Here is a 70,507-nt window from a genome sequence, read left to right as displayed (position 1 = left end):
GGAAGGGGGTGCTGGAGGCCCCAGAGCCGTAATTGCATTTGTTAATGGGTAGGTACAATTATCCCTGCCACACTCCCGCACACTGCCAGGCGGACAGAAGATGATTAAGGGCATCTTTAAAACTCCAGCTCCCTACAGCCCTCTCCACTAATTGAACAGTGGAGGAAGCGATATTGAGCTCCCCCACTCCTTTCTTTAAATTAACTCCTGGCTCCAAAGTCCTCCTCTTAGCAGTGCCTCGGCCACATGGCTCAGAGCATTCTGTTCCAACCCCATCTGTCACCTGTCACTTAGGCGCAAGGCCCAGCCAGATCATCAGTGTGTCCATCCATCACCCACGGACTGGGAGTAGACTGGAAATGGGGGGGGGTACCTTTATAGCCCTCAGACGGTGATATCATTCAACCTGACTGTATCACCTGACTTAACTGAGAGGTAGCGTGAAGGTGTCCCCTTGTCTCCTGACTTTGGCCACCCGTGCTCTGTCTGGACTGCCACAATTGCCTACTGACTGGTCTACTGTGCCCTGATTTAGTGCATTCTCTGCCTGGCAGCCAGAGCAGAGTGATCAGGCTGAATCATGAAAGGGGTCAAGCACTAATGTTCGAAACCTTTTAACAGCTTCCCACTTTACCCAGAATGCAATCCAGTCCCCATCCCATGGCTTACAAGGCCCTGTGGGTTGTGGGGTTGGGGGCTGATACACTCTCCATTCTCAACCTGTATCCTCTGGTCCTTGGCTACTGAGCTCTAGCCAGTAGCTATATCTTGTCATTCCAGTTCCCCCAACAGACAAAAGCCTCAGGGCCTTTGCACATGCTCTTTCCACTTCTTAGAAGAATTTGCCTTCACATTTTTCATGATCAGCCCCTTTCTACCCTTTAGATCTTTGTTTAAATCTCTGCTGCTTAAGAGAGGACTTCTGTCCTGTGACTGCCATATCTTAAGTAATTTCCCACCATCTTAGTTCTTTTTTAAAAATCACTTTCTTTGAATTGTATAATTTTCATTTTGTTCTTTTGCTATTTTTTTGTCTCACTAGGCTATATAGCTCCTCCATGAGATCAGGCTCCTTCTTTTAGTTCACTCTTGTATCCCAAATGCCTATCAGAGTGTTTGGTTCACTCATTCAGCAAATGTCTATTGAGCACCTACTACATGCCAGGCACTCTTAGGCATGAGTCATACAGCTGTGAACAAACAGGAGAGAATCTCTGCCCTCTTGGATCTTCCATTCTAGAAGGGACAGGAAAGGCAGGTAATAAACAGTGAATGTAGTAAGTAAATCTTAGAGAATGTTTGAAAGTGACCAGGGCTCTTTCTACCAACCAAGGCTAATCTCTGTGATCCTGGGAATTAAGTATTGGGTAAAAATCTAAAAAGAAAAGAAATGTGTGTCTATGTCTGTGTTGGGATGCAGAAGGAAGGTCAGTTAACAGCATGAACATGGGTGCATTTTGTTCCATGAAAATTGACATGTGACCACCTTACCACCCCTTCTTTCTTCTGGGTATCCATTTCCCCACCACTGCTGGCTCTCGCATTACCAGGAAACACCCCCACTGTGCATCTACATTTCCCTTCACATTCCCCATAGAAAATCTCCCACCTCATGTACCCATTGCAGCACGGTGCTCAGGAGAGCTCGGGTTGGGCATGCCTAACATTTATTCCCTTTTCTTCTAGAAACAACATCCCAAATTTTCTTTGGAGACCACTCCCTCCCCCATTAGATGCAGGCTTGGTAGGAGTGTCAACCACAGCTCTGCTCACCCCAGTCAACAGGTGGCACTGGCCCCAGGTCCTCCTGAGCCTGAGCCCCACATGGAGAGACAGGAAGACTTCAAAACCGAAGTTTATTGACTCTGATGAGATCGTTGTCCATTCATTCCTGCTCCAAGGCCCTTGAAGCTGCCCTGTCCCTGTCCTTTCCAGTCATGCGTCTCACCTGTCCTTTCTTCCTGGAGCTGTTCTACCGTCCTTCCGTACGCCCTTTCTTGTTTACGACCCTGGGGCTTGGCTTGGGTTGCATGCAGCCAGAGATTGTGCCTGGTGCTGACCGTCGCTAGCTGCCCCAGTACAAACAGATATGGCTGCAGACCAGTGCTCTTGGTTGTGCCTGGAGGGACTAGGGCTGGAAGCCCATGTCTTTGGGCCTCAATTTCCTAGGCAGCGGAATGAGGATAATAACAGCCTGGTCCTCACCAGATGGGAGTGTGTGCCTGTCAAAGTGCCCAGCAGCCTCATCCCTCCAGTGCTCTCCCTGACCTCTCTCCCAAGTCCGGGAGGAGATGGAGTGAAGTGGCCACATCAGGTCAGGTCCCCACACAGGTTGCTATGGGAACCCTAGCCACATGTGCAGCATCCTGGGGGGCGCCTGCAGCTGCTAGGAGGTGAAAAGGCCCAGCTGTCCCCACTTCCCTCCCCCAGGTCCCAGCTCGGCTCAGGACTTGGAACAGAGCAGCTGCTCAGCTTGGGGGTGGGAGGAGAACCCGGACCCCAGGCAGCTCTCAGCTTCCAGTTTCCCGGGAGGCTGGCTGGGAGGAGGCAGTACAGTACAGGGCTCCGAAGTCTCAGACTGCACACAGATCCCAAGAAGCCACATCGTCCACCCGTCCTGTGGTGAATTGTCAAGTGAGTCCATTCTGGGAGCCCAGCACTCAGCTGAAGGGGTGGTGAGGGGGACGACAATCAGAAAACAGTAATGGGAAGGCCTCGGTGGAAATAAAAATAGAAATTGGCAACAGCAAGCTTGGCTATTATTTATGGAGCGCCCACCCCGCGTTAGCCACTCAGCCTACTTCTCTCCATACATCCTGAGAGCCAGCACCATCAACTGTGGGGAGCCCTCAGCACCCCCGTTCAGTGGTGTGGGGGCGGAGCTCAAGAAGTCACCACGCATGCACAGGCCGAGCTTGCTCACCTAGCCAGGCCAGATCACCTGGGGCAATCGGATGGCCCACAGGCCAAATTCATTCACTCACTCACACCCAGAAACTCGCTGAGCACCAGTACCTTTGGGTCTGTGTACCAGCCCGCTTGGAGTTCTGTGGGAGAAGCTGTCGCACACAGAGGACAGTGACACCGGAGAGGCCAACGAAGGGCCTGTGAAATAGTGGGGCAGGACAGCGGAGCCTTCAGTGTCAGGGTGAAGTGGAGAGACGTGACTGACCTGGGCCTGGGAGGGTGGCCAAGTAGCACCCGAACCCAGGGCAGTAGGGAAGAGGGCATTTCTCGCGGGGTGTGAGCAAAAGTGAGCCCTGTGAGGCATGCGGGGCAACTTCCTGAGGGAGTCCCACAGCTGCGGCACCCAGGGCACGGCGCTCCATGCCAGCTCACACCTGGAGTGGAAGCCAGATCGCCATGGGCCTTATGTGTGATGCAGGTGATCTGAGCTACGTCTGGTGGGAAAGGGGAGGCCTCGGATGGGTTTTAAAGCAGGGAAGTGATGCCATCAGATCTGCCTGATTACCCAGATGACCCCTGCTACTGTGTGTCCAATGAGCCAAAGAGTGCACCAGGATGAGGGGCGGGGTCCCAGCGGGGACACCATTGCCATTGTCCAGTGGCCCAGTGGGGGCTCAAGGGAACAGGGGCTGTGGTAGGTTGGGAAGAGGGACAGTCAGGTGAGACATTCAGAGATGGAACCAGTAGACTCTCAGTGGCAAGAAGCTGAGGACAAAAGGATGTTCTTTGCCAGAAATGTCTGGGTGTGTCTCTGGGGTGTTTGTGTGTTTGGGCGTGCCTGTTGACATGCCAGCCATGTGTGTGCACACCTGCTCATATGTGCACGAGAGGCTGCTCTCTGGATGCACGCCGGAGCCATGTGTGCAAACGACCAGTGCGTGTGAGCTTCTGTGTGCTCTCAGGCACATCTGCGTGGCCATCTCTGTGTGTCTGCACCTGAGGCCCACACATCTGTCTGCTGCTCCCCATCCAAGCATGAGGCCCAGGCCCCCTGGTTGTGCTCTGGGCTCAGTGCAGGATTCTGTATGCCCTGCGCCCCCCCCCCCCACGGGACTCAGGCTTTACAGGCTCCCACTGCTAACCCCAGCTGTGACTTCCATTCTTGTCTGATGCTGCAACATGAACCCCGAGGCAGTTCTTGAAAGGGAGCACTGGGGGGTGGAATAAAGAAGGCAAACATCAGGATTAAAACTGTGAGCTAACCCTGCTCCTGCTCCTGCTCCTGCTCCTGCTCCTGCTCCAGCCCTGGCTCAGGGACCTTCCTCTACAGAAAGGCTTTGATTTGACAACTGCATTTTTCCCTGGCCAGGATGAGAAGCTTCTGGGAACAGAGTGCCAGGCAGGCCTGGTGGAGGGAGAGAGCTGCCCCTCCCACCCATTAGGTGCCTTTGCTTGTTGGAAGAGGCTGCCAGTAGGGACTGAGCAGAGGAGCCCTCCCTCTTTCCTTCCTGTCCTCCTCTTTTTCTCTATCCCCTCCCCTCGACTCCCCTTCACTCGCCTCCCCTTCCCCTTCCTTCCCTTCCCTCCCTAAACACCATTTCCAGAGGATTCCAAGGCTTCACACTGACTCCCATCTGGGTCCTTACTCTGATATTTAGGATTGTGTGATGGCGGGTGGGCATGGGCTCCTCCTGTTTTAAAAGGTAGCCACTCTCACCTCTCAGGGTTGTTAGAATTATGTAAATGCAGGCACAGTTGAGGAATGCAACAAATGGTAGGGTCCATTTGTGCAGTGGATCGATAAGGCCTCTCCCCATCAGATCGGCTCCTGCCAATTGCAGACACGGGCACATAAACAAATAGTGCAATGAGAGTTTTATAAAAGGCTGAGTGCTAGGGTGCTTGGAGAGGGCTCAGAAGAGTAAGGGCCACTCTTCCTAGGAAAGGCACAGGATTAAGGAGGGCTTCCTGAAAGAGGTGACAGAGTCATAAAGGCTAGCCAGATTTCACCAAGGGAGGCCGAGGTGAGGGCGTCCAGGCTGAGGGCAGGATTTTGCTGAGGTATGGAGAGATGCTGCAAAGGCACTGTGGTGCCTCCAGGCCTCTCCGTCTGTGTGGAGTGAGGCACAGGCTGCAATGACATGTGGGTCTGTGAGGGTTGAGTGCCCCTGGGAGAATTTCACCAGACTAGGAGTGCTGGGCTGAGGGGCCTCAGGAAAACCTTTCCAGGCCATAAGATTGTTTCTACTCAAGTGGCAGGCTGCCTGTGGAGGCTACCCACATGCCCCTTGCCAGACCTGCCAGAGTGGGGTGACTGACCCGGGCCATTGCAGCCCAAGGCAGGACAAATCTGAGGGGCTGCTCAAGCTCTATCACTTCCTCAAAAGGTCAGTCACACTGTGACTCCTCCCTCTGCCCTCCTCTCCCTTCCCCTCCCTCCCACTGCTACAGATTGAGGGGCGGGGAGGAGGGGGGATGATCTCACTGCCATTGCCACTCACCTCCACCTGAGTCTGCTGCTTAGCCTTCGGCCCCAGTGTTGCCTTTGCATTCTTCTTTCCTCCACCCACCTCTTTGTCCGGTAGCCTTCTTTTCTGTGGAACACATGCAAACAGAAAGGAGCAAAACACAGGGAATGGCGTATAGCTCGAATCCTTACCTGAAGTGAACACAGCCTGTTACCTGTTGTCCAGCCCCGCCTGAGTCCCTTTGTGCCTCTCTCCTTCCCAAAGGCCGCCACTGCCCGGGATTCTAACACCATAGGTAGATTTCAGGTTTGTTTGGTTTCGAAGATGAAATTAACAGAATCACGTGAAGGCACATGCGCGCTTACGTAGCTGGCTTCTTTCACGCACGGTTATGTGTGTGAGATTCGTGGTGCTGCAGGGGGCAGTAGCTGGTTCATTCTCCCTGCTGCCCCCATTCCCCATGTCTACACTACCATACTGTATTTATTCATTCACTGCTCGGAGTAGTTTGGGTAGTTTCCAGCTTGCATGGTTACAAATAGCTCTACGTTGGACATTAATGTCTTTGACTTTTTGTGTTTCATGAACAAATTTCTGTTAAGTATACGCCCAGGCTCAGGATTTCGAGGGGGTAGATATACGCGTGGTCATCTTTAGTGACACTTCTAAGTTGTTTTCCAAAGGGACTATACAGCCTTACTCTTTCCCCAGCAGTCTACGAGGGCTCCCGCTACTCCACACCCTCACCAAAACTTGATATTTCCTGTCTTTTTCATTTCTGCTGTGGCATTTAGTTCTCACTTCAGTTTCCTTGATGGCTAACGAGGTCAAGCTTCTTTTCATGCTTCTTGGCCATTTGACACCCACCTATGTGAAGCAGCTGCTCTAAGTCTTTTGCTTATGTATTTGCTGATTTGGGGTTTTTTTTGTTTTTGCCTATATATAGATAAAGGAGATCTTTATATATTCTGTATCTAAGTCCTCTGTCAGATCCCCACATTCCTTTTTTGAGATTCAAATATTCCCAAGAGAGGAGTGGGAGGATGGGGTGCTGGGAAGGAGGAAGAGCAGGAGGGGTGAGGCCCAGTGTCAGCAATACTGGAGTGGTGCCCAATTTCTTTCTCCCCTCTCTGGGCCTGGGAAGCTCTTCCAAAAAGGAGGCCTCCTCAGGGAGGCTGCATTTCCCTTCCTCCTACTGGTCTTTCAGCTGGAGAAGCTAAAGTACAAAAGAGGTGTCATGGAACAACCAGCAGCAAAGAGCCTGGAATTTTCACTGTAGGGGAGAGGAGCCAGGAAAAGAGTTTGACCTCTCCCCTCCTTTCTGGCCTTCCTGAGTGATGAGCGTCCACTGTCAGGAGGGGGTGGCAAGGACTGCAGGAGCTCCCAGACGAGCCCCCTTCCAGAGAGATTGTCACTGAGTCCAGGGGACATTAGAGCCCAAGGGGATTAGAGAAAGAGATGAGAAGGAAAAACCAGGGGGCCAGAAGGTCTTGAGGAGAGAGGTGACCCCCTCACTGTACAGGATTCTAGCTTCTTCATCCCCAGATCCCTAGTGCTTAACACAGGAGGTGTTCTGTTGTTGGCCCAGCAGAATGTAAGGGACTTTGGGACTTTGAGAAGCAGCTCTGGGAGGGGAGGGCCTGTGGGTGCTCATTAGTGTAGGCTGAATGAACGAAGTTTAAAATGCACTGTAAACAGTAATAGCACCGTTTCCGGAGCACCTGCCATTTGCCAGGCACGTGAACTCACTAGCAGTTCCTGTGGTACAATGAGCGCCTCCCGGCGGCCGCTGAGGATAAGTAACTTGCCCAAGGTCACTAGGCTGGAATTCCTGGTAACCCAGCCCTGCCAGACTCGGAAGTCTGTGTGCTTCCCCCTAAGCCACTCAGCTTCTTACCAGAGAAGCCGAGAGGGCGAGAAGGCGGTGTACCAAGGTGTCCCCACCAGGCAGCAGTCTTCTCCCCTTCAGCTGTAGGACAGAGAAGCCAGGGGTTGGTGGGCGGGGCTCTGAGAAAAGGGGCGGGGATAGAGGCCCACTAGCAGCCTGTAGGCTCAGCCTGCCCAGGACCTCTCTTAGGCCCGTTTGTCTGCCTTCCTCCCTCCCTCTTCCCTCTTCCCTCCCCTCCTCCTTCCTCCCTCCCTTCCTCTCTCCTTCCTCCCTCGGGGCCTCTCTCCCTCCTTCCCTTCCATCCTCATCCCTCTCTTTCCTCTCTCCTTCCCTCCCACAAACACTTACTAGCCCTACTGTGTGCTAGGCCCTGTGCGAGGGCCAAAGTGAAGAAAGCAGCCTGCCTTGCTTGGGTAGCTCACGCTCAAGCAGTGAACACTGGAGCCAGCCCTCAATCAGATAACCGTCATCACAAACGGGGGTGTGGGGAGGGGGGGGCAGTATTCACTTGCTCACTTTCTCCTCCTGCTGCAGATGTTCTCCCAGCAGGGGAGGGAGCCCCGTGTCTGTGGGTTCTGTTCCAGAGTCCTCTGTGTTGCTGGGTGAGCCAGCCCCAGGCTGCTGTTGCCAAGCACCCAGGAGTCTTCCCTCCCCTTCCTGGCTTTTGTTTGGTGAAAACAGTTTTCAGGGGAGTTATGCTGCCTTGTCTGAGATGGGGAGGGTTTGGAGGGGGTGAGGTGGAAACAGCAGGAATAGAGAATTGGGAGTTTCTCCCAACCTTCTGAAAAGGGTCAGGCTTGGGGGGTGGGGTGGGTGTGTCTGGGAGACCTTAGAGGGGAGTGATCAGCCTACTCATCACACAAGCTCCCACCCCCAGAAGAGATGCAAATAACCCCTCATACCCACAGCTGCTTGGCAGGAACATCATGGAACTTCCCATCTTCCGGGTCCAGGAAGTCCGGGCACTGCTATTAGCTGTGATGTGCGGAGCGTAATGGAGGCTGGAGCACCAAGCCTGAAAGGCCCATATCCCATCAGGCCCGGGAGACCCTTGCTTGAGGGAGGAGGAGCCTCAGTGTCAGCTGAGATGGGGTTCCCACCCTCATGACCACATGCACCCCCATTCTTCACCTGGATCTCCCCAATTCATGTTCAAATTCCCAGTCTCAGAACAATCGTATTTTTGTCTAACTCCAGTGCTGACCTCAAGGCAGAATCCGTATCTGCTTTCCCAGCATCTTTCCCCATACCTGGGGCACGACCAGGAGGCAACCCTGTGGGAGGAGGGGGGAATGCCTCTCTTCATGGGGAATTTGTAAGGATTAAAGGAGATAATCCATACACACATTTCATGCAGTGCCTGCTACATGGAAAGTGCCCTATGAACATTAGCTCTCATGATTGATGACCTCTCCATGCGGAGTAGAAAGCAGAACACGGGCCCAGAGGCATGGAGGGACGTGGCACATTCAAATCATTCAATGACAAACCGTTGGTGTTGGGGCTCGTGGGACAATATCAGATATAGCAAAGTGACCCAGGATCTAGAAGACATAGATGACCACAAGCACCATGCCAAGGGGTTTGCGATTTCTTCCTGCAGGTGGTGGGAAGTCCTGGTGTTTTATAAGCAGGAATGTGCATTTTTGAGAGCCCACCGGGCCACATGTGGAAGGTGGATCTGAGTGGGGAGAGACTCAAGGATCTGCTGTTACATGAAACCTTGACCCTGGTTTATGAGGATGGGACCTTGGCACCTGAGGGGTAACAGAAGGAAAAAGGGAGTCTAACCTATTTTCCAGCAGCATCTTGTTTTCAGTGAGTAAGCAACTTTAGAATGCTAATTGTAGTCAGGGAAGCTATAAAGCAGGAGAGAAAACAAAACAATGGAAGCTTGTAAAGAGATTGCAAGTGTGACTCAGTAGCTGACAATGGTTCAGGGACACCGAAGTGTCAGGGTTTCCAAAGTCCTGACACCTTCCCTCCCATCCCATGTTCCACCCACTGACCTGAGACCTTCTCTTCAGCTTGTGCATTAATGAGGCCTCTGCACTGCAAGCAGCCAGACAAAAAGCCTTTGGTCAAAAGGGTTTAAGCAGGAAAGTGAAGTTATTGATTTGCTTAACCGAAAAGCCTAGAGGGTGTTTGGCTTCAGGTGAAGCTTGATCTAGTGGCTCAAACAATGTCACCTAAGAACTGGGGGCTCTCTATCCCACTATCTAAACAATCTCCAGGCACCCAGGTTTTCCCCTTATAATTATGAATGGCAGCATTGGTTCCTGACTTCACATCCTAAATACTCTTTCCAAAGTGTTTAGTGGTGGGGAGGAGGGAGGGCATGGAGGAGGCTCTCTTCTGGTAGAAGAATTCCTCTTTTTAAGAATAGATGCCCTTTCCTCCCCTCACTGACACGGATGTCTCCTTGCTTCCCATTGGCCCTCAGAGCTTATAAGGCCGTCTTTAACCCAAGCCCAGTGGGGGCTGAGGGACACAACTACCTAAGGACTGGCCCACCTCATTCAAACCACACGAAAGAATGACACATGGGGAAGGGTGGGGTGCCTGGGTGGCTCAGTCGGTTGAGCATCTGACTTCAGCTCACATTACGATTGAGCCCCGCATCAAGCTCCCTATTCAATAGGAGTCTGTTTCTCTCTCTGCTCCTCCCCGAACTCATGTGAGCTCTCTCTCTTTCTCTCATAAAATCTAAAAAAAAAAAAAATAATAATAATAAAGAGGAAGAGTGGTTTCCTAAAGGAAACTTCCCTCAAAAAGTAGGGTATGGAGGCACCTGGATGGCACAGTGGCAATGACCAACTCTTGATTTCAGCTCAGGTCATGATCTCAGGGTCATGGGATCGAGCCCCGAGTCGGGCTCTATGCTCCTTGCAGAGTCTGCTTGTTCCTCTCCCTCTACTTCTCCCCTTGCTCACGTGCACTCTCTAATAAATAAAATTTTTAAAAAGTGGGTACAGACACAGGATGCCATGGCATTGTTTCTCTGTGTGCCCTTACCCTGTGGGACCACTCCTCCTAGACTTTGGAGCTCCTCCTCTTTTCCCATCCTTGAAGCACAAGGTCCTCAGAGGGCTGTCTTGGGTCCTCTCTAGCCTGAGCGGTCACCCTCTGCGCCTCCCCCACCCACCCCTGTGTTGCCTCCTGCATCCACACTGCCTGTCCAGGGCTCGCTCCTGTGCCATGATGTCACACATCCAACTGCCTGCTGGCCCCTTGCCCTCCGAGGTGCCTCTGGGCCTGAAACCCCACATATCTAACTACTAACTCATTCTCACCCCCATCCCCAATTCACACACTCCAAAAACTGCTTCCCCTCCGTGTTCCCACCACCACCACTGAGCTAAAACCCCGGTGGGCCTTTTCCCCTCTTCTCCCCTGTTCCCCAGATGGAACCAAGCCCTGACTATAAATGGTCCTGTAATCCTCCTCCTGGCCCCACTGCCCATTCATGGTAGGCACTCAGCAAGTACGGGGTGACTGTGGTTTCTATTTTAGCCAAGATCCCATCCTGTGTTCTTCGCAACCTCCTCTCTGCTCCCGTGGCCACCAGAGTGGCCTTGCCGTTAGGGCAGTGTCTGTCTCATTGTCGCTGCTGCCTGACCAGAGCCTGGGTCAGTGCCTGGGACTTAAAGATCTCTCTGGAACGGTGTGCACTGAACGGATGAACGAATGCCTGAGAGAGACAAGAGGTGGGATACTTCCTGGGGGAAGGAGGCGGCATCTCTGAAGGCCTGGGAAGGCAGGGGGTGCCTCGGGCCCCCTGTGCGGGCCTTGCAGCTCCTGTCAGGCAGGGGGCTGCCCACCTCCCGGCAGCGGGACTCTAGAGAACCTTCTGTGTGAGGCAGCCAGTGGAACAGAGAATTCTGAAGCGGCCGCGGCGGTCAGCCCACATCACCACCAGGAGCGGCTCAAAGTTGAATCGCTCCATTTGTTTGAATCCCCGAGAAAACTAGCCCATCGAGACAGGGGCTCTGGAAACAGAGCTTGCTTGTTGTCCCTTGCCCTGGTCATGGGGGCCTAGGCGTGTGCGCTAATGACACCCAGGAGTTCAGCGACGGCAGTGACGATAAAATGTGTAGCAGGGAGAAGGCCCAACAGGCCTGTGCGGCTGTAAAAAGCTCACACATTAGGTGAACCTTCCGTGACTTGGCAGAGACAACCCCTGGGGGCAAATACATAGATATGGAGACAGATGTGGGGCTTCGTGACTTTGGTCTACTCTCTGAGATCTCTCTCCTTTTGTAGACAAGGACTTGCTCTGACCTCACTCCTGTGGGAAAGGACCCTTTCAGCCCGACAGGCTTGAAGAGAAAGGTGGGGAAGGAGAACAATTGGTTTTGGGTGCTCCTGCCTGGGCCATTCCTCCCAAGCATTAGCTTATTGAAACCTCAGAGTAACCCTGAAAACAAACATCCTTACTTTCCTCACATTTACAGATGAAAAGACAAAGGCCCATAGAAGTCCTCAGACTTGTCAGAGGCTGAAGGGGTGGGTTGGGGGAAGAAGGGGCTAAATCAGGGCCTACAGGCAATGCTGTTCTTCTCACAGACCTAGTCACCAGGCTGCCTCTGCAGCCATGTTTAGATGGCAGGGTCTCTGTAACTGGCCAGGTCAGCCACATAGGGGACCAGGGGTGCTCATACTTCCTTTGGCTCTGGCTCCGAGCAGAAGGAAAACTTACACAATGCCCTGGAAAACTTACACAATGCCCTGGTGTTTCATGTTTGCAAAACAGTAATATACATGTACCATCAGAGATTGCCTGATTTCGCCGTGTGGGGCTCACCTTCTATTAGGCTGCTTAGAACGAACATTCTTTCTCTTACCTTCTTTCTGTCTTTTTTTCTTTTCTTTCTTTCTTTCTTTCTTTCTTTCTTTCTTTCTTTCTTTCTTTTAATATGGAGAGGTTCCAAGAAGATAACCAAAAGTAAGTCATTAAACTTCCTGGTCAGATTAGCCTTTGTTGACACTAAAAAAAAAATTCTGTAGGGGCACCTGGGTCGCTCAGTTGGTTGAGCGTCTGACTCAATTTTGGTTCAGGTCATGATCTCAAGATCATGAGACTGAGCCCCATGTTAGGCTCTGCCTGGGGCATGGGGCCTGCTTAAGCTCTCTCTCTATCTATCTATCTCCCTCAGGCCACACCTCTCCACATGTCTCCCTCTCTCTCTCTCTCAAAAAAATCTATTAACTAAACTTATCAGGTAATTACTTCACAAAATATACATGTATCAGATCATCATGGTGTACCCTTACAACATATATCTGTCAAATATATCTCAATAAAAGTGTGGGGGGGATCGAGGTATAAATTTAAAAAACTCAAACAACTAGAAAATTTTTTTTTTTTAAAGATTTATTTATTTGACAGAGAGAAATCACAAGTAGACAGAGAGGCAGCCAGAGAGAGAGAGGGAAGCAGGCTCCCTGCTGAGCAGAGAGCCCGATGCGGGACTCGATCCCAGGACCCTGAGATCATGACCTGAGCCAAAGGCAGCGGCTTAATCCACTGAGCCACCCAGGCGCCCCACAACTAGAAAATTTTTAAAATTAAGTTCAGCCCCTTCTGTCCCTGTCCCAAAGGCCATCTTTGTTAACATTTTCTTGTGATTCCTTCAGAAAAAAGGAACACATACAAATAGGACTCTGTTTCCTGTGTGACGTGAATGGGGTTCCATGATCCCACCCCGAGATATTCTGCCCTTTTTCTTTTTCACTCAGTTACACATCTGAGAGAATCTCCCCCCCCCCCCTTTTAGTACCAGGCCACCCACCTTTCTTTTCCTGAACACATAGTATTTGTTTGAACACCTGATTTAGGGTTTTTTTCTTATCAAACCCTTAGAACTTAGAGAAATAAGTTTTTGGTCAACTTTATGTGTTATAAATACCTTTCCCCCCATTTTTGACTGTATAATCTCAAATAAATGCTAGCATTTGTTTCTAGAGATAGCTCAAACGATTGCTTCACAAGGACCTGGGAAGGCAGCAGGGAGGGCGTGGGGGTGGTGTGTGTGCTGTATTTGTTTTCATGGCTGCCATAAGATCTTACCACAAATTTAGTGGCTTAAAACCAATTGAATTTACTCTGAGGTTGGCAGTCTAATATGGGTCAGTGGGGCTCCCGGAGGCTCTGGGGGAGAACCCCCTCCTTGACTCTACTAGCTCCTGAGACCCACCTTAATTTGCAGCTGCTTCGTCCAGCCCCAAAGCCAGCAGCATAGAGTCTCCTGTCCTCCCTGGCTCTGTTTCCATCCTTTCCATCTTTTCTCTCTATTGAGCCTCCTGCTTTCTTTTATAAGGATCCCTGTGATTACACTGGGCCCATCCAGATAATCCAGGATCCTCTCTCCATCTCAAAATCTTTATTCACTTTGGCAAAGACCACTGTGCCATGTAAAGGGACATAGTCCCAGATTCTAGGGATTAAGGCGTTGACATCTTTTGGCAGGCTGTTATTCAGGGAAGAAAGGGAGGAGGGGTGCGAGGAAGAGGTGGTAGCATTGTTTCAATGCTCAAAGCCTCCCCTCCTTCATCTCTGGCATTCTGGAACTTTCTATATACAGTGGTACCTGAGTCTCACTGCAGGCCTCTTCTTCCAACCCCACCTAAAAGGTGACCTCCTTGTTCTTCAAGGGCTGTCACATGAGCATGTTTATTTCTTATTGTTTTCTGTCCCTCCACCCCATCCCCAGTGGGGAACAGGGACAACTTCTGGAAATCAAGCACTTGTGTTAGGAAATTAATGCTTGCAGCTAGGTCTTACTTCTTTGTCAGGCTGTCTATACCTGGAAACCAAGGGCCAAGACTTCAGCTCTTGCTTTGTACCCAAAATGCCTGGCCCGACATCACCTGCCATTAGAGAGAAGAGGAAGGAAGGGAAACTGGAAGAGAGGGAGGGAGCTGCTTCTCTCAGCTCAGCAGGCCTCCTGCACAGATGCTCCCTCCCTCTTCCCTGAGTGCCTTTGCACCTGGGGCTCAGCTTGACTTCTTACCCCCTTGGAGATGTAGAATTTTCTTTTCTTTTCTTTTCTCTCTCTCTCTCTCTTTCTTTCTTTCTTTCTTTCTTTTTTCTTCTTCTTCTTCTTTTTTTTAAAATAAGGGCATTGTGGGTTTTTTTAACTCTTTTTTTTAAAAAACTCTTATTTATTTATTTGAGAGAGAGAGAGCACGAGAGGGAGAGCGAGCATGAGAGGGGAGAAGATCAGAGGGAGAAGCAGACTCCCCATGGAGCTGGGAGCCCAATGTGGCACTTGATCCCGGGACTGCAGGATCGTGACCTGAGCAGACGGCAGTTGGTTAACCAACTGAGCCATTCAGGAGCCCCACCCAGAATTTTCCAGGAGCCACCTGGGAGCAAAGACTGCAGCGGGAGGACCATTCCTTACTTTCCATCCAGCCATCAGCGCCCTGTTTTCTCTCCAGCAGAACACTGGGGCCACCGCAAGAGCCACAGGGACACTTGGTATGAAGTTGAAATTCTTTTGGGGTTCTGCTGTGGGGCTCTCCGTGGAGAGTGGAGAGGGCAAGCGGCAGTTTCTGGCCCTGGGAAGGAGCGCAAATACTGTGTCTTGTTCAGGAACTTCCTCTCAGAGGCAGGGGAATGGCCTGACTGGTAGGGGTTGCTACCAGTCTGACACACCCCTCACTGCTTCATTCCCACTCCTCCAAACCTGCCTGGGCCTCCTCTGAGACCTCGGGACTTGAGACCTCCCTGTACAAATGGTCATGGAATTATTTTTCCCCTCCTGATTTTAAAAATAGCACATATCTCTTATTATTAAAAAAAAATGGACAATTTCAGAAAAACAAAGAAGCAGCAAAATCTTATACCCATAATCCAGATATCTGGAAGGAACCATGGTTAACATTTTAGCTGTTTCTTTCCAATCTCCTTACTGGGCATATATATTTGCAATTCCTGTGAAAGGTTCTTTCTATAGTCTTCAGGGGAGGTGGCTGTCTGGAGATTAACTTTCTCCCTCCAGGTGTCCCCAGTTGGGGGAGGCTGTTCATGCCCTGTCCTGCTTGGATGTTTTTCTCCCCTCTCCTCTCTTCCTGTCGTCCCTCGGGCTTCTCACCTCTTCGTACTCAGCCCCTCCTGGGACTGACACTATTGAAACAAACAAGGAACTCTTGAATCCACTCTCGAGCCTCCCACATTCCCATCCTCTGGCTCTGATAGACTGGCTTGTCTCTAGTGCCTCCATCTGTTCCTGCTCTAGAAGACAAGTAGGTCCCTGAAGGAGGCCTGTTTGGAGCACAGGGATGGAGGGTACGGGGTGGAGGGGTCTTTTGCCCAAACCTTAGCTGCTTTGCACAACGGCGCATCTACAATATAAGATATCTCACTACCCCAACACTACTTTCTTCCAGGAAAAAAAATCCCACAACCATACAAATAATATTTGACACACATGAGAAATTAATATTCTTCCCATTACTCTACTCATAACTCTATTTCCTGTGAGCAAACACGCTGACCTTATTAGCCTGAGAGAACATTTACCTCCTCTCTGTCAAGGTTAGATGACAAGATAGCCTTCATTAACTTGACAAAAAAAAAAGCATATTGCTTTAATTGCTTGCAAAGGAAATTGGGGTGGTTATAAGGTGGTGGGGAGGGCTAGGGTGAAAGCCTCTTTTCAGCCTATCGCACACATATTTTTAACATAGTTGAAATTATACAATTTTCTATCCTGCTTCCTTCACAATATGATAAACATTCTCCCAAGTTTTAAAAAATTCCCTAAAAACCCTATCTTATATAAGCTCAGTTTTAAATGATTGTGTAACATTCCATTGCAGAACACAGCCTGGGATTTTTAGGGTTAGAAAGTCAACCTCCCAGGATTATTCTTGCTAAAGTAAATCCTTAAGAGCCCTAATAACTAGCTGGGGAATTGCTGGAGAGTTTCCAAAGAAATCACTAATAGGGAACAGCTTACGTTAAATTGGATATGTTGTTCTAGGATATCAAAGCTGTGTGCAGAAAGCATTGAGGCCAGACCAGCTGGAACCATGTGAGCTGGGTCAAGAAATATATTCTAGGAGGAGCCAAGGTAAAAGTATTATAAAAGACCAAAAAACAAAAAACAAAAACCAGATACAAAAGGCACCTTACCTGGGTGATTGTGTCAGTAGCCATCAATCTGTCCTCAGGGAGCAGAAGCAATGACACAATGACATTTCATCTTGGACACAGGGAGGCAGCTGTATTCCTGAATGGGAATGAACAAGACTGCAGCCAGCAAATCCTAATTTTGAGCTCTGACCATCTCTGGGACTAGGTAGATTTTATTTTCTTTTTCTCTGTGGATCCCTAGGGAAAGACAAAGTTCTCTGTTCCATTTGTGCAACGCTGGATACTCTAGAAGGCCTTTCGGAAGGTTGGTGGTGGTCTACATGACCTCCAGTAGGTGGCCCATCCACCGCCGCGAAGACTTGGCAGGAAACGCTGGATTAGCAACAATTTTACAGAGCCTTTTGTGCCGACATGTTTTAATTTTGTAAATCCCATTTTCAGGTCTCATCATTAAGAAGATGTGGTTGGTAGGACAGGAATTGGGGGAGGACAAGGAACTCGGCTTCCGACTTCCTTAGAGTCTTAGACATTTCTGGCAGACCTGAGTTTCATCTAGGTATCTGCAGGGGACCTTCCAGAGAAGTGGCAGGTTGCTCACCGGCTCATTCGGACTCCTCCATGGCCTTCCCTGCCCCAGTAGATGCAGCCCAGAACTGGGCAGAAAAGCTGTGGAAAAGGAAGTCATGTTCTATGAGCTTCTGGCAGCCAGCCCTGAAATCATCCCTCTCTACCTGAGCCATGTCCCCCGCCCCCACTCAAGTGTCCCATCAGCTAGTAAGAGCCATCCACACTAACTCCTAAGGCTGTATTAGATCCAGTTCTCTTCCTCTCCAACCCCAGCTCCCTGATGTGGGAACCATCACCTCCCTGGTATACCAGCCTCTGATCCTTCTGCTTCCAGTCTGTTCCACAGGCCAGGGCCAACGTGAAGACAAAACGGGTGAAGGAGGTGCCCCAGAACACTGGCTCTTCTGCAGAGGTGCTTGCAGGAGGAAGTGGAGTTGGGGGCCCTGGGGTGTAGAGTCTCCAGGATAGCTTGCAAAGCATTCATCCAGAAGGTGGGGGAGCAACAGAGAAAGCCTTCATTTGCAACAGTGGGAAGCAGGTGTGCAGTTTATGGGTGTGGGTCCCACTAGACCAGGACTAAGTGTCTTTGTAAGAAGCAGTCTGTCTCTGTGGCAACAGAGGAGGAGAAGCTTGGCACTGGGAAAAGCCTCACCGATGGTGAAGAGCATTCAAGGCTAAGAGTCCTTATATTGACCCGGGTCATCAGGAAAATTGAGCTCACCTGGTAGACAACCTTGGCAGCTCTCCTGAAGGAGGCCCAAGGGAAGGGGGGAAAAACACCTGCTTCCATGATGAGTCATTTACACAAAGCAATGACAAGAAATAAAGGCAGTGGGGGTGGGGAGAAGAAACACACAGCAGGTGAAGAAGACACACCAAGGAATGTTGCCATGGAGCAGATGAACAATCTAACGAGAAAGTAAGAGAACAGAGTGAAGCAGTTGTCTCCATGAAGAAAGTACTGACATGAGAGGTCACGAGAGAGGTCATGAAACAGTAGGAAGAAATGAATCGTGAGCCAGATTGCTTAGAAAAAAGACAGCCACCCAAAAGTCATTCTTAAAGTCTAAAATAGGAAGGAGTTAAAGGGACAATAAATTCTGCTGAAAACTCAGCAGGAGACAGCAAGAGGAAGAGGGGAGGTCTGCAGATTACAGGGAAATAAAGAAAGGGTCAGCGGGAAAACTAGACCTGAAGGACGAAGACTATCTGTTTGCAGGTGCATTAGATCCTTCTAAAAGGGCACCGAGGAAACCGATCATGTTCTTTGCCCCAAGGGAGGAGGGTAGAACTGGAAAGAAGAGTTTTCTCTTGCTATCTTTTAAAATGTTGACTTGTAGGGCGCCTGGGTGGCTCAGTGGGTTGAGCCTCTGCCTTTGGCTCAGGTCATGGTCCTGGAATAGAGCCCTGCATCCCTCGGCTCTGCTCGGCTCCTGCTAGGGAGCCTTCTCTCCCCGCTCTTTTGCCTGCCTCTCTGCCTACTTGTGATCTCTCTCTCCGTCAAATAAATAAATAAAAATCTTTTTTAAAAAGGTTGGGTGAGCCTGGTGGTGGGTGTTAGGGAGGGCACGTATTGCATGGAGCACTGGGTGTGGTGCATAAACAATGAATTCTGGTACACTGAAAAGAAATTTAAAAATTTAAAAATAAATAAATAAAATAAAATGTTGGCTTGCATGAACATATTAGCTCTTCAAAAAGCATTCTAGGGCGCCTGGGTGGCTCAGTGGGTTAAGCTGCTGCCTTCGGCTCAGGTCATGATCTCAGGGTCCTGGGATCGAGTCCCGCATCGGGCTCTCTGCTCAGTGGGGAGCCTGCTTCCTCCTCTCTCTCTTTCTCTGCCTGCCTCTCTGCCTACTTGTGATTTCTCTCTGTCAAATAAATAAATAAATAATCTTAAAAAAAAAAAGCATTCTAATTAGGCAATCCCCACAAGCACCCAGCAGGCAGGCATATTCACCAATCTGATTATGGTATTTACTTTTTCTGCCTTAAAACCCTTGAATGGCTCTCCTTGCCTGTAGGATAAAGAGTGCGTATCTCTAGATGGTTTAGTAATGGGGCAATTATAGAATTTATTGCCCCACAGAGCAGTTTTGAATTTGACGGGGAATGCTACATGTGTAACCCGAGGCTAAGGTCACCCACCTATGTGGCAGTCATGACCTGACCTTTGCTGCCCTCTCCCGCCTCGCCCTTCAGTGCCCCCAGCCCCGGGCGGGAGTGGGGATCCCTAAACCTAGCCATGCTCCAGACCTCTCCACACTGGCTGCCCTGTATTCTCCCTCCTTACCCCTTCCCCCCGCCCACTTTCTCCTCCCCATGCATCACTGCCCTCCCCCTGGCCCAATTTATTCTGCCCAACACCCTTTGGGTCTGTATGTACCTCTCAACACTTACACATTTTACCACTTCTAAAATGCACGTTTTCCCCTCTACCCGTGCACATCTGAAACTAGCATAGGTCTTAAAATGCAGGGCACATCCCAGTTTCATCGGCAGCTTTTTTCCTGGTGGATCGTGAATTAATGGCACATCTTACAACAGAAAGTATCTTAGATTTGACGTCACATGTTATCCCTCTGGACTGTAACTGACTAGTTCCAGGGCTGGCTTCCCACTAACTGGGACATCTTTGAGGGCAGTCCCGTGGGTGATTTTTCCCTGAATTCCCCAGTGGCACTTACTGGGAAACAGTGGTGACACAGTAAATAAATTCAGCAGTGAACCAGAAATTTTCAGGGAAAAAAAAATGGGTAGGAATAGGGGATTTTCTCTTAAAAACTTTAGAAAGTTTTTTTTTCTTCCCCCTGAACATTTCTGATTTTCTTGGGGTCTTCAGATCTCCAAATACCCAAAACTTGATGATGGAATGAAGAAAATAAAATTCTATATAAAATACATCTTTATGTTCTAACACCAGGACTCTAGATCTATACAGGAAAGTGAAATAAAAGTGAAAATATGTATATTTCTTTTTTCTTTCAGCGTTTCCACCTTATCCTTGCCTTGGTTCACAAGGTAGAAGTGACAAAGTGCAGAAGAACATAGTCATTCATTCGACACACATCCATTAGGGTCCCCATAATGATTTGCCTGCACTTTGTTCCAAACTGAAAACACCACAGCAAATAAGGCAAAGCCCCCTCTCCCCCCACCCTGAGCTTACAACCTAGTGATGGATGTGAAACAGTAACATACATGCAAATAAAAATATAACATGTCAGAAGTGATTATAATGATGATAATATGAGCGTACTGCATTTTGCTACATTTGGGGTTCCCCAAGCTTATCTTATCATAATGAGCGCCTGGAAGCTCATTAAAAACAGATTGGTGGGCCCATTGCCAGACCCACTGATTTGCGATCTCCAGGGGAGAGACCTGGCAAAATTTTCTGGAGGAATGCTCCAGTTGCTTCTTGTGATCCCCGGATGCCTAGGCTGTAGCAGAGGTTTCGAACTTTGGCTATAAGATAGAATCACAGGGGGAGTTGAAGTGTATGACACCAGGTCCCTCCCCTGAAGATTATGATTTTCTCTGGGTGAGTCCTGACTTTTGTATTTATTTGAAAGCTCACCTTGGGATGCTAGTGAGCTGCCAGGGTGGAGAACGGAGGACCAGGCAGTCTCGGGGATGGTTGGAGATCAGAATCAGGAACTTGCTGCCCTCGGGCTGTCCACTGCCTGTGCCGCCCAGGAGGCAGGCATTAGGTTCCTTGACCCAGCTGCCCGCCTGTATCCAAGGCTAAATGTCTTCACATCTACAGTCACCGAGCACAGGCTGCTCCCCACTAGCAATTTCTTGGAAAGTCCCCAGTGTATCATTTCCATTAGTAACTTTGTTTTGAAATCCCAACTAGTCTTAAAGATAGAAAGAAAGAGAGAGAGAGAAAGAGAGAGAGGAAGGGAGGGAGGAAGGAAGGAAAGAAAGAAATTATTTCCTTTTTTTGAAAAAGATTTTATTTATTTATTTGAGAGAGAGAGAATGAGAGGGAGAGAGAGCATGAGAAGGGGGAGAGTCAGAGAGAGAAGCAGACTCCCTGCCGAGCAGGGATCCCAATGCGGGACTCGATTCCGGGACTCCAGGATCATGACTGGAGCCAAAGGCAGTTGCCTAACCAACTGAGCTGCCCAAGCGTCCCAATTATTTCCTTTTTTAGCTCAAAATTTCCCAAACCATTACATCCCTACACCAGGCCTCTGAGGGGAATTGGAGAGGGAGAGGAGAAGATCAGGGTGCTGGGACATCCAGGCAAGAGGCACCTCGCTATTCTCTTTTCCTGTGACTAGCCTCTGTAGTCACTCCCTCTCTGACACGAAACGCAAAGGCAGATCCCCCCTGGCCTTGGTTGGAGCTGGGTGACATCTGGAGCCTCAGGGACGCTGTAGGCGTTGCTCTGAGAACCGGAGGTGCCCGTAACTGGGGCAGCGGGTACTGTCTTTTGCACTTAGTAGGCAGTTCTGACTGTTCCTCCCTCTCTCCCCCTTCTGGTGTTTTTCTTCTCGAGAACTGATTGTGTCGGGACTTCTTTATGTCATTGCTCAATGAGCTGGAAACGGCGGCCCCGGTGATTAGAAGGCTGGTTTGCAGGGAACAAGCTGGAGTGTTGACATTTGCAGAAAGCATTCTTGCTAAACTTTAAACACTTTGCAGAGCTAATCCTGCTGGCATTGCCTGTTAGTGATATTCCTGTGGCTCTGACGGGCACGCAGAGTTCCATCAGACACCCCGGGAAAGGGCAGGTTAATTGGTTTCCTTTAGGGTTATCGCCTGGTTAGGCGGACACCATGTCCATTTTCCCACAAAGGAAGTGAACTTGTATTGAGCGTTACCTGTCTGGCACATAGGAGGAGCTCAATCCAGGCTGACAAGCTGAATAATGTGAAGGAGTGATTAATTAATTGCGTGGGCCGGGATGAACTGTGCATATTTATTGGGCACTCTTAATTTTGCTATGAACAAATGGACGATTTCCGATATTGATGCATTTGTGGGAGCACAAAATGGCCACCTTCTCTCTGTGTTCTCCTATGGTCTTCCCTTGGGGCAGTCAGAAAGAGAAAGCTCTCTGGAGACTCTTCCTAGAAGGACACTGGTCCTGTTGGATCAGGACCCCACCTGGTGGTCTCATTTTACCTTATTACCTCCTTATTCCAAATAGAGCCAGAGGGTTAGGGCTGCAACATATGAACTGTGGGGGCGGGAGGGACGGTGGTCTCGGGAGGGGAAGCACATGTGGGTCCAAGTGTGACCCTCCAGGGCAGTAAGTGAGTGAGGAACCCTGGAGACCCCATCTGCAGATGGGCAGCTGGGGTAATGGGGAGACGGCCAGAGGCTGCTGGAAGAGTGGAATTGTGGGCTGGCTGGGAAGGTGGAGTCCGAGTTAGGTAAGTGGACAGAGGGGCTGAGCCTGCCAGGCTCTGGGAACTTCTCCAGAAAGGCCTGGAGGCCTGGAGGTGAGGGGGCGGGGAATGAGCCTCCGAAGAACTGGAAACTGACTGGGGGGGGGGGGTGGTGCAGGGAATGGAGAGGAGGCAAGAAGGCAGAGAGAGGTGGTAGAGACTCCAATGGGTCTTGTGTCATTCACAGTTTTGTCCAGGGCCCACGCGAGTGTGCTGAAGGGAAAGGGCGAAACATGTCGTTGTTGTGGAAATAATTTCATGGGAAAAGAAAATCAGGTCTTTGTACAGTGTCATTTGTGTGTTGTTTTTTCCTTTCAATTCTGGAGGTGGACATGGTGGTCTCCTTCTGTGGGGGTTGTAATGTTTCAGGCTTCTGTGGGTTTTTAATGGGGCTCTGATGGTGAGCTCCTGAGGGCCAACAGGAGCTCTGGAAGGGTTTCTCCAGGAGAGGGGGGAGTAGAAAAGAGCCAGCTTTCTCTTTGTTTCATCTCAGAGGTGCAGGGAAGAGGGTTCAGTGAGGCTGCCGGGATGGGGGACCCAGCCTACAGGGAGGTGGAGGAAGAATACAGGGGTTTCTCTGGCAAGCCCAGGTGCCCCAGGCCCCTTCTCCTGTGGAGGCCTAGGCGGGTTGTTGGGTTGGGGGGCTGGACCAGGGCTGGACCAGGGCTGGACCAGGGCGGTGACCCAGAGCCCAGATCCCAGAGCTGGAAGCCAGCTTCCTTGGCTTCCTTGTTTGCTGAAGCCATGACCTCCTAGGGCTGCAAATGGTCTTGGGCCTCTCTGAGCCCCCACCTCCCATCTCTGTTTTGTGCCCAAGGCCTGGACTGATTCTTCCCTAGGACTTTATGCCGAATCTTCATGGACTTCCTGAGCCTGGGGACACCAGGGCAGCCACCGTCCCCGTAGGGCAAGCAGAACAGAATACCCGGGGGAGCGAGAGTGCCCCATACCCCTCCCTGCTCCAGGCTCACCACGGCACCCGTTTTCCCCCTTCTCCCCTGATGGCCCTCAGCCACTTGACATGGCCTGAGCCCTGCCCTTCTGGGTGTAGACCCCCTCCCCACCCCTGCCTGCCCTCCGTACCTCAAAGCCCACAAGGGGAAAGGAGGGACCAAATCAGGTAGTTCCTGTCCTCTTCCTCCTCACCAGACCACCCTGAGCACCACGGCTGGCAGCCTTCACCCAGCGAGGGCAAGGGCACAGGGAGGCTTCCTCCCCTTTCTGACCCAGATGCCTGTAGTGAAGACCCACGCGCTGAGAAACGCCTCTCCCTCTCGTCTGCTTCCTTCCAAGTCCTCCTTCTCCCTGCCTCTGTGTCTCTTGTCATGATTTTCCTTGTTCCATCACACAGGGAATACACAAACTTTTTTTCATGGAAGATGCTGAAATAATACATGATGGAGATCACTTGGCAAAATGTCAATATCACAGCGTACCCCCATCCTCGTCGCCCCCCGCCCCTACCCGTTCCCCTTCCCTCCTCCCAGGTGGACTCACAGCTTGGGTTTGGGATGCAGCATCTCAACCCTGTTCCTCAGGGAAGTTCCTGCAATCACACAGATATGAATACACACGCCTGAGCTCACACAGATATGACTTCATTACATCTATGTCTATGTGTACACGTACATATCACTTTTTTAAGATTTTATTTTTTTATTTGAGAAAGAAAGAGAGTGAGCGAGAGAGCACAAGTGGGGGAGTGGGGAGAGGAAAAGGAAGAAGCAGACTCCCCACCGAGCAGTGAGCCTGATGCAAGGCTCAATCTCAGGACCCTCAGATCATGACCTGAGCCAAAGGCAGATGTTAACCGGCTGGGCCCCCCAGGGACCCCTGGTTGTTCTGTTTTTGTTGTTTGTTTGTTTGTTTTTAATATAGTTGGGATCATACCATAAGCGTTCTGCAAATTGCTATTTTCATGTAAGGTGTCTGGGGAGCTGTCAATCACACAGCACCCCAGTCTACATGAGCCCTATCTCATCCCAGCAGCTGCCTGTTCCAATCTGCGGATTTCTCATGGTTTTTTAACCTCTCATTACCTCTCATTATTGACATTTCTGGCATTTCTAATTTTGATTTTGCTATTACAAATAAGGAAGTGACGACTATTTTATTAGTTATTTATTGCTGCCTAGCACATTACCCCAAAACTTGGTGGCTTAAAACCATAATGAATATTTATTATCTATCCCAGTTCTTGTCTGTCAGGAAGCTGGGAGAAGCTTGGCTGAGTGGCTTCTGGCTCAGGATTCTTCTTGAGGCTGTAGTCACGGGGTGTTGACTGGGGCTGGAGGGGACACTCACTCACAGGGTTGGCTAGTGGGTGTTGGCCATTGGTGGTGAGCCTCAGTTTCTCCCCATGTGGGCCTCTCCACAAGGCTGACTGGGTGTCCTCACCACATGGTGGCTGGAATCCCCCCGCAGGAGTTATTCAAGAGGGAACAAAGCAGAAGCAACGATGCCTCTTACAACCTAAGCTCACACGTCACAACTTGTCACTTGGGCCACATTCTGTTCCTCAGAAACAAGTCACTAAATCCAGCATTTTGGGAGGCAGGAGTGCAAAGGATTTGTGAACATATTTTAAAACCACCAGTACTGCCCTTATACATAATCTTTGCATATCTATGTGAATTGTACCCTTAGAGTAGATTTCTGGAACTACAATTACAGGATCAAGTGGTGTATGCCCTTTTAATTTTGATCATTCCTGTTTGTGCCAGAAACTGTTTTATTGTCCCCTATTGTCATTGTCTTTCTCAGCTTCACCAGACCTCCTCTGAGCTGGCTTGGTTCGGGAACGTATTTCCCAGCATCCCTTGCAGCTACGTGGAGCCGTGTCCCTAAGTGCTGGCCCATGACAGGGATCGTGTGGAGCTGGGTCATCCCTTACAGGAACTGCTGGCCTACTTCCTTCCTTCCCTGTGAAGAGAGGGTCAGGGGATACACAGAAAGACCCCATCCCTCGACCACCTCATGGAGCCACCTTTCTTCCCCGGACTTCTTACCAGCTTAGATTTCTGTGTGAGAGAGAAATGGAGTTAGATATTTGGAGAGAGAAATGGAGTTAGACAATGGAGATGGGACATTCATGTCCCATCTCTGCCACTTGAGTCTGTTGACATGACTATCCTGAGTGGCCACCAGGAGCTACTGGCAATCGGTGAGAAACTGTTGCGTCCAGATCTCAACTTCAGAGGGCTGAGAGAGACAACAGGCCAGACTGGGCTGCGCAGCCCTCACCTGGAGAGCAGGGACAACTCCCAGGGCCACTGCCAAGACTGAATGAAGTTACATGTGTATTGGATTGTACCCATAGCTCCTGAACACCACAGAGCCTCAGGATGGGCTGCTGGGATAATTAAGAAAGTTATAAAAGAAAAGTCTCCAGAGCCAACCCCCCATTTCCTCTCTGGTCCATAGGCTTTAATACCCATCTCCCCGGGAGGGAGGGGGTGGGGAACCCTGCTTGTGTAAAAGATCTTCTAAATTCTTTTTCACCAAATAAAATTGATTAGTGTCATTTTATACCCTTCCGCTGTCACACGGACCCTTCAGTGGGGGACATACTGTGTTTGACTAGACCACGGGAAGGAAAAGTCCAACTGTGAAATTTCAGGTACCAGCGAAGCTAAGTGGGGGCCCTTGGCCCACTTGGAGGTGCTTCACGGATGTGGTTGGAATCATAACTTTTAGGGAGTGGGCCCCCCGCCCCCTCTCTGCTTCCCCCCTTCTGTCTTCTCCCCCCTCTTCTCTCTCTCCTGTTCCCTGTCTTCTCCTGGCCTCAACGGCCATCTGAGTCCCTGATGATTCCATGTGATTACGTTTCCACAGGCAGGTGTGTGTCTTGTTTAGTCACATTAAAAATAAATCACTTGGCCGCACACAGTCAATGCCTCAATCTGTTGCTCTCCTCTGCTTTCCAGGAATGGGTTGCTCCAAGCGCAAGTGACTGCTGGGGAAGGTGAGCAGCGAAGGACGAGGTGGGATGGGGATGGACTGAGCCCTTCCGGCTCGCCCTCCGGCTTCCCGCCCGGTCAGACAGAGAACGGGGCCATGCCCACAGTTATGCCCATCACGCAGCACAGGCTGCGTTCTTGGGGCCGGTAACAGTGAGCTGAGTGTGAAACCAGGTTTGGGGAGGAGAGGCAGGCTCAAGTTCCCTGACACCTGCTTTGTGCAAGGCCCTGGGCTCTCTTTCATGTCTGTTCCCTTCTACGGGGGCATCGGGATCCTGGTGGTGGGACCCTGGGTAATTCTACCTTTCAGGGCCTTGTTTGTTCAGACTAGAAACATTACCTCATTCTCTAGTCATTCCTTTGGCTATGATGGAAGGGCCTGGGGATTAGACAGACCTAGTTCACCATTGTGGGCAGATTGCTTAGCCTGTTTCTTCATCTCTAAAATGCAATGGCAATCAGGATCGAATGAGATAATGTATTTAAGACACCTTATAAATAGGCAGCTAAAAAAGGATGGTGTTTAATCTCTCCTTCATAACACACATAACATACTTCAGCATCTTAGAGAGCTGATTAATTTTACAGGTTGGGGTGGCAGTGTTTCTGTGTGTGTGTGTGTGTGTGTGTGTGTGTGTTGATGAGAACAATGTGGAGGATGAAGAACTGAGTCTTTGTGGAAATCCTGGAACTTCAGAAAACCAGACCCCCGCTCCCGCCCCTGTAAAATACTCCTGGATATTACGTCAGGGGGTGGTGGGTATCAGAGATGTTCCCCAGTGAACTGGTTCTCCCTATGGTCTCATTCTGGGTGACCTCCTTCCACAGCTGATCTGGGCTGGTCTGATTTGTTCTGACCCATAAAATGTGGTGGGCTCTGAGACAGTTCTGGGCCTACACCTTAAGAAGCCCTAGAAACTAACAGTTTTGTGCTTTGGTGGGATCTTGAGCCAATATGGAAGAAATTTGTCCTCTCTGTGCTGGAGATAACAGAGAGAGAGAACACGTGGAAAAGAAGAAACCCTTAGAATGTATGGAGATGAGAGAAAGAGAGAGAGAGAGAGAGAGAGAAGAGCAACCATCCCTGTGTCTCTGAGCCCAGCTTTCCAGCCACCCCTGTGAGGCTCCAGCCATGGGAGTGACCCATCCTGGATGCTCCAGCCCAGGCCAGCCCCAGGTCGGTCATTTCAGCCCACCCTGACCTGGGTTCCCTCCTCCTTTGGCCATCATAACACTTCATGAGGCTCTCTGCTGTCATCTGCTTCATTGTCCTTGTCACCTGGCACTGCACCTGGCACAAGGCAGCCATTCAACAAACGCTTCTGACGTAAATGAATGAATGAATGAATGAGTGATTTTCAAATGGCAGACCTCAGCTGATTCCACAGGGTTTTGTTGGGGGGAGTAGGGCACGAGGAAGGGGCTTTCCTTCCTGGGACATTAGCCTCAGTCCAGTCCAGGTAAGGGGAGCCAGGTTCTTTCTGAGGCCCTCCTACCTCCCTAAAGCCCACTCCATCTCCCCTCTCACTTGGGGGCAGGGGGCCGGGCTATTGGAAACTGGCCTTCTTGTCCTTAACTCTGAATTGAGAAACCCTGGGAGAATTTTGCCGTTTTCCTCTTCTGGAGAAGAGGAGCACAGAGCCAAGGAGCAGAGGCTGTAAAGCGTGGCTCAGATTTGATAAACAGGCAGGAGGTTTCAGAAGCAATCAGGGGAGAAAAGAACATACATTATTCCCGGAATCCACAATGCAGCACTAACGAGCTGGAGGAACTATGATTTGATCTCGTCCTGCCTCCTACAGCCCAGGACCAGCAGGTTTGGGACAGGAAGCAGGGAGGGGCTCCGCAGCTGTGTCCACACGGCCTGGCCAGGGCTTCCCCTGGGATGTGAGGGGCCAGAGGTGGGGTAGGGCGGTGGTGTTTGCTGTCCCCCTGGGAGCATGGTGGTCCTCTGTGGGACGGGAGGGTGTTTATTAGGCCTCCATATACAGCTGGTCATGAAGGACCTAAAGACAAGGGACAACAGGTGTCTCCTGATGGCAGGCAGAACCCGGAAGGGGGTCCCCAGCAGAGCCCAACCATGCTGACACCCTGATCTTGGACCCCCAGCCTCCAGAACTGTGAGCAAAAAATTGTGTCATTTATAAACCATCCAATCTGCACTATCTTGTCATAGCTGCCCAACAGACTAAGCCAGAAATAACCAACATTTACTGAAACATAACCACATGCCAAGCACGGTTTAAAGCACCTTGCTCACATTAACTCCTTGAATCCTTGCCATCGTCATATCTAATAGGTACTATTATTATTTTGTCCCCATTCTACAGATGAGGACACTGAGAGCGGAGACCCTGACCCTTCTGACCGTGGCTGAACTCCAGCACCCAGAACGGTAGGAATTCAACAAACTCGTTTACTTCATGGCACCAAAATGCACTCTGATATGGAGCCTGGGGGCCAGCAGCCTCCCTGGGGACACGGACTGAGACTCTCATACCCCCCACCCCTGCCCTCCTTCCATCCATGCTTATTTTCCAAGGCCAGCAAAGTGCAGCGCTTTCGCATAGAGAGAAATCAGATTTAGGTTTACCCCCAAGTAGATCATAATGACAGTTTAATATGCAGAGATAACCTATGGGTAAAAATCATGGCAAAATAATAAGAATTACAAAGAGAAGCAAACAATGGGCTGTAATAATTTTCTCACTCATCCATTCACTCCCTCAAGGAGCATTCATCAGGCCTAGCCCTGGGATACAGGGATAAGAGGGACGTAGGCCCCCCCCCCACTTCTGGTGGGAGGAGGCAGTGGCTGCCCCCTCCAGGGTACCAAAGACCTGGGTGGAGACACTAAGGAGAGCAGGCCCCAGGCCAGAGTCTTGTCCCCATCCCCCAACTGTCCCCTCTGCCCTGTGGGTACTTTTGCCAGAGCTGCCTCCAGAGTGCAGCCTGCGGGGCTCTGGTCTCTGCGGAGAAAAGCAGGCCAGTGGACCTTGTCCTGGGTCTTATGGTTGGCTGACCCCTTTCAGTGTCCCTCTGGCCTCCTTTGCCCCGCCCTGTGATGGCTGGCAGAGGGCCCCAGGCTCCTGGCCTGGCTGCACACGCTCAGGCACCTGCTCCCTCACACAGATCCTGCTGCAGACAGCTAGGCCACTCCTCCCACTGGCCTGCGTGGCTCTGGCTCTGCGGGGTGATGGATGGGGCTGCTCCCGTTCTGGGTCCCCAAGAGCGCCTTTGAATAATAACTTGGCAAAATTACCCTCTTTTTTTTTTTTTTTTTTTGCTCATCCTATTTCTGATTCATTTGCTCTTTCTAAGTCATTCATCTCTTTTGAGTTACAGGAAGAAAAGAGGAAGAAGAGGAGGGAGGAGGGGTCACAGGTGCAGGGACCACGAGCCCCACCTCCCTGTCTCATGGAGGGGCTGGACACATGGGCCTCTCTGCCTCTAGGATGTCTCTATTGCACCTGACCTCCGCCCACAGGAGGACAGCCAGCATGGCAGGAAGGGGAGGTGGGGGAGGCTGGCTCTACTCATGGAGAGATCCTGCCTGCCTGCAAGGATGTCAGGGTTTTCCTAGCCTTGGGGGGAGTGGGAACAAGGGCAGGGAAAGGAAGGAGAGATGGGGGTGCGAGGGGTCCTGTCAGCTTACCAACGCCTTCGCTGATCACCTGCTACGTACCAGGTGCCAAAAGACAGACAGACAGACTCTGTTCCTGCCCTCGAGGGGGTCTCCAGGCTAGTAAATAGGTAAGTACCTGCAGAAGATGCCCGAGCGGAAGTAGGTCCCAAGCCATCATACAGAGGAGGCTGTTCATTCTGTGACGAGAGGGACCAGGCAAGGCCGGCTTCACAGATGGGCTGGTGAGGAAATGTTCTGGAACTTCAGTCTGAAGGTGGAGAAGGGTGCTCTGCATGTCTACAGAGGCCAAGGTGTGAAGGCGGTCTGTCTGGAAGGAGTTCTGCTACATGGTATTTTCAGAGCGCAGAGAGAGAGATGGCCATTGGCAAGACGCAAGAGGCCGGGAAGAGCCTATGAGAACAGGGCTGCAGATCTTAACCGAGTGCCTAGCTTATGGGAGAAGCCCGTGTGCCTGTTACAGGGCTTGGATTACCGCAAAAGGACAGTTATCCAACAGAAAGATGTGGGGTTAGATCTGCAACAGTTGGGGGCGGGGGAGAGGGGTGGAGTGGCTGGGAGAGGCTGGAGGCAGGGACACCAGCCAGGACGCTGCTGCAAGAGTTTAGGCAAAAGGCTGTTGGAGGACTGAACCTGGGCAGGGCCAGCGGGGAAGGGAATGGATGTGAGAAACCCATAGAATGTCCTGTGGACTGGGCTTGGTGATTGGCTGGGGGTCATAGAAGAGGCAATGCTACCTAGGACATAGAAGAGGCAATGCTACCTAGCCGTGCCACCAGCTGAAACAGGGACCATAGCAGCAGAAACATTCATGACACATGGCCAAGCGCCTGCCAGGTGATAGCGTTTTTCCAGTCCCAGAGACACAGAGACAAATCATTCATGTCTTCTGAACGCTCGTCAGGGGCATTTAAAGACAGCTTAATTTATATACAAAACTCGGATCCCTCCACATTTGCGTGCATCTCAGAACTTCTTTAGCAAAAAATGTACCCTTTTCTCGCCAGCCACACAGAAACTCACTACGTATTTTTCTTTATTTTGTTTTCTCCAGCAGGCTACACTCACCCAAATGGGATGATTCAAGATGACCCCCTTGGTCCGTGGGCGGGAGCACGGAGCCCACTTGGGGCCGATTCCACACAGCTCGGGCTGGGAAGCTGGAAGCTGCAGAGTCAAGTCTCCTTCTAGCCATCTCCGCCAGTCAGCTTGAGTATTTTCCCCCCTGGGATGGATTTCCCCGTAAAATAAATGTCTTGTCTGAATTAATCTTATTTTTAAAAGGAGAGAGTCATCATATTGTAAAGACAGATCATAAAAAGATGCATCAATCTGTCAGAAGGCTGGTTACGATGAGTATTTGTTTAGCAGAAACAGTGCCCCCCTCCCCCTGACTCTCCGACCCCCAGCCTCCCAGCCCCCAGCTCACCAGTCCCCGGCATCTGGCCTATGAGGCTGGGCTGTTGCTGTGCCCAGCCCCGTGCAGGCAGCTTCTCCTGCATGCCTGGGGCCCCTGCAGTCTGTGCGGCCCAGCTTTACTCCTTAGACGGGCTGGCACACAATCCCTGCACGCAGCTACCTCCCTTTTCAGCAGAGGCCCAGCAGCGCCCCCAGCTGGAGAGGCCAGTCCCGCTGCCCAGCCGTGTCCCAGACGCTTTGATTTGGGAGCTCAACAGTATTCAGGATCTTAATGGTAACTTCAAATCTATTTTGTTTATTCTCGAAAAAACAAACAAACACAAAACTATATAGGCCTTAACCTAAGGACATAGATTAGGAGCGAAAATTCAAGCAATTCCTGAAGAGCCAGGGGTAAAATTCCTATACCATAAGGTGAAACATTACAAGGTAATACACGAATGTGCAAAATAAAAGAGGAACATGTGAAAGTCCTCCTTTATCTTCTCCGCCGTTGACCACTGGGAACGTTTGGTGTGTTTCCTGTCTTCCAATGTATTTCTACCAATTTTTCCCTTGCTCTATACACATGTGTTGCTTATTTTGGGTTATGTGAGGTTTTTTTCTTTTTCCTTTTACTTAACATCCTTTAAAAAAAAAACTATAAAATCTACAGCCATTTATCATTAAAAACTTCAAACTTTACAGAGGGGTAGAAGATAAAAAGAAAAACAAAATAAAACAACCCTCAAACAATACCCTTTCCCTGTCCCTCCATTCCCACTCCCCAAAGCAAACAGATGAGAAACATATATTCTTTGCGTATTTCTTAAGAAAGGATTACGCATATACCAGCACTTAAAAATATTCATCCTTAATCTGTTCATCCTACCGGTGAGGAAGCGACAGCTCAGAGACGTCCCAGGGCAGACCCAAGGTCACACAGCTGACTGGGACAGAGGCAAACTTGGCAGCCAGTGCCCTGATTTCAGAGAGCAAAGGTCCTTTCTCCACACGTCTCCAAGGTGTCTGCCCACCGCCAGTCTTGTCTCTAATCCCTCCCTAATCTGGACTCTGCCAGACTGTGACACCTCGCACCATTGCCACTGGTTGTCACCCTCCCTACCCGAAAACGCTTGTGGGCTCTTGGCGTGTTGTTGGTCTGGGTGGGCCTGTCTCAGGGTTTCAGGAGCACCTGCTGCCTCTGTCAGAGCTGTCCTCAGAGCAGAGCAGCCTCGTGGAGCCTGGCCAAGGGATTCCTTCAGTGGGCTCGAGTTCACGCCTTGGTTTCCCAGATTAAAATGACAGCTATGTGCAGAGGACCTTTCCTTCCCAAGGATCATTCCAGTTATGTAGGACCTGTGCCTTGTGGGAGTCGACATGCGGGGTAGGCCTACTGCCGCTCCCTATGTGCTAGATTCTGGGGCTGCAGGCCTGGCTGTGGGGAGCTGACAGTGTGGGGAGCTCACATTCACATAATGCACCTTTTATCTGTAGTTAGCCTGTGTTCCTTCTGTTCCTTTTCTTTCTTTTTTTTTTTTTTAAAGATTTTATTTATTTATTTGACAGATAGAGATCACAAGTAGGCAGAGAGGCAGGCAGAGAGAGAGGGAAGCAGGCTCCCTGCTGAGCAGAGAACCCGATGCGGGCCTCAATCCCAGGACCCTGAGATCATGACCTGAGCCGAAGGCAGCGGCTTAACTCACTGAGCCACCCAGGCGCCCAACCTTCTGTTCCTTTTCTGTGTGCCCTCCTTAGCCCTCTTAGACCCACAAATGTCTAAGGAGGAAAGTCAGTCAGCCATACGGATGCGTTTGTTTCTCTTGTTGATGGTGGCAGGGCCCCCATCTGGACATCCAGGCAATATCCAGATGGACAGACCCCACATTTGATCCTGCACCTCCAATGATAAGAGGTGGCAGAGCCCCAGGGCAGAGCCTGGACCTATGCTCAGCCAGGCCTATGCTGACCTTACAGATGGAAACTTGGAAAGCCCCAGAACCTGGACAGTGGGTCCAGGGGGGGAGGCATGGGGGGGTGGGTATGGTAGGGAGAGGGTCTGTATGTGCATCTGTGAGGGGCTGTTAGGGAATGGCAGCTAGAGAACTCCGATCTTGAAAACGAATTCTCTTGACTTCACAGATCCACCCAGTCTGGGCCTCGAGGTGTTGCCTAGAGCCAGGGCTTCAGGGTGGGGCACAGTCTGCTCTGGCGGGTCTTGGATTCCCTGCAGCTCAGGAACCCCTCCCTCCCAGCAAGCAAAACCTCCAAGATCTCTGGTTCCGCAGCGCCCTCCAGTGGCTACCTGGAGTATGTCTGGCGAGAAAGCCTTAGGACTTGTGTGATCCTAAGTCAAACATGTGGACCCTTAATGGATTTTAGAATCTGTATTCAAGTTCCTCTATCTGCTCCCACTGTCTGCGTGATACAAAATTCTAGGTGAACAGAGAGAGAGAGAGAGAGACAGACAGAGAGACAGAGAAGTACTATGCTAAACGGACTCCGCTCTGCCAACTTTCCAAATGACTTTGGCGCATTCCCAATGCATACCCCAGCCCTAAGTCAGGACACCCTCTTAGCTAACTTCTCCACTGCAGGGAGTGACAAAACATGCTCTAAAATGCATCAGAAAAACAAGGGGCTCTGATAGAGAGAGGGATAGATGGAAAATACGCAGAAAAGCAAATATAGCAAAATGCTAACAGAGGAATCCAGCAACTGGGTAACCATCCACTGTACAATTCTTTTAGTTATCTTTATGTTTGAAAATTTTCATAAGAAAATGTCGGGATAAAGTCCCGAATGACTGTGGTGATTAAGCAGGTGTGGGACCACTGTTGTAGGGGAAGCCTCCCTCAGAGGACTTTTGGAGGGGCAGTGGCCCCCTCTGTACTTCCTTCTGGAGCCGCTGGCCTCTGGCCTGGTCAGTTTCTCAGCAAAACCCGGAACGCACCCCACTTTTCCCGGGGTCTTGAAGGAAGTCCACCTGCCCCTGGCCGCTCCTTCTCTGGGGGTGGAGTGGGACAAGGTGGGTCCTCTGAGGCCGGTCTCTGTGGGGCATGGGAGCATATGGTCAAGCTGGCTGGCAGTGTGGGTTGGGCAGCACTGGGAGAGATGAGGCTAAAAGTTCTCCTGGAAGAATTTGAAGCTGAACTGCTCACAGTGGCCCTTGAGCACCTTGGCCAGGGCTGGGGAGCCACAGAAGAAGACCTGCACCTTGCCCTTCTTCTCAGCAGCCACCTTCTGGAACACCTGAGCCCACACGGGGTAGGAGAGAGCAGAGGGAGGGGAGTGAGCCTGTGGACCCGCTCAGGGACACACCCAGCTGGGTGTGACATTATGACTACATAATGGGTTGGCAGCGATGTCCCTCCATCCCCATGAGGAACTACAAGGTACAGCTGCATGGCATCGGAGTGCAGGGTCCAACATGCATTCTTTTGGGGGGGGCACTTACTCCACCCCTAACCTGACCCAGACCCCAGGAAGGGGCTGGACCAGAAGACCCAGGCCCTCCATTCCCGGAGCATATCTGCAGGGAGACTGTGCTGTTGGGGGACAGCGACAGGGCCCCGTGGGCACACTGAACTCTGACTGTCCGGACATCCTGCTAGTCCTCCCTCGGTCACATGCCTCCACTGAAATGTCTCTTTTCCTAAACTCCAGCCGTTGCCTCAGTGAAGACCCTTTCCCACCCCAAATTCTGCTTACGGAGGCCATTGCCAAAAGCCCTCCTTGGTGCCCAAGCACCAGTGGTGTCCTCTTCCCTCACTCTCTGGGCATGATCATTGCCCATGGATTGAAAAGCAGTAACTTCTGATACCTTACACAAATGGTCCTCTGACTGGCAAGTACTCAGCGGGGGAGAGAATCTAAAAACCAATCTAAGAAACAAAATAAAGACTGCAAACTTTTGTTCCTTTGGGCCTCAGTATTTCCATTTGTACTGAGAAGGATTGGACTTGGTGTTTCCCCAAGATCCCGTCTACTCAGGACTTCTGACCCCGATTCCCAGGGAGTCAGGGCTGGGGGAGGCCTAGGAGGTCAAACTGACTAACTTCTTCGCAGAACAGATGGAGAAACTGAGTCCAATGATGGAACAAAGAGATCCAGTCATGCTGCCAGTGATCCTGGTTGGATCCTGGCCCCTGGCCTCATGCTTGGTCCCTAGCTGCTCGTCCTCAGTCTCCCAGCGACTGCCTTAGGCTCTCTGCCCCAATGGTCCCTGCAGGCGGTGGGGCTGTCGCTGGCCTTTACCTTGTTCCAGTCGGGCCGCCCAGGCTGGGTGCGTGTCTGGAGGCCCGTGATGGAGTCCTTCTTCTCCTTCTTGGCCAGGAGGTCGAGAGCCATCTGCAGGCCAATGGCCTTCATGTCATTCTTGCCCAGTGCAGAGGTCATATACATGTGCAGCTCCAGGAAGGGGTCTGGGTGGTGGGAAGCAAAGGCGGCACTGAGGGGCTCGCGCCCGTAATGGGGACCAGGCACGATGTCAGCCCCTGGCCCTGGGGCTTGGAGTGAGACCATGAGGGCTCCGGGCTCACGCCTTCGGTCCACCAGCGCTTTAGAAGGAAAGCTGGCCCACTGCTGGAGTGGGGCCTGCTCTGAGCCAGGCGCACAGTGTGACTGTATCCACAGTCCGGCCTGCACCCCACGGCCACCTCAGGACTCGAAGGTGGAATGAAACCCATTCCAGGAGAGCATGGCAGTCCTTGGGCTCCGAAGCTCATGCCCTGTCACACCTCATGGTGTCTGTTCCATTTGGTTGGGGACACAGGCCAGGCACGGCCGAAAAGCTGAGACCAAAGGGTCAAGGGTTGAATGAAGGGGTCAGGTGGCAAAGGGTACCGAGCTACAGAGAATGGCTGCAGCAGACGAGGGGCGTTCTGGGACCGTGGGGATTGGGACAGGTCTCGGAAGAGGGGCACGGTTCAAAGCTAGGGTGGGATGCGCGAAAGGAGGGCATCCTGAGGAGGGGGGCAGATGAGCCAAGAGTGAGAGGCTAGAAGAGATGCGATGCTCGTGGGGAGTGACATGACTGCCCACCTAGAATACAGGAGCCTTGAACGGGAGCAACAGGAGATTGGGGAGAGGAGACCGGACGCACACTGAGGCTGGCAGGGAAAGGGCCTTGAATGCCCAGCTGGCAAATGGGGGGCAGGTAGCAGGTATCAGAGTGGGGTGTGGCAGGGTGAGAACAGCATCCCAGAAGGGCAGCCAGAGGGCAGGAGGGACAGGGCAGAGGCTGGCCTGGCTCTGCCTGGACACAGGCCTGGACACAGTGGGACGCCTGTAGTGGGACGGGTTTGCTAAGATCTGGATCCCTTCGGCTTGCAGGGCAATTTGAGCTCCCTGGTAGGCACCTCTGTGCTCAAGCAGTTTACTCCATTTTCCCTGATCTGGCAGACTAATGTATCATTTTCCATGTGGGCCATGACAGAGAAGAGGCTGGAGATACCATCCTCCACTTGGGCACTGGTCCAAGCCAGAGATGATGGGGCCTGATCTGGGACGTTGGGGCTGTGAGCGGATGATCACTCCATCCTTCTCCTCTCCCAGGACTAAAGGATCCCTGCCATCCCGGCTGGCTCTCTATTGTCTCATATGTTGCCATTAGCTCCCTTTTCCTTTGGCTCGAGGTCTCAGTCACTGTTAAAATGCAAATGGCCCTAGGAGGGAGAATAAATTTCGTTTCACATACCACTTAACTTGAGAGAGCCCTGACCCTTCTTCCCCTCCCTCAGAGTCCTTAACCCCCAGAGAGGGGACCAGGGAGAACGACCCTGTGGTAAGAGGGAGAAGAAGGAGCTCTGGAGAATGGCCCGACACGGTTTCCACCCCTGCCAGAACTGTTGTGTTTGAGATAGTCACTCTATTTCTGGGACACTCTCTTAAAGGAATCATCCAAAAGAAGGAAATAAACTATGTACACAAATATATTAATTGCAGCTTTATATATGATAGTGGAGAATAAGAACAAATACATTGTCCAATAGCAGGAGCATGGTGGACCACTGACATACCATTCATTGTAGAGCCATTAAATACCACTACTACTTAAATACTACTACTACTACTACATTAAATACTGCTGATACTACTACTACTTCAATACTACTACTACTAAATACTGCTACTACTATCATTGCTACTATAGCTACCACTACTACGATTTTAATTACTACTACTGCTACTGCTACTATTACTACTGCTGCTACTAATGTTAATGCTACTGCTACTATAGCTACTTTGATGACTATGACTACTGCTACTATGACTAGTGCTACTACACCTACTACCACCATTACTACTAGTGCTACTACAACTACTGTTGTAACTGCTGCTGCCACTATTGTTACTATAGCTATTGCTACTACAATATTACCACTACTGCTGCTAATGCTACTATTGCTACTATTTCTACTATAGCTACTCTACTATGACTATTACTACTACAGCTACCACTACTATAGCTACTATAGCTACTACAGCTATTACTATTGCCACTACTGCTACTACTATTGGTACTACTGCTACTTCTACCATTACTACTTATATTACCACTGCTACTATTATTGCTAGTACTGCCACTACTACTATTACTACTACTACCATTGCTAGTACTGCCACTACTACTATTACTACTACTACCATTGCTACTACAGCTGCTGCTACTTCAATTGCTACTACCTCTACTACAACTACTGCTACAACTACTATTGCTGCTGCTACTATTGCTACTACTGCTACTGTTGCTACTACTGCTACTATTACAATTACTTCTTCTGCTGCTGCTCATTTTACTGAGCAGTTATTAAGCTCCAGTTCCATGTGCTGCACAGATGATCTCGTTGACTCCTCATGACAACCCTGTGAGGGGGGTACTAGTTCCATTCATATTTTTCACATGAGGAAATCAAAGCAGTCAAATAATGTCCCCACATTAGCCATTAGTCAGTCAAAGCAAAGCCGTCAAATAATGTCCCCAAGTTTTGAGAGTTACTATGGGATAGAATAAAGATTCAAACTCAAACAGAATATTTGAAGCTTAAGCTGTAGAAATTAAAAGCAATAAGCCACAGATTCTTGAACTCAAACCTTGGTAAATAATTAGAGTTGAAATCAGAAGTCACAGGTTTCTGTTGTAGTTCATGAAAAACCCAGGAAGAAATTTGAGGTAATAAAGTTGTTGACTCAAGTGGCTTTGAGACTACAAAGCACCAGGTTTGCTGTTATCCTTTGTTTACACAGATTACGAAGAAGCAAATAGCAAATATTTATATACCAGTAACCAGGAAATTTAAATGAAATATAAACTTCCCCCCTAGCTAGTCCTCATAAATTGAGTTTCTAATAAATTAATGTACATAAAAGCATTTAGAATGAATTTGAGGCTCTATAAATATTTGCTAAAATTGTTATTTACAAGAAAAGGCGAAGAGCTTCATTGCGACATTCTAGAGTTTACCAATTCTGTGTCAAACATGTTGACTTGTGCTTTAGGGCTTTGAACGTCTGTTATTCTAAACTACATCTGTTTGAATGTTTCTTATAAAAAAAAAAACCACGTTTGATTGCTTGAACTTATAAACTATTTATCATGGAATTTTAATTCACTCATGGCAGCCTTAGGATAATTAAACAGCCAAAAAAGATCCGGTTCCACTGAACTCAACCAGCATAATACCCCATCCCCTGCCAATTCTCTAAAGTTAGAAACATACCTAAAAATATCCCTCCTTATATTAATTATTCTGTAAGTAAAACACAACAACGATTCTAACAGATTCACTTTAAAACACAGAACAAAACCTCAGTGTTCCATGAAGATGTCCTGTGAAGACTATGATGAACACAGAGAAACATGCCATTGTACAGACTAAGACTTGGCTTAGCACAAAGCATAGGCAGCAACACTCGGGGACAGGGAAGGGACGATTGTGGGGCTGGAGGAGGACATTCAAAAGTATGATGAAGTATGAAAGAAGGGACCAAACAGGAAAGTAATTCGTACATGCTAAGCTGTTTAACTTGTACCTTAGACCATTCTCTACACTTATGGGTGGCCATCTCATTAGGAAAAATACCGAGCATGCAGCCCTAATCACTACCTATGCCTCTTCACCTGTTCGTCTCTACTGGCAGATTATGTACATTAAAAACTGATGTTGGAGGGGCACCTGCATGGCTCAGTCAGTTGAGCATCCAACTCTTGGTTTCAGCTCAGGTTGTGATCTCAGGGTCGTGAGATCGAGCCCTGCGTCAGGCTCCACGCTGAGCGCTGAGCGGGGAGTCTGAGGGAGCACTTCTATCTTTGTCATTCGTTGTTAGGGAAATGCAAATTAAGAGCACACTGAGATACTGTTACATACCCACTAGAATGGCCAAAATGAAAGACACTGCTGAGATCAAGTGTTGGCAAGGTTGAAAAGCTACTGGAACTCTCATCCACTACGGATGGAAACACAGAAATTGGAAAACTGGTTTGGCAGCGTCTTCTACAATTAAACTTAACACATACCACACTACCCAGCAAATACATCCACACAAAGACTTATGTGCACATATGCAGAGCAGCTTTATTCTGAATGGCCAAAATGTGGAAATAAAAGTGGATATAACATCTATTCACAAGTGAAGGGCAAAGCAGATTGTGGTATATCCACAAAACAGCAAAGGGATTAACTATTTTCTAATACCTGCAGCAACATGGGTAAGTCTCAAAGATATTATGTTAAGTGAAAGAAGTTAGAAAACTGTGACTGTCATATGATTCCACTTACTGGAGATTCTAGAAAAGACAAAACTATAGTGATCGAAAGCAGATCAGATGGTGCAGGGAGCTGCAAAAGGGGACAGGGCGTTGATGCAAAGGAGGATGAGCGAAATTTGGGGGTGTGGATAGAAATGCTCCATGTTTTGAGTGTGGTGGTGGTTACACAGTTGTACATATGTGTCGTAATGTCATTGTATTTACTGTAAACTTGTATTGGTGAATGTCATCATATGTAAATTATCCCTTAAAAAAAGCTAAAAAAAAAAAAAAAGAAAAAAGAAAAGAACGTGTGAATAAGAGTCATCTGATGTACATTCCTGGGGAGGGGCCCGTGGGTGGCTCAGTCAGTTCAGCAGCTGCCTTTGGCTCAGGTCATGGTCCCAGGGGCCAGAGATCGAGTTCTGTGTTGGCCTTCTTGCTCAGCAGGGATTCTGCTTCCCCCTCTCCCTCTGCACCCTGCTCTCTCTCTCTCTCTTTTTCTCAAATGCATAATAATAACAATAATAAGATGTACGTTCCTAGGCCCTGCTCTCAGAGATCCTGATTTGGAAGTCTGGGATGAGACTCAGGGAATCTAAATTTTCATCAAGTGGGGGGCATCTGGGTGGCTCAGTTGTTAAATGTCGGCCTTCGGCTCAGGACACGAACCCAGGGTCCTGCAGTCAAGCCCTGTGTCGGGCTCCCTGCTCAGCCAGAAGCCTGCTTCTTTCTCTCCCTCTCCCACTCCCGCTGTTTATATTCCCTCCCTCACTGTCTCTCTCTGTGTGGTGGTTAATCTTAAAAAGATAAATTTTCAGGGGGCGCCTGGGTGGCTCAGTGGGTTAAAGCCTCTGCCTTTGGCTCAGGTCATGATCCCAGGGTCCTGGGATCTAGCCCCACATTGGGCTCTCTGCTCAGCAGGGAGCCTGCTTCCTCCTCTCTCTCTGCCTGCCTCTCTGCCTACTTGTGATCTCTGTCTGTCAAATAAATAAAATCTTTAGAAAAAAAAAAAGATAAATTTTCAAGTGCTCATTGCGAATTAAAAGAAATACCACAAAAGAGGGAAATTAGAAAAAAAGGATATATATTTTTGTAAATGTAAATAAGAAAAAAACAGCAGGAGATCCTTTAAAATGCCTGGAATAGTTTGCATAGCTAGATGGGATTATGAATAACTTCTTCTCTTTTTTTGGTTTTGTAAATGTTACATTTTAGTGGTGGAAGAAAAACCATTCCTCTCTCCTCCACATTTTTGATAGAAATAGAATACATTTAAACACTGTCTTAAACCCCCCAGCCCCACCCCGAGCCCGAACCCCCACCCTGCTGCCATCCTCCTCAGGCCCTGTCCCTTTCCTACCCTCTTGGGTCATCTCGGCCTGGTCCATCTCCAGCTTGGTCAGCAGGCTCACAAACCACTCAAAAGACCGCTGGTCTCGGTTGATCCAGATGAAGTCCACCTGGGGAGAGGGGTCTTTCTGTTCAGGGCTGGCCCTGCCTCGTTCAGGGCATGCTCACATCTGTGATCCCCAGCGCCTAGATGACCACTTCCGTGAGGTCAGGGCACACGCTATCATCCCCATTTAATGGAGGGGAAAATGGAGGCTTGCAGGGGTAGGAACCTTGCCCAGGTCACAGAGCAGCATGGAATCAGGACCCAAGTCCCTGACTGGCAGGTCAGGGCTTTCTATAATAACCTCTTGTTAATAGCAAGCAGTGTGCTGAAATATTAAGCTTAGGAAGAAGGCAGAAGGACATTACTTATTTTCCCCCTACAAGCTCTTTTAAGTGACCTATAGGAAATAATGCATTTTCAAAAGGCAAACATTTTCATTTTTAAAACCACCACCAGGTGATGGCTAGCACACGTCAAGGTTATAACTGGATCCCAGCTGCCTGACTTTTAGGTTCCAAGGTCTTTAGGGGAACTCTACCTTCAGGGCCCAGAATGCCTCTCAGAGGTGATAGGTGGAGGCCTGGACACATGGGAGGCACGAGGAGGACATGGGGTGTTGAGGGAAGCACAGGGACCAGCCATTCCAAGCAGGAGGGAGAGTCATCTGTCTCTCCCCTGCATCTGCACAGGAGAGCTCACTCTGGTCAGGGAGGTTTCCAGGGGAGAGGGTCCAGAGGCCTGCCTGGAGGAGGCAGTGCTTACCTTGCGGAGCTTCATGTCCTCATCCTGGATGCTATCCATCCAGGAGTGCTGGCAGCTGGGGCAAATGTGCTTCCTCTTCTGGTGCCTGAGGAGAGTCAATGAGTGATTTTGGATTTGGGGCGGATATGAGACTTCTCAGACCAAAGAACAGTACAAGGGAAAGGGTGAGGTGGCAGGGCCCACCCTATGAGGAAGGGGAGGATTGAGAGCCAAAAGAGAGAGAGAGGAGGGACCGGGGAGGAAAGAGAAAACAGGGTGCAAGGAGAGAAGGAAGGAGCAAGGGGGAGGGAAGAAGTGGGGTGCTTTTTGGGACGCTGCCCCAGGAGGCAGGCAGGGAGGGGTGGCAGCCTGTCCACCCACCGGTACATGATGCTCTGCAGGATAGAGGCAAAGGGGGTGATGCCGATGCCCGCCCCGATGAGTACCGCGTGCTCAGAGGCAAAGATCCTGCGGGTGGGGGTTCCGTAGGGGCCGCTGATGTAGCACTGTGAACGGGAGGGCGTTTCAGGAAAGAGAGGACTGGGTGCCTGGAGAGCTGGAACCCCCCCGTTACATGCAGGCAGTCACCTGGGCCTAAGTGGCCCCCACTGTAGTGCTCAGAGCACAAGTCTGGGAGACCCCTGGGATGTGAGAAGGCAGAGCTGGTGAGGGATGTGAGAAGGCAGAGCTGTGAAGGGATGGGTTTGGTCCCCTTCTCTGGATGCCTGGGGACTTGGAGAACGGGGGTACCTGGGGCTTCTTTTCCTCTGGTTGCAGCAGGGGGCATGTCCACCCACTGGCCCCTCTTACCTTGATGTTACAAAGCAGGTGGTTCTCAGAGGACATCTCAGAGACCTGCGGGGAGCAGAGAGCTGTGGGCGGATCAGGCAATTCTCAGAGGCAACCCAGCCCTTGTTGGTCTAAACAACTCTACAAAAAGGGAACTGTATTTTTTTATCTGCCCTAGGCATTCCAGGGAGCCCTTCTAAGGGAGAATGTCAATGATGTGCTGATAAACTGACTCTTCCAAAAAAGAACACATCACAAAATCACTGATTGGTAGTGTCTGGAGATTTCTGGTATAAATGCTGCCATCATGGCTTCCAATGTAATAACTGTGTCTCATGACTGGCTCTTAAAGCTCCTGAAAATCTAAGGATGGGCTCTTGTGGTCCAATACAAGGCAGCCTCCGGAGTGCCCAGAGAACACTCACTCACCCCCAGTCTCCAGCCACTCTTATAACTTTCGTGTCTCTGATACACCGCTGGCTTTGTATATTCTCTTCCCTTGACCTAGAACACCCTCTCCTCTTCCTCAGCAGGCAAGTTCCTGTGCAGCCTTCAGAGTCCAGTTCACTTGAAGCAGCTGCTGCCCCTTGAAGCTCTATCCAGATGCACCAGCCAGAAAAGCCTGGGCTGGCCTGGCTCTCAGCTCCACCCTGCCCTTGGGACCCTGTTCTGGGCCTGCTGATGGGAGCCACTGAGGGCAAGGAGCAGGCCTCCTCTGTCTGCTCTGCCTGACTGCTCCAGGCCTGAGCACAAAGCAGACTGGATCTGGGAGGTTAGGGGATTTCCTTCCCAAAGGTGAAGCAAGCAGATCCCCCCCACCCCCACCCCAAACAGTCCTTAGGAGCCTGGATAGTTCTTTGTCTGGTGCTGGAAGGCAGAGTTAGGAGCAACCTTCATAATCATCCAGAGAAAATCCTCATTTCACTGAGGAGGAACGTGGTCTCAGAGCATGGGGATGACCTGCCGCAGTTCCCAAAGAGCTCAGGGTAGATCTGGGTCTCCCACTGACTGTCCAAGGCTCATCCCATGACGGCACATTGCTTCTTTGGGGGGGGGTCCCCTGCATGCTGCATCCCCCACAGTGTCAGACTTGAACTACTGGTGTCAGAGTGCTCTGGACAAATGCTACTGTCCTTCAAGACTCCCGATTGCAAGGAGAAACCCTACATCATGGTTAGTGATCTTTGACATGCAACACTCACCAGTCCCACCTTTTTTTTTTTTTTTACAAAGTGAGAAAGAGAAAGAGTATGAGAGAGAGTCCAAGAGAGAAAGAGGAGGAGTGTATCTCAGCTTCAGGCTCGGAGCATGACCAGGCAGGAACATTGGACAAGAATGGAGTCACATGGGTTTTTATTGATTTTTACTTCTAGAGTTATCTTCCAATGATGGCACATGCTACTAGTTTGCCATTAAAGCAGCCATCTCAAGCAGCCTTTTAGATACAATGAAGTTGAAAGTTGTTGGGGCCAATTCCACGTTAAAACCTGTTAAACCCCTAGGGCCTGCGGGGCCTGCTTAGCCAGAGTGACTCCGTGTTGCCTAGATAGCTATTTTGTTGCCTGGGTAGCCATTTCATTGCCATGTTGTCTAGATAGCCATTTTGTTGTTTAATAAATGCCTCAGCAGTTACTACTATCAGTTCCAGGTAACCGTTACTAAAACACAGATAGGAGACATCCAGTCAGCCAAAGCCACATATGTAAATGTCTGTGATTGTGCCCTATAAAAACTAGCCTGTAAGACCAAGGGGCTTAGACCAAAGTCGCTCTCTTTGGAGGCAGCCCTGGCCGGTCAGTCTGACTTCTAATGCTTGGCATAGAATAAGGCTTTGCATAACTTTCACCTTGTCTCAGTCTCGTTCCTTTGATAACGGACCCAACAAAAGTGTTGTTGGGGAGTAAAGAGAGATGCTAGGTTGGAAAGATTCTCAGTGGGGAGAGACTGGCAAAAGTTCTGAAGGGGGTGCGCCAACGCCTGGTTATGGGAACACCATGTCCTGTGCGTTTCGTGTGTGTGGCTTGCCCTTAAGGACCTCTCTCCCAAGTTCCAAGGACTCACCACCCCTGGGAGAAAAACACCCCAGCTTCCCGCCTCCAGCCCCAGTTTCCGCAGCCTTACTGGGCCCAGATGGGCTGGGGCTCCCCGCTGGGCTGGAGCCCCTTCCTCAGTCCCCGTGCCTACCACGCCTTGGTCTCCCTGCTGTGGAGTTCCCTTGGGCCTGTAGGAGGTCAGCTCCACGGTGACGTCCCTGCTGAAGGCCACTGCTCCCTGTGCCGAGGTTCCTGAATGCATGGGCTGGCTGGGCAAGCTCTGTTTTGTTTCAAAGTGGAAACTGCTTTGTTATTTAAAACATGAAATCAATACATGCTAGTTTGTAGAGATTCCCGTGTTATAGTACGTGCAAGAATAAAGTGAAAAAGTACCCTGAATAAAGCAGAATAGCGCTCCTCTAAACATTTTTCTAGGTCCTTCCAGACTTTTACTTACTTAAACACACACACACACACAGTCGCACGCACACAGTCTTACATAAATGAAACATACCACTTTCTAACCTGCCTTTTCCACTTAGTACATCTTTACTAGTTTTCCATGCTAATGCATATGCAGTTACATAATCTTTTTTAAGGAACATACCATTCCCTGAACAAGGTAACCAGTAATTTATTTAGCTACACCCCTATTGTTGGGCATTTCAAGTATTCCCATTTTCTCATTTTTGTTAACAACCACCATGTATAAAATAGCACCTTTCCCGTCTCTATCCCTCTCCCCCGATTTATTTTTCTTCATAGCATTTAGTTTCACTTGACACATTATGCATGTATTTTGTTTGTTTATTGTCTGTCTCTCCTGCCAGAAGGTAAGCAGGGACTGTGTCAGTTTTGCCTACTGACAGATCCTCAGCACCTTAGAACAGTCCTTAGAAAACCGTAGGTGCTGTGCTCGATAAATATTTGCTCAGTGAATGAATGAAAACGGTGACTAATGCACTTCTTGTGCAACTCTCCAATTAACTAGTCCTAAAAATGGAAATGCAGGGCCAGTGGGTCCACATATTTAATAGACTGACACATGTGGCCAGACCACGTGCCAGAAAGATTGTGCCAATTTATTCTTCAGTGGCGGTGCCTGAGGTCCCAAAGAAACACAGCCTTTAATGAATCTATTCACTGTTTCCTGAGGTGCAGGAGTCACCTGGTTTGGAAAGCCAGCTTCCTCTGTCCAGAGAACATCCTGCTTGTTTCCACCTACCCGTTCATTTCCCAAAGCTTTGCATCTTTCGGGAGGGATGCCTGCCTCTGGTCTGGATTGGCAGAATTCTGCCTCATTTTCTCGCTTGGACTTCAAATTCCACAAGGGCATGGCAGGGCTGAGCCAGGCCCGGGACTTCTTTTCCTTTGACCCTCGGCAGGGTTTCCCCGTATTAACACGTCTCCCAGCTGAGTGGTATTGTCTACTAGCTTTGTGTCCAGACACCTCCAGCCTCCTTTGTCTGTTTTTTACTGTGATCTCGCTGTATTCCTCCAAAACCTCCCAGAGCCTGCATTCATTCCAGACACTGGCAACTTGCCGGCTTTGTGAGTTTCATCAGGGCTCAGAAGATAACAATGGTGCCACTGCTGCTGCGGACGGGGACGATGGGGGGGGGTCCATGGGGACCCTGCTGTCTGGTCAGCTCAGTACTTTACCTGCATCCATTCCATCCTCGGTCCTTTAAAAGAATCGTTTGAGCAAGGGAGGCCAAGGATGGGGGCCTCCTCCAGTTGAATACGATGAATACGATAAAGCTTGGTGAGGCCAAAGGGTGTGCAAGGCTGTACAGTTAGAACATGCTGGAGCAGAGACATGGAGGCAGGTTTTTCTGATCTACTAGCTTAGTATCAATTTCCTCTCCCTTTCCATTGCCCCCCGGCTTCTGAAGGAGGCCTGGGGAGGACCTGGGGTCCTGGGGGAGGACATCGGGCTCTTGGATCACATAGTTAGTTCACAGCTGGTTCACCCTGTGTGGCTGTTCAGCGGGTGTATACAGCAGCTGCCCAGTGATGGATACTCACCAGCCAAGGAGATAGCAACATGGTCCCTGTGGGGTTTGTCTCCATGGTGGACCCTTCCTCCACCAAAGCCACCTACCTGGGGCCTCCTCTGGCTCCTTCTCCTCTTCAGACTCTTTGACAGCTGTCCGGAGCCACAGTCCATGGGGCACAACATCTTGAACGATTCATATAGCCTGTTTGTCCACTGGCCTTCGGACCGCACATGTAGCCAGATGGTGTCTGAGCAAGGGGGGAGGGAAGGGGGCTCAACACTGGCTCCTCCAGCAGGGAGCAGACGTGTCCCACCCCAGGGACTGGAGCTGGGCATTAAGTGCTCAAGTCCCAGATGGAATGTCCTTCTTTGGGTCCCAACCAGAGTCACAGCCCCGGGACTTGGAAATCTGATCTCCCCAGCACGAGATCCATGGAGTCAATGTAAGCCTACAAAGCAAGGGTTCAGTTTCCTCTGCCAAGACAGGGGAGCTCCCTGGAGGTGCGGGCCCTGCCTCCTCTATCAGTCCAGGGTCTCCCCATGGCAAGGACCACTCCCTCCTACATTCAACCAGGGACCCATCAATGACTCTGCACACTGGAGGTGTTCAGGCTGTGGTGGGACCAATGGCTTTCATTGTGCCCAGTGCCTGGGATGGAACAGGGGCTTATTCAGGTGCTCTGCAGAGTGGGCGACTAGTAGAAGGCAGCGTGGGGCAGCTTCTCCGCTGAAGGGCACAAGAGAGAATCCACAACATTAGAGCAAGGCGACTTGGGACCCAGGAGATGGCAGATTCCAAGCTGAAACCCTGAAGAAAGCCCTTGGAGAAGGGGTCCCATCAATGACGCCTCCGTATAGTGCACACAGTCCTTGTAATCACACTAGTATCAGTATACTGGAATACCATGCAGCCGCAGAGGAAAGCTCTTGTTTTAAAAGAACAGATATGCAAAGACCTTCAAAGATATTCTGTGCATGGAGAAAAAGTGGACTGCAAAAAGTGTGAACAGTGAGATTCATGTAGGCAAAATTCTCTCTGCACCAATAGAGCCACATAGAAATAGTAATACAGGGCCGCCTGGGTGGCTCAGTTGGTTAAGCATTTGCCTTTGGTTCAGTCATGATACCGGGTTCCTGGTATGGAGCCCCGCATCAGGCTCCCTGCTCAGCAGAGAACCTGCTTCTCCCTTTCCCTCTGCCTACCGCTCTCCCCCTGCTTGTGCTCTCTCTCTCAAATAAATAAAATCTTTAAAAAGAAAGAAAGAAAGAAACATTAAGACAGATCACCAAAAGACTGACAATGGCTTTCTTTGGATGGAATTATTTGAGGAATTTAAATTTTCTTCTGTACATATTTCTATACTGTCTGACTTTTCTGAGAGCAGGCATCTTCTTGAGAAACAGAACAGGAAAGAAAACTTGGAAGAAAACAACCTTCCCTCTCCTGCCAGCACCCCCACCTCTGCCTCGTGGTACATGTGAGCCACCACTCAGGGCAGGTGGTGGGCAGTCTTAACCTGGGGAACACTTAACCTGGGGTTACACCTTGAACTGTGGGCACTACGTTTCCCTGGGAGGCATCCTGAGTAGAACTAAAGCTTTTAATATGGATGGACCAGAGAAAACAGGCAACCAGCACTCTTTACCCTTCATGGTGTTGAGCAAGGGTCTCGCTGTCATAGGTCATGCAAGGCGTTCCCTGCCAGAGGTGCCACTTAAGGCAGAAAGGCCGATCTCTGGCCTAGGAAGAGGGCAGAGATCCACGAGCTAGCTCTGATGACAGCCCAAGGCTGGAAGCAGGCACACACATGGCTGGGGGCCAGAAGTCCACTGGGCGGAGGAAGGGTGAGCCGAGCAGTTCTGTGGGTGCTGGGGAGCCAGAGAGAAATGGGAGTGGTCCAGGGATGGGGAAGAAGGATTCGAGGGATTCTGCTGCCCTGAGGCTCCATAGGGATGGGGGAAGATGACTAGCCCTCATGTGATCTTCACGGCAGCTGGTCCAGCCCTGGCCTCCCCAGACAGTAAGTGTTTGGGCATCTGCTTCCTGGTTTTGGAGGGAGGTTTTGGAAGACGAGACTGGGGGTCTCTGGTCTTGTTCACTTCCATTCTCCTGGTTCCCAGCCTGCACCTGTTGCCCTGCAGAACCCCATACCTTTCTGCTCTGGAGCGCTGCTGATGGTGAAAGGGTGCCACTCATAGCGTGCAATGCTGGGGACATTCAGGTACAAGTAGTCGCCTGGCCTGTAGTGGAAGAGAGGGGGCCTCTCAATGAGGAGATGGGTGACCTGGGGAGAGAAGAAGGTCAGGGTGATCCGTGTGAGCCCAGAGTTGCCAGCCCCCCCGCCCCGGCAAGAGGGCAAAAGCCGGGCCATCCTCCTCCACCACTACCCAAGCGGACCCGGACATGGGACCCTCTCGTGCCTATGAGTGGGGCTCACCCTGCACCCCTCTGCCAGGCTGGGGGCGGGCTGTGATCAGAAAGTGGGAGAGCTGAGATGTGTCTGAAGTGAGGCTCATGGCTTGATCCCACTTCTGAGGGTGTAAACACGGCTTTTAGTGGCCCCTTCTCTATAACCTCCTGACAGCTCTAGCCGTTTGCTAGGAACTTCTGTAGCATTTGGCTGGGATTCCAGCCACTCATGGGCATCTCCTCTGGGAGAATGACACCCTCCTGGACCACACCTTTGGCTCACTGAGCATTCACTGAAGCAGGGAAAGTATGATCTCTGGTCCTCATGGCCATTTTCAGACATGGAGGTCATTCTTTCTCCACTTTATAGATGGGAAGCTAAGGCTCAGAATGGCTAAGGAGCTTGCACAAGCCCATCAGCGAGGAAACTATGGGATGCAAATCTCATCACACTGTCTGAGGCCAGAGCCTTGATATAAAACCCCTCACTCTCCACAGCCATCTCACACTCAAGTGCCTGGAAGTGAGCCCACCTGGAGCTGCCTTCCCTTTCCCCACAAATGGCCCTGGCACTCAGACACCTGGGAGAGGTCCCGGGCTCCTTCCTCTCTCTCACCCCCGAATAAACCCAGTGACCTCTTGAGCTTTTCTGTGATAGGCTGCCCCACCCCCACCCCACAGCCCCCATTTAAGGTGAAGGCCCTCATGAGCTCTCATCTGCATATGTGCAATAACCTCCCAAAAGTCCTCACCAAGCCATCTCATCTCCCACAGAGTGACTGCAGAAATCTGGCTGGAATTAAGACCCAATCTAATATGACTGCCTGCCCCCTCCCTACTAGCCTGCTCAGGGGTTCCCTGTTGCCTGCAGGATGTGGATCCTCCTGGCCCATCAGGCCCCACCCACCTCTTCTTCCAGGCATCTTGGCTCCAGCTGTGCCAAATTACATTACTCACAGTCCCCAAGGACAGTATACCCACCCACAACCCGGTGCCTTTGCTGGTGCTGTTCCTTCTCTGGGAGTACCCTTCCATGTCTGTGCAGCAAACTCTTGCTCGTCTCTCAGAACCCCGATGTGGCAGAGCTGGTCTGGAGCAGTGTCCTGACTACCTGTCATTCCTCTGCCTCAGGTGTCACTCCTGAAGGCCAGACTGGATCCCAGACTTTGCTGGTCTCCTCTGCTGGGCAGGGGCTGTAGCTATGCTGGTCCCTATCTCCTTGTGAGTCTAACAGGGTATCCAGCTGCTGTGCCCTCCACCTGCAACTCCCCTTCGCACCTTAGAGGGAAGGAGATTGACTTCCACGATGCAAAAGGCTCCCATGTGGGATATTGCTAGCCCGATGATCTTCTCCAGGAAGAACAGGATGCCAGGGACCAGCAGCCACTTCCAGAAGTTGGGCCCATGCAAAATGAGCAGAATCCACATGGGGAAGTAAGACAGATGGGTCCAGTAGAACACCTGTGAGGGTGAGGAGGGAGGGGGTGGTAAGCTTCCAGAGCTTGAGACCTGGCTGGGGTGCAACAGCATCAGAGCTCAGAGCCAACCTCAAAGCCTGGGCAGACCCAGAGCCTTGGTCGAATACACCCTCTCCTGGAGACAGGGCTGTGTAGGAGGCTGGGGATGGGAAGCTTTGGGGTTTCTTTATTCTGGGGGCTTGGCCCAGGGATCTTAATATAAGAGCTCCTAGTACTCGCAGCAAACATCTGAAACATCTGCCTAGGGATAGCCTGGCCTGAGTGGAGTGCCCTCAAAGCGCTTATCAGCATCAATGTTCCCATGACATTGACCCATTTTCAGGGGGAAGAAAAGAAAGTAATTTCCTGGGTGTGAAGAAGAAAGAACAGAGCGCTGAGTTTGAACGCCTGCTATTATGGGCTGTGAGATTCCTTGTGTGAGGGTCAGACTCCTCATTGGCCAAATGAGGATGCGGAGTCCCACGTCAAAGGATTGCTGCTGGGGCTCTGTATGTGTCAATCTAATGTGAGCAGATTAGTCCAAGGGGCTCCAAACTAAATCTGTGACCTCCTGCATCTTGAGGACACTACCCAGAGGGGAATGAAAATGGAACTTACGTGTTGGGAGCATCTGTGTGCCCTGTGAATAGTAGGGGCTTCCCATATGTCATCTCATTTAATTCCTAAAATAACTTCATAGGTAGAGAACTCTAAGTCCACTTTATAGATGAGGAAGCTGAGCAAGCTTGTGCTCCTTCCTCTCCCTGAGCCTGGTCTAATCCAATTTGGGCAGGTTGGCAAAAAGGCAGAATCTTCCAGAGTCAAAAGTCTTCCACTTGGCAGACATATACTACAGCCCAGTGAAAGACCCCAGAGCACATGCACATAATATGCAGACCAGCCTGGGCACTGCCTGGGCTCTGGAGTAAATGCGAGGGGACACGGCATGGAACGAAGAGGGGATCCAGCTGGGGAGAGCCAAGGGGAAGGGCTGGACACCTCAAAGTGGCCACTCCTCCGGATGCAGGAGCTGGAGCAGGCAAACATGAGGACCAGCAGCAGCAGCAGAGCCACACCAGTCGGGGAGGCTGAGCCATAGACCCAGCCGATGCCAGGCCTGGTGGTGAGCAGCAGTTCCCAGAACCGGAAGGGGCTGTCCTCGGACTGAGCCTGAAGCGCTGGAGATGAGCACAAGACAACCTCTTCCCTCTCCACCTTTCTTTTTGGAGACCCCCCCACCCCCATCAGACACCCACATGGGTAGAGACTTCCAGCCAGACCACTGGCTGGTACAGGACACCCCCTCCCCACCCACTGGGCCTGCAAGACACACAGGGGCTGAGCCCCATGTCCTGGGCTAGGGGCTGGAGAAAGGCCCACCCACGTCCTCTCCCCCAGCCCCAGGCCACTCACCGAAGTTCACAACGTGGGCCACAGTGTGCACCAGGGAGAGCACAACCACCACGTAGCCCATGAGCTGGTGGAACTGGATGTTTCGATCCAGTGGCAGGACCTGCGCCAGCCAGGTAGCCCGCAGCCACGTCAGGCACCGTCTCAGCATCAGCACCTGGACAGAGCAGCAGAGAGCCCCCTGCCTGGCTCTCCCTCCGCCCCATTCTCCCTTCCCCAGCAGCCATCTCCCCATCTCCTTCTGAGCTGGCTGTGCCTCCTGAGCAGGCTGGGAGGTGGGGAAGGCCTTCACCATCTTCCCTGCCCCAAGCCTTTGCTGCTCCCCTAGGTCGGCAGCTGAGGTGTCCAAAGCACGGTCTCCGGAGTCAAGGCAGGGAGAGCAAATGTTACAGAATGGCTGCTGTTATTACTTTCACCTAAACACACGAGAAGCACAGAAGCTTTTGCTAACATTTAATACCCGCGTCGACACGGTGCCCTCATTTAGTCTGTGTATCAGACAGGCACGTGTTATGTCTCAAGGTGTCCTGGAGGAAGACCGGGTTCTCCAAAGGGGCTTGAGACCAGGGTTCCCTTCCTGCTCATTTGCTTTCGATATATGTGTGCCCAGATATAGGGACTTGCAGATGATGTTGTCTGGTTTTAACCAAATTAAACTGCCTCTCACAGGAAAGACAAGATTCCCTGCAGAGAAGGTACTGACTGAAAGCAGTGTTACTAATGTGAGTGGCCAAGCAGATGAGTCATGGGACTCCGACTCTTGGTATGTGGCCAGTTACAAAGTTAAAAATAAAACCCACCTAAGATGCTGAAGAGTATCTGAACTAAAGATGTACATTCCTGATCGTTAAGATGACTCTTGCCTTATTGTGTTCTGTAAGTCTACTGGCTAATGATAATAGGGCATGCAGGTAATTATAAGTAAATGAGCAGATATTGGGTCAGTGGAAGGGTTTTTCGTTCTCTGTCTGCTGTCCACCTGCCCTGGGGCCACTTAGATTGTTGTGAACATCAAAAGGAGAGGGCCTAGCACCCTGACTGTACATGGTTAGTGCACAAAAATGCTGGCTGTGTTTTACAGGCGGTGTGACTATGGACAAGTCACTGCCCCTCTCTGGGTCCCAATGTCCAATGAATATTGATTGATCCAACTGACTTCTGAGGAGCCCTTCTGCCCTGGCACCAGGACTCCACGTGTGGGTCCCTTGGGCTATGAGGAACTTATATCAGCATCCCCCAGCAACCTCACCCCTTCACCCTGCTTCCCCGGGCATTGTGCCCCCGCAGTCCTACCGTGATAAAGCTGCAGTCGAAGTTGAGGCACTGGCCGCAGCCCTTGGCCACCATGGCGCTGGGGCCGCGGGCCCGGTGCGCGCTGGCCGCCAGCGCGAAGAGCAGCACGTGGAGGACCGTGTAGGCTGTCAGGCAGAGCAGGTGGCTGCGGTGGTTGTGCCAGTAGGCTGAGGTCAGAAGGCGGGGACGCCGCCGGCGCGGCTGGGCGGCTGGGGGCGTCAGCCAGTGGGCGGCGCTGCGAGAGAGGGGCTCTGCTCAGAGGGACCAGCCCGGCGCTGGGCGGAGGGGGAATCCTCACAGGGTGTGGCGGGCAGCCCCCCAGCAGCAACCTAGAGACCCCACGCCCGCTGTAACCGACCAACTCTCTGGATCCTCCTGGCCAGCGGCCGGCTTCCCTTTATACCAGGACACAGAGAGATCGAGCGACTTGCTCAGAGTCACACAGCAGGCAAAGCCGGGATGGAACTCCCATCTGCCTGATGCCACAATCACGTCTGCTTCTATTACTTCCCTTACCTACCAGCTGGGGGTGGTGGGGGGAGGCAATCGAAAAGAATGGAAAATTCTGAGATATGTTGTGGTAAATAACCCACAAGTAACCTAATACACAAAAAGAATGAACCATAAAAGTGGCACTCTTCGGAGCCTGGAACACCCCGGCTACTTTATTCTCCTCCGCAGCTCTTTCCTACTTAGCACTTCTCTAGTTGATGCATTTGTTTATTGGCATAAATTACGTAAATTACGTATAAATTAATAGTGCCTGCTTGACCAAGTTGAATAAATGTCTGCTAATTATAGGTGTGATCCTCGGTAAGTTACTTCAGGTGAGCTAACTAATTTCTTTTTGGAAATCAGTTCTGGTGCGGTCGCTAATTTCCTTTCCATTACTACAAAACGCACTGGCATATTTGTAAAAATGCCCAGCCCACTGCAGGGGCTTAATACTGTGAAGATTCTGAAAAGACACTGTAAATCGGAGACCCGATATGAGCCCCCAGCAGAACAGGCCTTTGTCCTCTATAAGAAACTGGGTGGGGCGGGACCGAGGGTCCCCTCTCTGCGCCCCTGGAATCTAGCCTCACCGCACCTGATGGTCAGGTTCTCCATGACCCCGGGGAAGCGCTGCAGCTCGTCCCGGAGCTCGTCGAAGGTGATGGCGCCGTTGCAGTCCTTGTCGGCGGACTCAAAGAGCGCCAGCGTCAGCTGGTCCAGCTTCTCGTCCGGCAGCGAGATGGCGCTCTCGCGCATGCATGACTGCAGCACGGTGCGCAGCTCGTCCACGTCGATGGACCCGCTGCCTGTGTCAAGTGGGGATCGAAGCCGAGTGGGAGCTTGCCCGGGACCCTACTCTCTACCTGCAGATTCCCCCTGCCTGCCCAACTATTGCATGGCGAGATGAGCTTTCCCTGTTCGCCCACCTCCAGTTTTCTCCCAACCAAGTCCCTTTCTGGGTGTAGATCAAGCAATCAAAGTACATAATGTCATCCTCAGTTCAGAAACCTTCCATGGCTCCCCACTGCCCAGGTCTGTGGAGAGAAACTCCTCCCCAAGCATGGAGAATCTTAGCTTCAGTGCATGCCTTTCTCCAGAATCTGCAGCCTCCTCTCTAAGTAGTGAGCTTAGCCTTTTTTTCTGTGTATTTTCCCACTCCGCATGAACAGCAGGGCCCATGATTAATGAGTTCTTGGCCCGATTTGGATGCACATACACATGAGGTGGCTTCATGTTTCTGCCCCTTACTGTGATGGTGGGCTATAAGTCCTTTGGGGTAGTGAACCTTACTTTGTTCATCTATAGAATGGGGATAATATTCCTTCCCTCTCAGAACTGGTTCAAGGATAACAGGTCATTATAAAATACTTACTGTGGTATCTGGAAGAAGGTAGCTGCATATAATTGGAAAGTCTTATTGGTATTTTAATCATCATAAAGGCCCAAGCCAAAGTCTGTAATCACATGACAGTGCAGTCTCATGTATTGCTCTCCAGCACGCCTCCCGTACTTCAGGTTTCCTAGCCAAGAGCCACTATGCCGCAGGTCTCTAACTGCATCCAGAGTCCCTCCCCTGTGCCTTCACACCCTCTGGTCCATTCAACTTTATTCACTCCTTGGCTAGTTTCAAATCCAGGGTCCGCCTTCTTTATTACTCTCATACACACATTCCTCCTCCTCATCCCGCTGTCCTTCTATTCTAGTGACCTAAACATATCCCATTCCTGAGTGAATCTAGCCACCTATCCTTTCCCTTCCTGCACCAGGGCAGCTGATAGAACATTCTTGGAGAAAAGCACTCAAGAGAGCAGGAAGCTTTGATCCTCAGCCACAGCAAGGCCTTCAACTTGCCCAGAAACCTTATCCTGATTCTCTGGTAAGGTCATTCTCCTACTGCCTACAGGATCACTTCTCTCCTCCATGTGCATCCAATCCCTGCCTGACTCTCAGAGAAAACAGAAGCCACTGGAAGGGAATGCTCTCTAGTTCCTGCCTTTCACCTGCCCTGTACTGCCTCTCCCCCCGCCCCCAACCAAAACTCTGCAAGGAAAAGGTGAGCGTGTTGCTTCTCCCGTCAAAAATCAACCTCTCGGGAGTGAGCAAAGCTTGGTGGTCAGAAAGCAGTCAAGGAGGACTGTCCCATGGAGACTTGGTGTGGTCAACTCCCTATGTACGAGGGGAAGGGGGCCAATTTGGGGAATGGGTTCCAGGAATGAGGTCTGGCTAGACTGAGTCAGGTGGGACTGGGAGTTAAGAAACCCCATAGGCCAGAGGGCCATGCCCAGGAGTAGGGCTGCAGCTAGGTTTAACTTTTCAGGATGCATATCCAGCCCAGGGACTTCCCTGCTCAACACTCTTTAGTGGCTCCCCGTGGCTAATTGTACTGAGTGGGGGCTGAAGTCTGTTGTAGACAGTCACCCCTGCCTCAGCTCTCCTCTTTCTTTCCTGGATCCCTGGTTAATGCCTTTATCAGTCTCTACCATCCCAAGTGGTCTTTAGCTTAAGATAATTTACAGTTTGGAAAGATGAAAAAGTTCTGTGGGTGGATGGTGGTGGGTTGCCCAACAATATGAATGCACTGAACGTTGTTGCACTGACACTTAAAAAATGGTTAAAGCTTTATAAAATTGGTTAAAGTGGTAAATTTAATGTTAGGTATATTTTGCTACAGTAAAAATTATGTTAGAAAGCAATATAGTCTTACACGAACAAATGTGCATGTTGTTTAGCAAGAAAAGGCAGTCAGTAGAGCGTAATCCTATTAAAAATATGCGGGGGGGGGGAGGTGTGTATAGAGAGATAGAGACAGAGAGATCAATTACAAGGCAGTACAGAAAAATGTTATGGGTGGTTTTTGCTTTCTTCTTTAAAGAAAAATCAGGCTTCTGGTGATCGAATTAAGGACATCTGTCTCCTGGGCCAGAGTGGCCCCTTCTTGCCACCTCTCCAAGAAGCGAGGCAGTGGTCAGCCGGAGAAAGGGGTTGAGGGTGGGAGGGGTAGGGGATGGACACACTGAGGGAGAGAACCATCAGCCTGGGCTGGAGAAAAGTCACTGAAGGGGGTGGATTCCCTTTGCTCCTCCCACTGAGACCATCCCCGCCCCTCCGGAGCCCTTACCGTCGACGTCGTACACCTGGAAGAGGAATTTGAGTTTGTCCATAGGGTTGCCGTGGATGAGCAGGGTCAGCGCCTCCAGCAGCTCCTGGAGGGTGATGGTGCCACTTCCATCCGAGTCAAACAGAGTGAAGAACCTCTCGGCAAAGAAGGACTGTGGCCAGAGAAGGGCGGGAGATGGGCACTGGGTGGCCGAGGGGGCCCGGCTTTGAAGTGCGGCGGGCTTTGCGCGCATGCGTTGTGGGGTGGTGGGCTTGAGGCGGGTCCCTGGTGCTTGCGCGTGTGGTGGGAACGGCCCGCTTGACCACACCAGGGGGCGGTGTCCACGGCCCCTCCCACTGGCCCAGAGCAAGTTTAGACACCCGTGGAAGTACTGTTCAGATCCCAGCAGTGAGGAAGGGCTTGTGTCTGGGGCTCAAGCCCCCTGCTGGCCCCTCACGCTTGGTCATTTGTACAGGTTTTCTGTCCCCTAGTGCCTGTCACCCCCATCAGCCTTGCACTCCAGACCCCTCAACATGCAAAAAAGGGTCAGACCGAGGTCTCCCCCTGCAGGCTCCTCCAGGGTCCTGTCTCATCCCCCTTGGGGTGAACCAGGAGGGTTTAGAGGGTAGATGGCCCTTGAACACCTGGATGGTCCCTATACTTACTGCTTTAGGCTGCCTGAGTTTATACTTAGGGCTCGTTCTTAAGCTCCTATTCACTCACTCTATTCACGCATTCAGTTATTCACCCATTCATTCATGCATTCATTTAGCAATCATGTCCTGCACAGCCGCCACTTGCCAGGCCTGGTGTTAGACACCCAACACAGAAATTAAGACAGGCGGGCTCAGTGCCCCAGGTACACCCGGCGGGAGGCTTGCCTGGAAGCAGGGAGAGGGGCCTGCAGGGCTTCGTGTTTGACCTAAAGAAACCATGAGGGCTCACAAGCAGGAAGTGGGGGCTGAAGTCTGTTGTAGACAGTCACCCCTGCCTCGGCTCTCCTCTTTCTTTCCTGGATCCCTGGTCAATGCCTTTATCAGTCTCTACCATCCCAAGTGGTCTTTAGCTTAAGATAATTTACAGCATCCTTGTAATGTATTGGGATGCCTGGGTGGCTCAGTCAGTTAAGCATCTGCCTTTGGCTGGGGTCATAATCCTGGGGTCCTGGGGAGTTTGCTCCCCCTCCCCTGTTTGTGCTCTCTCACTCAAATAAATAAATAAAATCTTAAAAAAAAAAAAAAGAGTGTAATGTATTATTAGGCAGAATGTCTTTTTTTCCCCTCCCCATGTTTACTCCCCATGGCATTTAGAGTTCTTAGCAGTATCCCTGCTACCAGCAAGTGAGGGGCACACAGAGACATGCAGATGCTCATTGGCTCGCCCCTATCAAGGACACAGGCCACCACCAGATGCTAGCCCATGAAACGTGTGGGGAGAAGTTAACATTTGCAGGCTCACTCCCCCTGTATCTCTATGGATACAAACCCTGTTTGTGGGGTACGCAGGCTTCTCCAGAAATGGGCAGAGAACCTATGAAATGAGAGAGGTTTTGGGGAGGGGGTGGGAGTTTCATGGATACAAATCACTGAGAATCTTATTTCTTGGAAGGAGGCTTATGGACACCATAGCCTCAACTCTGCCCATGAGGCTGGTGGAAAACATGAGGCCAAAACTACTTCCTAAGATCTGGCGAGCTCCTGACACCCAAATTTATATGTTGTTTCGAAGCCCCCAGGAGGCACGGCTACCAGAGGGATGGGAGGGCATCAGGAGCAGAGACTAAAATGCTTGGATCCTGCTTAGGGGTGAGGCTAGAAGCCCTGAGGATGCCCAGGGGGCGATCTTTCCCTCCTTGCGAGGTACTGTGTCCCTGAGAACCAGACTGCTCCTCTGCTATGAGCACAGGGTCCACTTCTGGAGTGGACACTTGCCTCTTTCACATTGAGGGCTGCTTTGAATTCTTGCAGATCGATTTCCCGGTCTTCCCCCGCAATGGTCTCAAACTGGTGCGTCACCCACTGAAGCCATTTGGTGTCCTCCTCGGTACTCATGGTGCTGGAAGAAGAGGAGACAGGTTTGTGGGTTTGGGGTGTCAAGGGCTTCTGGTGGTTCCAAGACGTGTGCCTGCTTCTATCTAGGTCCTTGGGCCTTCCATGGGTTGGACCCGCTTTGCCCAGGAGAAAGGAGCCTCCCCAAGACTGCTTCTTTACGTCTCTAAGTCCCTGTCTCTTTCTTCCATCTGGCATCAGCCAGCCTGGACTTGTGTCTCTTTATGTTCTGGAATGATAGGGTCCCAGTGAGATGGAGCCTAGGCTGTGGGCTTGAGGTCAGAGAGTGGCACACTCATGTTAACACATCATGTTAACATGACAATATTTCCTGCCTCACATTTACACAGCTCTTCACTGTTTTCCAAATACTTCCCACCCACTACTTCATTTGTTCTCTGTCACAGCTTGGTGGATCATGACGTTTTATAGGGAGGAAATAGATTTAGAGCAGATGAGTCTTTCAGAGAAATTTATTCAGCCAATGAGAGAGAGAGAAAGTTCAAATTGGCCAGTATGTTTCCATTATGCCCCATCCTCTGTTTGAACACTTCTAGTACGAGCATCACCAGGACTCAGACCTCAATGTCCAGAGCACATTGTATGATGCTCTAAGGGTATCAGCAAACTGACAGCCTCCCAGATGAGCTAAGTACACAATGACCTGAACAAAGGTTACTGGTAAATGAGGACACTTCCTGTGTTATCAGAACCCAACAAACCAAAAATGAAGCTGTGAGGATTTATAGCTTCTGTTGCCATAAACTTTTCTCTGAGAGAATGGCTTTGTCTGTATCCCGTGAGTTCAATGTAACCTTAAATGATTTAGCTACAATCGATCCTCATTATTTGCAGATTCCATATTCCTAAATTCACCTGTTTGTTGAAACTTATTAGTAGCCCCCAAACCGATACTTGCAGCATTTTCCCAGACATTGCAGGCATGAGCAAAGTCGTGATCAATTTCAGCTGCCTGATGTACACGTTCCCAGCTGAGGCTGAAACGGGATCCCTCTGCCTTCCTATTTCAGCTCTCATACTGAGAATGAGTGTCCTTTGCATGATCTAGTGAGTGCTGCAAGTTTTAAATTTTTGTGCTTTTTGTTGGTGATTTTCTTTTTCTTTTTTTTTTTTCATTCTTAACAAAAGTTTTTTAAGGGTGGTTGACACACAATGTTACGTCAGTTTCAGGTGTATGTCTAGTTATGTTTTGCTTAAGATAAGTGTAGCTACTGTCTGTTACCAGGCAACACTGTTACGATATTATTGATTATAGTCCCTATGCTGTGCCAGTGACTTTGCTGTTTAAAATGGCCCCAAGAGTGATGTTGAGATGCTGGCTAGTGTTCCTAAACACAAAAAGGCTGTGATATGCCTTAAGGGGAAAAATACATGTGTTAGGTAAACTCTATTCAGACATGAGTCCTAGCACTGTTGACCATGAGTTCTATGTTAACAAATCAACTATATTTTTAAAGGAGTCTTTTTAAAAAAGGTTTTATTTATTTATTTGAAAGAGAGAGAGAGAGAGAGCATGAGAGGGGGAGGATCAGAGGGAGAAGCAGACCCCCTGCTGACCAGATAGCCAGCAGGCTGGATCCCAGGACTCTGGGATCATGACCTGAGCCAAAGGCAGATGCTTAACCAACTGAGCTCCCAGGTGCCCCTAAAGGAGTCTTTAAACAGAAGCACACATAAAACGAGATTTTATACTGATTGTTTGATTAAAAAAACCAAAGTTTTGTGCCCAAATGTTGGCAGGAATCTAACCCTGCATTTTCCCGAGGAACAATGGCCCAGAATTCCCTAATTCATTGTTTACAATGAATTTAGAGGACATAATTGCCATGAATAATGAGAATTAACTATCTCTACATAAAAATTAAAAATAAACAAGCTCACTTCCACTTAAGGAACCAGGAAAAAAACCAATATAGTATCCACATGCACAAATAGAAGGATAGACTATTAAATAGAAAATCTGAAATTCAGGAACTAGAAAACTAAAAATGATCAAAATAATGCATTTATTTTTTATTATGATGATGGTTTTGAAGATGTAGCCATATGTTAAAAACTCATCAAATTCTTCATGTTAAGTGTCCAGTTTATTGTTTATTAATAATGCTTCAGTGCAGTAAAAATGAAGTTGGGTCTTCAAAAAGTCTAAGTAGAAAAGCACAATTAAAGAAAACAAGTTGGGGGGGGGGTGCTTGGGTGGCTCAGTGGGTTAAAGCCTCTGCCTTTAGCTCAGGTCATGATCTCAGGGTCCTAGGATTGAGCCCTGCATCAGTCGCTCTGCTCAGTAGGGAGCCTGCTTCTCCCTCTCCCTCTGCCTGCCTCTCTGCCTACTTGTGATCTCTGTCTGTCAAATAAGTAAATAAAATCTTAAAAAAAAAAAAAAACAAGTGGGAAAAATACAACATTAATATTGAGAAAGGCAATAAAAAGGGAGAGACTACAGACACATCAGTATCCAGTGTACTTGTTTGGTGAACTCAGGGAAATGAGTTGATTTCAAGAAGATATTACAATGCAAACGGACTAACATTCATTTCAGAAATAAGAAAGGCGGTGGAATGTCAGCCACTTATGACCGTGTCAGCCCCAGCTTGTTTTTATAGCTGAGTTCTACCCAATCTTCAAAGAATAAGTCCAATATCAAACTAGCTCTGATGGCAAAAAAAAAAAAAAAAAAGTAATAATAATGGTAAGACTCCCAATTTATTTTACAAAGCTAGCATTCCTCAATCCTGATGTAGATAGCATACATGAAAAGGAAAATTCTAGACATATGTAACTGGTAGAGATGCAACACTCAAACTAGAATATAACCAAGTTAAATCCTGGAATTTCCTTCGAAAAATAATAACCCACCTTTATCAGGAAGGACATTTTCCAGATACACAAGAATAATTCACTCTAAATATTATCTGCCAACCCCCGCTGCTGTCCAAACACAGTAGTTGGAAGACTAGCGGTGCCCGAGTTATGACATCTGCCTGTCAGAGACAGGAAGAGCTTGCTACAGTGTCCACTCTGGCTCACCAACTTTGGGGTGAAGCCCCAGAATCTGCACATTTAACCAGAACCCTGGATGTTGGTGACCCATGCCGGCAGGTCCAGGCTCTCATCTGGAGGTTCAGCAGCCCCACTTACTTTACCCCTGGGGACCCACAGGAAGGCATTCCACAAAGTAGAGAGAACTCTGGGAAAGAGGCTGCGTGCAGGTGCTAACCCAGGGAGGGTGGGGATGGGCTATCTGGTGTGTGCTGGTGTGCACGTCCCTCTTCTTGGAAATGTTAGTGTTTCAGGCCTGCAGAAGGAGAAGAAATTCTAGGAAGCTGGTGGAGAAGAGGCTGGTACAGCTGGTGGGAAGAACGGAGGAAGGGGATGCAGGGGAAAAAGAAGGTAGCACCGAAGGAGAGAGACGTCCTCGAGGAGGAGCTAGGAATGTTCAGATTTCAGAGCTCTAGGGGAACAATGTGCTCAGCAGAGGCCAGAATTTTCCCGGGAGACCAGGAGTTTAGATCCAGGCTTGCTCTGCCCTACCTGATCACTGGCCTCACTGCCCTGTGGTGAGCTTATCTGTAGCATGCGACAAACATCATTCCAGCAAGGGCTGCTATGATGACCAAATGAGATGCTATTTGGGAAAGTGCAACTGACAAGCACTGTACAAATGCTACATATCATTACTCTGACTAGGCCAATTCCTCCTCTTACAGATGTGAAAACGGGTCCAGAGAGGTCTGGTGACATGCCCAAGATTGCACAGCTTGCTGGTAACCAGGCAAGAGCAGACCTGAGCAGGCTCAGGTCTCCTGACCTCTGTCCCAGACAGACAGTCATCCTCTGTAGCTCCCCCACTACAAAGAACCCTTGCCTTTCCCTTGTCACTGGCATGGAAAGCTAGAGAAAGAGTCACTCACCCTCTGCGGCTTTCAAAGTCTGGCTAGCTGGGTCTTCTGGCCTGCACACCCTTTCTCCTATCTTCTAGACCACAGGTCCCAAAGCGGCTATGGTCTGTACAGCAGCTTGTGGGGGAAGCCCACAGTTGACCTCTCCCCAGCTCCTCCTCTTCCTGACTCTTCTAAAGAGCTGCTCACACCCACTGCCCCTCAGGCATCCACATACTGGCCAGAGGCTGACTTGGTCCAGAGAAATCCCGACAAACAGCCTGGTGCAAGGGTGAGGCAAGCATTTCACTGGAAAGATGTTGGCAGTCTTCCATCTGGCTGGATAGCTTCCATTTTCCCTCCTTCAAGGAGACCAGCAAGTAGGAAATCTAGAAATGCACTGTGGAAAAAACCAAAATCACCATCAAGTCAGAGTAGGCTCTGCTCAGCCCTTAATGAGCCAAGTGCAATTCATCAATCCCAATAATGTAGATTACCAACAGAAAGGTTGAAGCACTTACCCTGAACCATGCGTTGTGCTAAGGACTTTACACGTAGTGTTCAATTAAATACAAAACACGGCCCTGTTTGGTATGGTTATTACTGTCACTACACCAAAGGGGAGAGTGGCACTCTGAAAGGTGAGTGACATGTCCAGATGGCTGGGCAGGCGTTCAGGTGTGTTGGACTGACTCTGGAGACTGTGCATTTAACTCACAGAAGCAAAGCTCAGTCCCAATGAATTGGGTAAAATACATCGGAATGGTCCTGGGAAGAGGTTCCCAGTTCAAGGGACCTGGGGAGGGAGGGAGGGAGGTCGGAGAATCCTACTGGCCAAAAATCTAAGAGAAATTATACAAATAGTTGGATAAGGTCACACTGTGACTAAAATTTGAAGTGCTTTTTACATTTTGTCCTGTCTGGCAAGACATGAGCAGATAACCTTGGATGTCTAGTGGGGATTTGGACCCTCAACAGGTGATTTAAGATGTCTCTTGTTACTTTCCAAAATGAGGGAAATGATAACTGTTTTTTTTTTATCTTAAAGCAGACAAGTTGGCAGAAGAAATTTCTCTGATCATGTGGCCGCTGGTGGGATGCTTTAAAGGGCTCCTTGAATGCAGTCCTGTCTGGACTCCAGTGTCATCAGGGGTCCACTTGATGCTGTTTTGTAGTCACTCATGCTCCTCTGCCCGCAGATTCAGCCAGTTCTTCCTGGGCTAGTCCCAAGGCCATGTATGATCTGCAGAACTGGGGTGATCTGGTGATCTCTGAAAATTCTCCATTCTGACTTGGCAAAAGACATCATTCCCTGGTCCAGATGATTTAAGACAGTGTCAAAGATAATGAAGAACTTCTGTGTCTCTCTTGGGGGTAACAATCCCAGAGCCTGTGCTGTGATGATAGCATTTGAGAAATTCAGCCCCATGATCTTGGTTTAGGGTTGACGTGTTTTCCTTAGAACCAGACCTGCAAGATCATAGAATTCCAGACCTGCAAGATCATAGAATTCAACCAACCTTTTTTTATAGCTTAAGTCTCTCCTTTGCCCTACCCCAACCAGACCTGGTGGTCTGTAGTCTTGACTTGCACACCTCCTGTCACGGGGTGCTCACTTGCTTGGGAAGCAGCAATTTGGGGGCTGCTTTGACCATCAGATAAGTGTTCCTCATACTAGAGGGAAGAGAGAAATAGAAACTTCCATTAAGTGGCTTCAGAAACTAGATATAGGAAATGAAAAATTCTTCAGAAGAAATAAGCAAAGTGGTAAGTAGGAATCACACTTTCAAGTTGTGACTGGTTAAGGAAGAGGAGGAAGAAGAAGAGGTGAGGTAGAATTGCCTGTGCCCTATTGTAATAGTGATTATCTATGCATGATTCTCTTTCTATCCCACTGGACTGTGAGCTCCAAAAGGCAAGGTCTCTGGTTATTTGTTTTTAGTCCAAGGAAATTAACACAGTGCTGAGTACACAGTGGGCACTCCATACACATTTGTGGAATGAACAAACCTATCTCCATTCGACAAGTATTTATGAAACACCATGTGCCATGCACTGTCTGAGTCTACAGAGATGAGTGAAATAACCCAGCATGATCAAGGCAGAGACTGAAGTGCTAAGAAGAGAGCATTAGGAGGGCTTCCCAGTGGAAGCGATTGATCTGAGATGGGTTTCAGAGTGTGGATAGGAGTTTGCCAGGCGGAAAGCCAAAAGGACATATTTGGAGCAACTCAAAGATCAAACACAAAGGCATGGTGATGGGAATACATTCTGTGTTCAGGAAGCTATAACAGTTCAGGTCTAACTAAACAATGGCATGGAGAAGGACAAGCTTGAAAGCAGGACTGGAGCAGAGAGCAGGAGTCAGATCACAAAGGGTCTTGTACGAAACGAGCTAAAGAGCAAGGCCCCTGTCCTGGTTGCTGGGGAGCCCAGTAACACTGCAGAGTTTATATTTACTATATCAAACAACAGAGCAATAAGGTGCTTGCCAATGTTCTGACAGATGAAAGTCCAGTTTTCGCCTAGTATCTGGAAAAAAATGTACATTTTTAAAAGGAGATTGATAAACACTGTGAATATTCATTTTTTGAGCATACCTTTCTTCTAACCAACATTTGGGAAGGATAGACTTTTCCCCCAATAACATTTTTGTATGATTACAAAACTTAAAAACATTAATTATAGGAAAGCATATAAAAGCACAAAAAAAGATTTTAAAAATCACCGCAACCCACCCAACAGATAAAATCTCTGCTATAATTAAATGTTCCTTTCTAGGCACATGCCGGAGGTGACCCAGCATGGGATTCGGAGTGGAGTAGTTTCTGATGAACCTGTTTGCATGAGCTGGTTTGCCTTTTGAAAGGTGAAATGGAATGGTTTCGGTTATGTCAAGGGCTTTCACTTCTGTCTCCTCCCATGGAGCTGGGAGGCCATGAAGGAGGTGGGCATCCTGCACATTTCACCAGGTAGAACCATGAACTTCTGAACCTGACCAAACCACAAATATTTTAAGGAGTCCACCTGAACACCTGCAACTTGCTACAGTAAGAGACTTTGCTGAGTGAGAGCCTTAGCAAGCAATTATACTCAGCCAAGGCCCATTTTCTGCTCCCAAAATCAATAAAAATTCTTTGGAAACAACATATGCAAGTGTTCCCTTTTGTCTTTAAAGTTCCTTGACTTTTGTTCCCTGGGAGGGCACCATTTTGGTTGCCGCCTATATCTGTTTTCCCTGAATCACAATTCTGAGAACATGAATAAATGTTTTTCTCTTTATTTTAGCTTAGCCTCTTTTCTGGGTCAACAGCCTTGCAGGACAAGCTTGGGATGGCACCTGGAAAGAGAAGAAAATCATGGGAATGTTCTACAGCTCTACCCTTGAACTCTGGTTGGAGCTCTCTGAAAAGAGAGGCGATGTTCTCTCCACTTTTGCAGAGAATTCAGGTGGCTCTGATACCGTTTGGGCTCAGGGGTCTTGAGTTTTTGGAGGACATCAGCTGCTGAGCAGTGGGAGGAGGTGTCTTTAAGTGGCTGTCACATGGTAAACATCTCCAGTGGCTAGATTTGAGCAGGCTGGCCTCTGAGCACATGTGATACCAAATGCCCATTGGGAGAAATTCCTGGGGAAAATTGAAAGTGGAGTAGGGCGGCCAAAGTTCACAATCAGAAAAAGGTGGGTATGAATGCTAATATTACTTCATTCACACTCACAGACCAAACTCAGAAAAGTAAGAAGCTGCAGTTTGGGGGTTCTGGTTAAGATGGCCTGAAGTTCACTCTTTGAGGACCCCCTCACCTGTACTATACACAAAACAATGAGAGAGAAAATACTTCTAAAAATTTAAGGCAGTGCTCTGGTGGGCAAGGAAGGTGGAGACTTGGGAGTAGAGAGCATGGTGTGAGGATCCTCTGGGTTGCATGGAGAGAGGCAGTTCCCCTGCTTGGAGTTCATGTGGGAGAGGGGGGCATGACCTCTCCATGGGTGAGGGACCTGGTGGGGCCATTGAGCTGCCCCATTCACTAGCACAGAACTCAAGGCCAATTTCTGGACAAAGCAGTGCAGCAAGATTCTCCCCCAAGGAATCGGTGCTTGCATGGATCTCTAAAATTTGGAGTTTGGGAACCCACTCATACCTGAGATAAAACACAGGAGTGCAGGGCCACCTGGCAGGCAGATAGCTCAGACACAGGCAGGGTGAAAGCAGGGATCTGATGGAGGCTTGTGACACAGAAGACGTGATTGTGTGCTCTTCTATGGGTGCTTGAGAAAGGTGGTGGGTGTAAACTCCTCACTTTGGGAGAAGAGAGTCTGGGCACCACCACATTTATCCTGCCCCTCAGCACTGATGGAATTCAGGGAACAACACATCACCACCCAGTGGAGCCTGGAGCCACTTACACCAAGCGACGCCCTCCTGCACCCTGCAGGCACATCTCCACTAGTGCAAGTCTACCCGGCCTTCAGGGTAACAGGCGGCTCTCCCAGAAGAGCAGCACAACTCCTTGTCCACACCAAGTCTACCAAACGCAGAGAGCTACAAAACTTCAGCTCTAAAAAGAAAAAAAAAAAAAAGGGAAGAAAGAAAAACAAAAAACTTCAGCTCTAGAGGAAATAAGATCAGGCTTCCTTTTTATTTTTATTATTATTTTAAATTAAATTAAATTCATTTAGTTTGTATTTTATTTTTTTATTGTTTGTATTGTTTTTTATATTTTTTGGACCTAGCTTTTTTTTTTAGCAAGCAGACTAAAACACCACCTATGATCTAGCTTTCTTTCTTTTTAAAAAAGAATATTTTTTTATTTAAAAATTTTTTTTTAATTTTTTATTTTTCGGATCTAGCTTCTTTTAACAAGCAGACCAAAACATATCCACAATTTACTTCCTCTTTCCTTCTTTATTCCTTCCTTCCTTCCTTTCTTTTTTCTTTCTTTCTTTCTCCTGGACATAATGACAAGATGGAGGAATTCAGTCCAAAAGAAAGAACAGGAAGAAGTAATGGCTAGGGGTTTAATCAATGCAGATACAAGTAAGATGTCTCCATTAGAATTTAAAACAATTATAAGGATACTAGCTTGCCTTGAAAAAAGCACAGAAGACACTAGAGAATCCAATCTAGTTGATCTAAAATTTAAAATGCTATAACTGAGATGCAAATCCAGATGGATTCCATGACAATGAGGCTGGATGAAGCAGAGGAACATATTACTGATATAGAAGATAAAATTATGGAAAATGATAAAGCTGAGAAGAGGGAAAGAAAAATACTGGATTATGAATGTAGACTTAGGGGACTCAGTGACTACTTAAAGCATATTAACATTCATATGGTAGGAGTCCCAGAAAATGAAGAGAGAGAAAAAGGGGCAGATGGTTTATTTGAGCAAATTATAGCTAGAAACTTCCCTAATCTGGGGAAGGAAACAGGCATTGAAATCCAAGAAGCACAGAGAAGTCCCATTAAATTAAACAAAAGCCAACCATCACCAAGACATATTGTAGCCAAATTCACAAAATGCAAAGACAAGGAAAGAATACTGAAAGCAGCAAGGGAAAAAAGTCCTTAACCTATAAGGAAAGACCGATCAGGTTCACAGAAGATCTGTCCACAGAATCTTGGCAAACTGGAAGAGTGGCATGGTATATTCAATGTGCTGAATGGGAAAAATATGCAGCCAAGAATACTTCATTCAGCAAGACTGTCATTGAGAATAGAAGGAGAAATAAAGAGTTTCCCAGACAAAAATTAAAGGTGTTCATAGCCACTAGACCAGCCCTGCAAGAAATATTAAAGGTGACTCTGAGTGGGGGAAAAAGGCCAAAAGCAACAAAGACTAGAAAGGAACAGAGAACACCACCAGAAATACCAACCCTACAGATAACACAATGGCACTCAATTCATATCTTTCCTTAATCACTCTGAATGTAAATGGACTAAATGCTCCAATCACAAAACATAGGGTGTCAGATGGATAAAACAAACAAACAAACAAGACCCATCTATATGCCTGCAGAGACTCATTTTAGACCTAAAAACACTGTAGATTTAAAGTGAGGCAATGAATAACCATCTATCATGCTAATGGATATCCAAAGAAAGCCAGAGTAGCCATACATATATCAGGCAAATTAGATTTTAAACCAAAGACTGTAACAAGAGAGGCAGAAAGATATTATATCATAATTAAGGGGTCTATCCATCAAGAAGATCTCACAATTATAAATATTTATGTTCCCCAACTTGGGAGCACTGAAATATATGAATCAATTAATAAACATATAGAAACTCATTGATAATATGATAACAGTAGGGGACATTAACCTCTACTTACAGCAATGGGTTGGTCATCTAAGCAGAAAATTAGCAAGGAAACAATGGTTTTGAATGACACACTGGACCAGATGGACTTAACAGATATATTCCGAATATTTCATTGTAAAGCAGAATATACATTCTTTTGAGTGCACATGGAACATTCTCCAGGATAGATCACATACTAGGTCACAAACCAGGCCTTAACAAGTACAAAAAGACTGATCATATCATGCATATTTCTGACCACAATACTATGACACTTGAAATTAACCACAAGAAAAAAATTGGAAAGACCACAAATCCATGGAGGTTAAAGAATGTCCTACTAAAGAATGATTGGGTTAACCAAGAAATTAAAGAAGAAATAAAAAATTACATGGGAGAAAATGAATGTGAAAACATGACAGTCCAGAGCCTTCAGGATGCAGCAAAGGTAGTCCTAAGAGGGAAGTATATAGCAATACAGGCCTACCTCAAAAAGCAAGAAAAGTCTCAAATACACAAACTAACCTTACACCTACGGGAGCTGGAAAAGGAACAGCAAATAAAGCCTAAAGCCAGCAGAAGAAGGGAAATAATAAATATCAAAGCAGAAATAAATGATATAGAAACAAACAAACAGTAGAAAAGATCAATGAAATTAAGAGCTGGTTCTTTGAAAGGATTAATAAGATTGATAAACCCCTAGCTAGTCTTACCAAAAAGAAAAGAGAAAGGGCCCCCAAAAATAAAATCACAAATGAGAGAGGGGAAATCACAACACCCACAGAAATAAAAACGATTATAAGAGAATATTATGAAAATAAGCAGATGCTTAATTGAATGAGCCACCCAGGCACCTGAAAAGACCCAAGTTAATATCATCCTCAATGGGGAAAAACTGAGAGCTTTTCCTCCGATGGTCAGGAACAAGACAGGGATGTCCACTCTCACTACTGTTATTTAACATAGTACTGAAAGTCCTAGCCTCAGCAGTCAGGCAATGAAAAAAATAAAAGGCATCCAGATCAGCAAGGAAGAAGTCAAA

General features: G+C 49.3%; 1 protein-coding gene and 1 long non-coding RNA gene across 3 annotated transcripts; one reads left to right on the top strand and one right to left on the bottom strand.

Annotated features, from left to right (window-relative positions):
* The first annotated feature begins 14,570 nt into the window (after positions 1-14,570).
* Positions 14,571-31,323, top strand: LOC106006475. The gene is made up of 3 exons (XR_001180528.2): positions 14,571-14,746; positions 28,628-28,692; positions 30,995-31,323. It is a non-coding gene; the product is annotated as an uncharacterized LOC106006475 (long non-coding RNA).
* A 2,746-nt stretch (positions 31,324-34,069) lies between these two features.
* Positions 34,070-63,526, bottom strand: NOX5 (NADPH oxidase 5). Of its 2 annotated transcripts, none has more exons than XM_004758597.3 (17): positions 63,191-63,526; positions 59,142-59,265; positions 57,232-57,382; positions 54,709-54,919; positions 53,619-53,853; positions 52,329-52,482; positions 51,915-52,093; positions 50,737-50,919; positions 49,201-49,333; positions 47,154-47,296; positions 45,138-45,329; positions 43,038-43,082; positions 42,609-42,733; positions 42,249-42,333; positions 41,451-41,550; positions 35,596-35,762; positions 34,070-34,590 (listed from the first exon to the last, which is right to left on the bottom strand). In XM_004758597.3, exons 2-17 carry the CDS (start codon positions 59,259-59,261, stop codon positions 34,459-34,461), a joined length of 2,355 nt encoding a protein of 784 aa, XP_004758654.1. In that variant the 5' UTR covers positions 59,262-59,265; positions 63,191-63,526; the 3' UTR covers positions 34,070-34,458. The 2 variants fall into 2 exon arrangements, with proteins under 2 accessions (XP_004758654.1, XP_004758655.1); XM_004758598.3 differs by having other exon boundaries at positions 45,201-45,329; positions 63,191-63,524.
* Positions 63,527-70,507: the final 6,981 nt, after the last annotated feature.

Source organism: Mustela putorius, unplaced genomic scaffold (genome assembly GCF_011764305.1).
Source record: "Mustela putorius furo isolate JIRA1106 unplaced genomic scaffold, ASM1176430v1.1 tig00003896_pilon_pilon_pilon, whole genome shotgun sequence".
Taxonomy (NCBI): domain Eukaryota; kingdom Metazoa; phylum Chordata; class Mammalia; order Carnivora; family Mustelidae; genus Mustela; species Mustela putorius.
The sequence above is the reverse complement of the archived record's forward strand: the minus strand, read 5'-3'. Positions and strand labels throughout refer to the sequence as shown.

What these genes read in the sequence shown, in the direction of transcription:
- NOX5 (XM_004758597.3), bottom strand. Translation starts at nt 59,261, where the DNA reads ATGAGTACCGAGGAGGACACCAAATGGCTTCAGTGGGTGACGCACCAG. An exon ending in ATGGAGAACCTGACCATCAG is followed by an intron (nt 53,854 to 54,708) that starts GTGCGGTGAGGC and finishes CCTCTCTCGCAG; the next exon opens with CGCCGCCCACTGGCTGACGC. An exon ending in TCAATCTCCTTCCCTCTAAG is followed by an intron (nt 49,334 to 50,736) that starts GTGCGAAGGGGA and finishes TTCTCTCCCCAG; the next exon opens with GTCACCCATCTCCTCATTGA.